A 72,089-nucleotide genomic window follows, 5' to 3' on the forward strand; every position below is an offset into this window, starting at 1 on the left:
TGCCGCCCACTTGGGTCGCTTAGCTTAGTCATCCAGCGACCTCGGTGCAAATTTTAGGACTAAAAATAATATTGTGAGGTGTGAGGTATTCAGAATAGATTGGAAATGAGTGGAAATTATTGTTATCGAGGTTAATAATACTATAGGATCAAAATTACCCCCAAATTCTATGATTTAAGCTGTTTTTCAGGTTTTAAAAAAAATCACCCGAATCAAAAACACATCCGAATCCAAAACCCGAAAGGGTGGTTTTGCCAAAACGCGTCCGAATCCAAAACACGACCACGGACCCGAATCCAAAACCAAAACACAAAACATGAAAAATGCCCGCTGCACATCTCTAATATTAATACAATATCTAGCCATGGATTTCAACACTATTTCATCAATATATAACAGAATGCAAACAAGACTAATTGGGGCAGATGTATTAAGCCTGGAGAAGTGATAAAGCAGTGATATGTGGAAGGTGATAATGCACCAGCCAATCAGCTCCTGTCATTTATCAAACCCATAATGATTGGCTGATGCGTTATCACCTTCCAATTAGCACTGCTTTATCACTTCCCCAGGCTCTCAATACATCTGCCCCATTGTCTTTTAATGTCCAGCTCTTTCTGCTACACTGTACAGTCAGTATGTGATAGTTACACAGAGCCGGGACACTGACCCTAGTTACACAGAGACGGGACACTGACCCTCTGTGAGGTAAAGAAAATAAATAAAAAATAATAAACTGTCCCAGCCAGTGCTGCCAGAGAGAGAACAACTAGCTGTGTGCAGTGCAGCCGGTGACAAAAAGGCAATCACATCCAATCATAAATAATGTCAATCATAAATAATAGTCAGAGTCTGAGACCACCAATGCTGCAGTCTGTAAGCCACTCACTTCCATACCACAGGACAGGTCCTGTCCCGACTCCTGCACACCACTGACTGATGCTGATGGCATCAGCATGTGTTGGTAAGCCCAGCCCACCCACAGCGCTGCCCGATTGGATCTTGGGCCAGCCACTGTCAGTCAGTTACTGAGAGTATCAGACTCTTAAGGCCCATACACACTTGCCGAGAAAATGAGCAACGTCGCTCATTGTCCACCTTCCTGAGCGACATCGCTCATTTTCTCAGCTAGTGTGTATGACGCCAGCGATGATCGATGCGCAGCCCCGCGGGTTGGCAACGATCATCGCTTTCGGCAGTACATGCATGCTCTATATGGACTATCATAGAGCGGCGTCGTCTAGTGTGTATGGACCTTTAGTAGTAGTGCAGGCGGGTGGTGGTGGGTAGGAGGTCAACCTGGAACCTGGGTAGGCAATATGATGGTGAAATATCGGTGCACCCATTGAGGGTGGTGCCACACATGTCTGCTCAGGCTGAACATGCCTGGAGCCATCCCTGCTCCTAATTATATGTTGGTTGACTATAGTATGCTCAGAAAGAAAAAAAGGAGATCTGGACTAGAGATCCCCATACATCAGCAATCACACAAAAAACAATTCACAGATTCTGTGATTTTTATTTCCACAATTTAAGATTCCCCAATCCACCAATCTGCACCCATACAGTATAAATATTTTAAGTGATTTTCAGCAAATACAGATCAGACAATCTTGAAAGACTCATCAGTTTAGTAGAAATGGCTTGCAAATCTGCTGATTGTTACCATACACTAACAATCTACAGCCCCAATTGAGATATGAAAACATGATTTAACAATCCCAATCGATTTTTGGCCTGAATCTGCAATCTGTGAACCCCATACATTGCAGATTTATTTGCACAATCATCTGCTAAATGCCAAATTGACCCAATTGATTGCTCAGTAAGACAGAACAAGAAAGGATAAAACCATGGGGGTCATTCCGTCCTGTTCGCTCACTGCGTTTTCACTGTTCGGGTCCCTGCTGCGCATGCGCCGGCGCCTTTGTGCGCCTGCGCATGCTGCACGGCTGGCAGCCGTGGCAGGACAGCGAACGCCTCTGCCTGATTGACAAGGCAGAGGCGATCGATGGGCGAGAGGAGGCGAAACTGCGGCGTTTGGCTGCCGTTTCGTAGGCGCGGTCCGGCCAACTCAGGCATGGCCGGACCAAACGGGGGGCGGGCCGCAGCGGCTGCGTGACATCATACACAGCCGTTGCGGGCCAGGGAACGAGGAGTAGCTCCCGGCCAGCTCGCTAAAGCTGCGTTGGCCGGGAGCTACTCCTGAAGTGCAAAGGCATCGCCGCTGTGCGATGCCTTTGCACTTCTGCGAGGGGTGCCGGACTGACATGTGGGGCGGGCTAGCCCTGTGCTGGGCGTCCCCCCCCCCCCCCGCATGTCAGGAAAGTTGATCGTAGCTGTGCAAAATTTTGCACAGTTACGATCAACTCGGAATGACCCCCCTTATCTCTTTATCCACAATAGTTGTAAAAACGATTGTTAGAGTTTTAATTCAAATTATATTTATTTTGAAATGGTATGGCATTACATATGATGCACTTTACTCATATACTGTATTCCTGTGAACGCATTTACAGATTTATTTTCAAAGGTACATATTACAGTATTTGTTATTAAGCGACAAAAGTGCCTTTCATGCAAATTTGCCCAAATCTAAATGAATCTCAGAATCTCTATGTTGCATTGTTGCTTCCCAATACTCTGATATGGTAATCAGCACTATATTTGTAATTTCACATTTCATGGAGTTTCATTGAGTATACAGGTTTTCATTTACAGCTGGGATGACAAAAGTGTCAGTTCATTCCAATGTGTTGTGTGATATTGGTATAATAAGGGATAAGTCCAGGCAGAATACAAGACTTCTATCTTCTAGCTGTATTGAAGTTGGCAATAAACGTACAGCACACTCTGAGCTACAGTATGTCATCTTATAGATCCTACTGGTGTGGAGCATTTTGGATGGGACACACTGTCTCAGACAATGTATCACATTATGCAAGACCTTAGACAAGGCATCTGTGTGTTACAAGTTCAACTATAGGATATTTTGCCTTCTGTCCTTCTTTTGTCCATGTGTCAATACTAGCAAACACCCATTCTTTATATTACCATCCAGTCCATTATTAACTGCATTGCACCAACCAATAATGTGCTCTATTTTATCTAGACTATTGAAGTAATTATTGCTATTATCTACTGTATGTGCTACAGTTCATAAAAGATTTGATGGTGTTTGATTAATGTTTTTGCACATGTATCCGACATGCATTCCATGTTTTTTTTCTTATACATATTTTATCACTATGTTTTACATTAAATGCACAAGTTTTAAACTAGAATATAAAATAAACTATTGTGTAAGTACAGAGTTGTTTATCCTATTAGCATTGACACCAATGTCAGGGAACATTTTAATTAGTGATCTGGCATCACTGAAATACCCGACAGTGACAAGGAAATAATTAGTTACCTGTTCCATTCTAGCAAATAAATTGGACCACTAGCAATTCTAGCTACAATGTTAAGATGAATTACTCAAATCTGGCCCCCAGCAATAGCAGTCATAATTAGACACATAACATTATGGTTAATTGGAAGGATAGTGTTAATTATTTTATTTAGAGTGATACAATGCTGGGAATTTATGCACAACTTTACAAGCTGTAAAGGATATATTAAACCAGTAGTTCCCAAACTGTGTGCTGTGGCACCATGAGGTGCTTTGGTACTGTACATTTGCAGGGGTGCCTCGGGTTGATGGTTCAGGACCAATTCAAATTACTTAGGGTCAATATAGTAAGCAAAACGAGTGCTGTCAATCATAAAATACGTGAACAAACAGAAGCAAATCTTGTCCCTCACAAGATAATTGAACATAAGGAAGACATAAAAACACAATTTAGATAATTAATATTTTTTTGACATTTCTCAAAAAAAAAATATGTTCATACTCTGGGGCGCTGTGATTCCAAAAAGTTTGAGAACCACTATATTAAGCTGTAATAGCATTGTGTGTGTGTGTGTATATATATATATATATATATATATATCATGCAATCTGTGGCAGTGGCACTCACGGCTCTCGAATAATACAGGACGCAGCTCTGGTGGCCAACGTTTCAATGTTGTATTCCAAAATTTTCATCAGTGCATAACATGAGTATGGTATAGAGTATGGTTCTAACTAAAAATATTTTTTACTGTAATGGTTGGTTCTAATTGTACTTAGCTGGATGTGCAATGGGGTCCGGTGTGGCCCCATTGTACACAAATGCTTTTATGCATGTGTTGAAACAGGTCTTTTCTAAAGTAATGAGCAAGTCTCCCAAAAAATAAGATTATATCATCGGTTTATATATGAGTTTTTAATTATATGTCCTGGCCCTAGGCAAAGCTTTGTAAATATTATAGATTTCTACAGTTCTTTATAAATTCCTGTTAAGTTGACATATTGCATTATATTGACTTGTTAGTAAATGTTTTTCTCTGAATAAGATTAAGACTTGATTATATGTCAAAGAAACGGATTGAAATACTATATTAAGATATAATAGTATTGTCCTTAATGAAAATAGCTCCTGCTACTGAAACGTGAGAATAAACAAGATGTTTTGTCTATTACATGAGTGTTTCCTTCAATCAATTTCTACATGTTTGGAATACAGTAAGTTGTTCCTAAAGTAATGTAATGCAGCAAGTTTGCTTATTTATACCTGAGTGAGTGTCTGGGCTTTGCTATATATGGACTTTATTGAAGGTTTTATGGTTAGCATACTGCCTTACATCACTGAGGTCATGGGTTTGATTCCCACCACAGCCCTAACTGTGTGGAGTTTGTATATTCTCCCTGTGCTTGCGTGGTTTTTCTCCGAGTACTCCGGTTTATTCCCACATTCCAAAAATATACTGGTAGGTTAATTGGTACTCCACAAAAATTATCCCTAGTGTGCATAAATGAGCAGACTAGATGGGCCAAGTGGTTCTTATCTACTGTCAAATTCTATGTTTAGCATGGGCCCCAGGACCCAGGGACCCATAAGTTCTGCACACCCTACACCCATTTTAGATACACACATTAGTGACGTTCGGTGTGGTAAGGGAGGTAAGGCCTTTCCTGTCATACTGTCGTATACGTCAGAGTTTTAAATATATATAGTATATGAAAAAATACAAAGAATATATTAGAACCATCTTTTTTGTGTTATTCTAATTTTTATATTCAAAACTTTCGGTAAAAAGTCTATGACAGGTGAGGCAATGCCTTACTGTCCCATCTTTTCTGCATATCTCTTTTCCGTATATACTGCTGTGTCTTTGTATAATGCCCAAATGAACCCTTTGGCTCTTATATTGTGTGTAATTCTGGCTCTGGTACTAGCCAGTGCCTCCTGAGCCAGTATCCTCACTGCATGTCCCTGATGCCAATGGGTGTAGAGTATGCAGAGCTTCAGAGCCGGCGCAACCCGCTCAGCAGAGTCTGCAAAGCATGGAGGCGCTGGCCAAGAGAGGCGCTCTCCCTGCTCTGAGACTCTGCTGCTGTGCGCTGCTGCTGCCGGCTGCCACAGCACCTGTCACAGTCACACTGTATAGGCAGTGTTGCCGACAGCAAGAGGCTCGAGTCCAGTCCACCAGCTGATCTTCCCTCCCTTCCCCAATCAGCAGAGCACGCAGGAGGGGTTTCACTCCTTCATACGCACAGGCTGTCCACTTTCACTTTCTGTTCCACTTCCTGGCTGCTTGTGATTTATAACATGAAGATGTTCTCCGTACTCCCAGCGCTCGAGCCCTCCCCCTCTACAACATGCTGATGCAGGAGCTTGAGTGTGGTCAGAGCAGGCCGACTGTGCCAAAAGTGAGTTTAACTCTTGGAAAACTTTGTTTTCTAATGTATTGAATGCTGCTGCTGTGTGTGCTTTCTATTTGTATTTTTTTTTTTTTTTACCAGAGCTGTATCTATCTATCTATCTATCTATCTATCTATCTATCTATCTATCTATCTATCTATCTATCTATCTTACTGTGGGCATGTGTATAAGTGGCACAGATGTGGTGGGCATTATTGTGTGTGTAAGCGGCACTGCTACCGTGGGCATTATTGTGTGTGTAATCGGCACTGATACTGTGGGCATTATTATGTGTGTAAGCGGCACTGCTACCATGGGCTGTGTGTAAGCGGCACTGCTACCGTGGGCATTATTATGTGTGTTAGCGGGACTGCTACCATGGGCATTAGTATGTGTGTAAGCGGCACTGCTACTGTGGGCATTATTATGTGTGTAAGTGGCACTGCTACCATGGGCATTATTATGTGTGTAAGCGGCACTGCTACTGTGGGCATTATTATGTGTGTAAGTGGCACTGCTACCGTGGGTATTATTGTGTGTATAAGCGTCACTGCTTCCATGGGCATTATTGTGTGTATAAGCGGCAATGCTACTGTGAGTATTATTATGTGTGTAAGCGGCACTGCTACCGCAGGCATTATTGTGTGTATAAGCGGCACTGACACTGTGGGCATTATGTGTAACTGTATACGTGGCACTGATACTGTGGGCATTATTATGTGTATAAGCGGCACTGCTATCATGGGAATGGTGTATATGGGGCACTACTGTATAGCATAACGTGAATAAGGGGCAGTACTGTGTAACATAATATGAAATAGGGGCACTACATGCGGTGTAATGATGATACTTTTGTGCTACTGTGTGGTGTAATTTGAACTGGGGTTACCATTATGTGACCATGCCACTTCCTAGTGACCCCTTTTTTGCAGCGCGCGCCTTTGGCGCGCACTGTTACTTTAGACAGTATGGGGGTTAGGGCACAAATATGTATTTCCTCCAACTCTCCAGGTTCACTTTAAGCCCTGAATAAGGGGCACTACTGTGGGTCGTAAAGTGACTAAGGGGCACTACTATGTGGTATAATATGAATCAGGAACACTGCGTGTGGTGTAATGTGAATAACATTGTGCTACTGTGTCATGTAATGTGAATTTGGGGTACAATTGTGTGGGCACACCCCTTCCTTGTGAGACCACACGTGCCTTCAGTGTGTGCTTTCCCTTTATTAAGTATTGGAGAGAGGGCGCAAATTTATAGTTTGCAGGGAGGCGCCAAACACCCTAGCACCGGCCCTGCAGAGCTTATTCCTGGGTCCTGGAGGCCCACACTACACACACTGCCCCCATAGATACTTTCCTGTCCATCAGTGCCGCAGGAATCACCAAATCACCAGAAGAATCTGCATTATGTAGACAGTAGAGCAATCTCTACAAATTGAATACAAGCCGCCATCCAATATCAATTCACCGGTCACGGCTCCCGCACCTGATCTCCGCAAGCTAGAATCATCTTTCGCACCCTGTGTGGCCGCCAATCGGCCAGAGCCAGCTGCTGCGCTTATACACGGCTGCCGCTAAACACAGGTACATCACCCGAGGACGCTCGGGAATCAGTCTCCTCATACCTACCAAAGGGTCCCGGACAGCAGGGATAGAGTGGGTAACGGCTCCCAGCAGCAACAATATCCATCAAATGCGCTTGTCTGTGATAAAGATCATCCGGTGAACTTGTAAAATAGAGTATATTGTTGGAATTTATTCCCTACATTTACAGCGGCTGTATGGACCTTAGCGGCTAATTAACTCCGCAACAAATTAGTTCACTATCCATTTGTCTCCAGCTATTTTTTCTGGACTGCAATTTCACATGAGATAAAAGTTACATGCTCATACTGAGTTGCAAACTTATTTAGCAGATCCAGTGACTATAATTTCATTGCTACTTTTAATATTGTTACTTGTATCCACTATTGGTTTTTACTTGTACTGCAGAAATGAGCATTTTTATTGCTTAATATGTATAAAATAAATATGTATTAATTTGAACCACCGGCAATTCATAACATTCTTAATACTGATTATTGACTCTCTAGCGCGGCCCTTTTTTGTTTTTTAGTTCTCCCTATACATTGAGACCTGTACAGATAAGTCTCTGGGCTTGTCGCAATTGAGTCAATTATTATCATTATCTGTATATTATTATCCACTCGCGCCAATAAGTATTTGTATTGTTATTACAGTAGAGCAATCACCTGGGAAATGGTACAGGCTCCATGCTCCAGGAAAACTTCATGTGCGCAGTAGACTCTAGAATCCAAAAGTAAGTGCACATACGTGCATTGCATTGTCATGGCAAAAGTCACACCCCAAAATACAAAAAAGGGGGATTGACGTAAAGTGGTACTATAATAAAACCAAATTGCAATTATATAAAAAAGGCCAGTGTGCAATCCCCTCAACAAAACTGGTAAAAGAAGCAGCGCACTCAATTTCCAAAATTACTGTACTATAAAGTCTCAGGAATTAATAACTTTATTAAAGTGGTTAAATCAATATACCGTACAATATATCAATTATACACATGTAAGGAAAAAAACATAGGAAAATATAAAATAATATAAAACATGTATAACAGAGGGACTGTTTTGAAGGTGGTATTTACAAATAAATCAGCCAAAGTCACTTGATAATTTTGATAACTAGTATGCTGGTGCTCACTTGAGTGGTAAATTAATCCACGGGTGTAAACTGGTGGCTGACCTGAAGATCACCCGAGTTTCATAGTATGTACTTTGTAACAAGAAGGTAATAAATATATAACCGGCCTGCAGGTAGTACTCAATTTATTGTACATACATTAATTTCTCTAACGTCCTAAGTGGATGCTGGGGACTCCGTCAGGACCATGGGGAATAGCGGCTCCGCAGGAGACAGGGCACAAAAATAAAGCTTTAGGATTAGGTGGTGTGTACTGGCTCCTCCCCCTATGACCCTCCTCCAAGCCTCAGTTAGGTTTTTGTGCCCGTCCGAGCAGGGTGCAATCTAGGTGGCTCTCCTAAAGAGCTGCTTAGAAAAAGTTTTTAGGTTTTTTATTTTCAGTGAGTCCTGCTGGCAACAGGCTCACTGCATCGAGGGACTTAGGGGAGAGAATTTCAACTCACTTGCGTGCAGGATGGATTGGATTCTTAGGCTACTGGACACCATTAGCTCCAGAGGGAGTCGGAACACAGGTCTCACCCTGGGGTTCGTCCCGGAGCCGCGCCGCCGACCCCCCTTACAGATGCTGAAGATTGAAGGTCCGGAAACAGGCGGCAGAAGGCTCTTCAGTCTTCATGAAGGTAGCGCACAGCACTGCAGCTGTGCGCCATTGTTGTCACACACTTCACACCAAGCGGTCACTGAGGGTGCAGGGCGCTGCTGGGGGCGCCCTGGGCAGCAATATTTAATACCTTTATGGCAAAAGAATACATCACATATAGCCATTGAGGGTATATGTATGTATTTAACCCATGCCAGATATCTAAAACTCAGGGAGAAAAGCCCACCGAAATAGGGGGCGGGGCTTATTCTCCTCAGCACACAGCGCCATTTTCCTGCTCAGCTCCGCTGTGAGGAAGGCTCCCAGGACTCTCCCCTGCACTGCACTACAGAAACAGGGTAAAACAGAGAGGGGGGGCATTTTTTGGCGATATTTTGATATATTTAAGCTGCTATAAGGAACAACACTTATATAAGGTTGTTCCCATATATATTATAGCGCTTGGGTGTGTGCTGGCAAACTCTCCCTCTGTCTCCCCAAAGGGCTAGTGGGGTCCTGTCTTCGATAAGAGCATTCCCTGTGTGTCTGCTGTGTGTCGGTACGTGTGTGTCGACATGTATGAGGACGATGTTGGTGTGGAGGCAGAGCAATTGCCGATAATGGTGATGTCACCCCCCAGGGAGTCGACACCGGAATGGATGGCTTTGTTTATGGAATTACGTGATAATGTCAGCACATTACAAAAATCAGTTGACGACATGAGACGGCCGGCAAACCAGTTAGTACCTGCCCAGGCGTCTCAGACACCGTCAGGGGCTGTAAAGCGCCCTTTACCTCAGTCGGTCGACACAGACCCAGACACAGACACTGAATCTAGTGTCGACGGTGATGAAACAAACGTATTTTCAAGTAGGGCCACACGTTATATGATCACGGCAATGAAGGAGGCTTTGCATATCTCTGATACTGCAAGTACCACAAAAAGGGGTATTATGTGGGGGGTGAAAAAACTACCTGTAGTTTTTCCAGAATCAGAGGAATTAAATGATGTATGTGATGAAGCGTGGGTTAACCCAGATAGAAAAGTGCTAATTTCAAAAAAGTTATTAGCATTATACCCTTTCCCGCCAGAGGTTAGGGCGCGCTGGGAAACACCCCCTAGGGTGGATAAGGCGCTCACACGCTTATCAAAACAAGTGGCGTTACCGTCTCCTGATACGGCCGCCCTCAGGGATCCAGCTGATAGGAGACTGGAAACTACCCTAAAAAGTATATACACACATACTGGTGTTATACTGCGACCAGCCATCGCCTCAGCCTGGATGTGCAGTGCTGGGGTCGTCTGGTTGGATTCCCTGACTGAAAATATTGATACCCTGGATAGGGACAGTATTTTATTGACTATAGAGCAATTAAAGGATGCTTTCCTTTATATGCGAGATGCTCAGAGAGATATTTGCACTCTGGCATCGAGAGTAAATGCGATGTCCATATCTGCCAGAAGGAGTTTATGGACGCGACAGTGGTCAGGTGATGCGGATTCCAAACGACATATGAAAGTATTGCCGTATAAAGGGGAGGAATTATTTGGCGTCGGTCTATCGGATCTGGTGGCCACGGCAACTGCCGGAAAATCCACCTTTTTACCTCAGACCCCCTCCCAACAGAAAAAGACACCGTCTTTTCAGCCGCAGTCCTTTCGGTCCTATAAGAACAAGCGGACAAAAGGACAGTCATATCTGCCTCGGGGCAGAGGAAGGGGTAAGAGAGGGCAGCAAGCAGCCCCTGCCCAGGAACAGAAGCCCTCTCAGGGCTCTGCAAAGCCCTCAGCATGACGCTGGGGCCTTACAAGCGGACTCAGGAGCGGTGGGGGGTCGACTCAAAAATTTCAGCGCACAGTGGGCTTGCTCACAGGTGGACCCCTGGATCCTGCAGGTAGTATCTCAGGGTTACAGGTTGGAATTCGAGAAGTCTCCCCCTCGCAGGTTCCTAAAGTCTGCTTTGCCAACGTCTCCCTCAGACAGGGCGACGGTATTGGAAGCCATTCACAAGCTGTTTTCTCAGCAGGTGATAGTCAAGGTACCCCTCCTACAACAGGGAAAGGGGTATTACTCCACGCTATTTGTGGTACCGAAGCCGGACGGCTCGGTAAGACCTATTCTAAATCTGAAATCTTTGAACCTGTACATACAAAAATTCAAGTTCAAGATGGAGTCACTCAGAGCAGTGATAGCGAATCTGGAAGAAGGGGACTTTATGGTGTCCCTGGACATAAAGGATGCTTACCTACATGTCCCAATTTGCCCTTCACATCAAGGGTACCTCAGGTTCGTGGTGCAAAACTGTCATTATCAGTTTCAGACGCTGCCGTTTGGATTGTCCACGGCACCTCGGGTCTTTACCAAGGTAATGGCCGAAATGATGATTCTTCTGCGAAGAAGAGGCGTATTAATTATCCCTTACTTGGACGATCTCCTGATAAGGGCAAGGTCCAGAGAACAGCTGGAGGACGGAGTAGCACTAACCCGACTAGTGCTGCAACAACACGGGTGGATTCTGAATTTTCCAAAATCTCAGTTGACCCCGACGACACGTCTGCTGTTCCTGGGAATGATTCTGGACACGGTTCAGAAAAAGGTGTTTCTTCCGGAGGAGAAAGCCAGGGAGTTATCCGAACTTGTCAGGAACCTCCTAAAACCAGGGAAAGTGTCTGTGCATCAATGCACAAGAGTCCAGGGAAAGATGGTGGCTTCTTACGAAGCGATTCCATTCGGCAGATTCCACGCACGAACTTTTCAGTGGGATCTGCTGGACAAATGGTCCGGATCACATCTGCAGATGCATCAGCGGATAACCTTATCGCCACGGACAAGGGTGTCTCTTCTGTGGTGGTTGCAGAGTGCTCATCTGTTAGAGGGCCGCAGATTCGGCATACAGGACTGGGTCCTGGTGACCACGGATGCCAGTCTGAGAGGCTGGGGAGCGGTCACACAGGGAAGAAACTTCCAGGGAGTATGGTCAAGCCTGGAGATGTCTCTTCACATAAATATACTGGAGCTAAGAGCGATTTACAATGCTCTAAGTCTGGCAAAACCCCTGCTTCAGGGTCAGCCGGTGTTGATCCAGTCGGACAACATCACGGCAGTCGCCCACGTAAACAGACAGGGCGGCACAAGAAGCAGGACAGCAATGGCAGAAGCTGCAAGGATTCTTCGCTGGGCGGAAGATCATGTGATAGCACTGTCAGCAGTATTCATTCCGGGAGTGGACAACTGGGAAGCAGACTTCCTCAGCAGACACGATCTACACCCGGGAGAGTGGGGACTTCATCCAGAAGTCTTCCACATGATTGTGAACCGTTGGGAAAAACCAATGGTGGATATGATGGCGTCCCGCCTCAACAAAAAACTGGACAGGTATTGCGCCAGGTCAAGAGACCCTCAGGCAATAGCTGTGGATGCTCTGGTAACACCGTGGGTGTTCCAGTCAGTGTATGTGTTCCCTCCTCTGCCTCTCATACCAAAAGTACTGAGAATTATACGGCAAAAGGGAGTAAGAACGATACTAGTGGCTCCGGATTGGCCAAGAAGAACTTGGTACCCGGAACTTCAAGAGATGCTCACGGAGGATCCGTGGCCTCTACCTCTAAGACGGGACCTGCTTCAGCAGGGACCGTGTCTATTCCAAGACTTACCGCGGCTGCGTTTGACGGCATGGCGGTTGAACGCCGAATTCTAAGGGAAAAAGGCATTCCGGAAGAGGTCATTCCTACACTGGTAAAAGCCAGGAAGGAGGTGACTGCACAACATTATCACCGCATTTGGAGAAAATATGTTGCGTGGTGTGAGGCCAGGAAGGCCCCCACGGAGGAATTTCAACTGGGTCGATTCCTACATTTCCTGCAAACAGGATTGTCTATGGGCCTCAAATTGGGGTCCATTAAGGTTCAAATTTCGGCCCTGTCGATTTTCTTCCAGAAAGAATTGGCTTCAGTTCCTGAAGTCCAGACTTTTGTAAAAGGAGTACTACATATACAGCCCCCGGTTGTGCCCCCAGTGGCACCGTGGGATCTTAATGTAGTCTTGGATTTTCTCAAATCCCATTGGTTTGAGCCGCTCAAATCGGTGGAGTTGAAGTATCTTACATGGAAAGTAACCATGCTACTGGCCCTGGCTTCAGCCAGGAGTGTATCAGAATTGGCGGCTTTATCATATAAGAGCCCATATCTGATTTTCCATACGGACAGGGCAGAACTGCGGACGCGTCCTCATTTTCTGCCTAAGGTGGTGTCAGCGTTTCACCTGAACCAGCCTATTGTGGTGCCTGCGGCTACTAACGATTTGGAGGATTCCAAGTTGTTGGACGTGGTCCGGGCATTGAAAATATATATTTCAAGAACGGCGGGAGTCAGAAAGTCTGACTCACTGTTTATATTGTATGCACCCAACAAGATGGGTGCTCCTGCTTCTAAGCAGACGATTGCTCGTTGGATTTGGAGCACAATTCAACTTGCACATTCTGTGGCAGGCTTGCCACAACCTAAATCTGTCAAGGCCCATTCCACAAGGAAAGTGGGCTCATCCTGGGCGGCTGCCCGGGGGGTCTCGGCATTACAACTCTGCCGAGCTGCTACTTGGTCAGGGGCAAACACGTTTGCAAAATTCTACAAATTTGATACCCTGGCTGAGGAGGACCTTGAGTTCTCTCATTCGGTGCTGCAGAGTCATCCGCACTCTCCCGCCCGTTTGGGAGCTATGGTATAATCCCCATGGTCCTGACGGAGTCCCCAGCATCCACTTAGGACGTTAGAGAAAATAAGAATTTACTTACCGATAATAAGATTTTACTTACCGATAAATCTATTTCTCGTAGTCCGTAGTGGATGCTGGGGACTCCGTCAGGACCATGGGGATATAGCGGCTCCGCAGGAGACAGGGCACAATAATAAAAGCTTTAGGATCAGGTGGTGTGCACTGGCTCCTCCCCCTATGACCCTCCTCCAAGCCTCAGTTAGGATACTGTGCCCGGACGAGCGTGCATAATAAGGAAGGATATTGAATCCCGGGTAAGACTCATACCAGCCACACCAATCACACCGTACAACCTGTGATCTGAACCCAGTTAACAGTATGATAACAACGAAGGAGCCTCTGAAAAGATGGCTCACAACAAGAATAACCCGATTTTTGTAACAATAACTATGTACAAGTATTGCAGACAATCCGCACTTGGGATGGGCGCCCAGCATCCACTACGGACTACGAGAAATAGATTTATCGGTAAGTAAAATCTTATTTTCTCTGACGTCCTAGTGGATGCTGGGGACTCCGTCAGGACCATGGGGATTATACCAAAGCTCCCAAACGGGCGGGAGAGTGCGGATGACCCTGCAGCACCGAATGAGAGAACTCCATGTCCTCCTCAGCCAGGGTATCAAATTTGTAGAATTTAGCAAACGTGTTTTCCCCTGACCAAGTAACTGCTCGGCAAAGTTGTAAAGCCGAGACCCCTCGGGCAGTCGCCCAAGATGAGCCCCCTTCCTTTTGGAATGGGCTTTTACCGATTTTGGCTGTGGCAGGCCTGCCACAGAATGTGTAAACTGAATTGTATTACAAATCCAGCGAGCAATCGTCTGCTTAGAAGCAGGAGCACCCATCTTGTTGGGTGCATACAGGCTAAACAGCGAGTCAGATTTTCTGACTCCAGCCTTCCTGGAAACATATTTTTCAGGGCCCTGACAACGTCAAGTAACTTGGAGTCCTCCAAGTCCCTAGTACCCGCAGGTACCACAATAGGTTGGTTCATGTGAAAAACAGAAAACACCTTAAGGAGAAATTGAGGACGAGTCCTCAATTCTGCCCTGTCAGAATGAAAAATTAAGTAAGGGCTTTATATATGATAAAGCCGCCAATTCTGACACACGCCTGGCTGAAGCCAGGGCTAATAGCATCGTCACCTTCCATGCGAGATATTTTAAGTCCACAGTGGTGAGTGGTTCAAACCAATGTGACTTTAGGAAACTCAAAACAACATTGAGATCCCAAGGTGCCACTGGGGCACAAAAGGAGGCTGTATATGCAGTACCCCTTTTACAAACATCTGAACGTCAGGCACTAAAGCCAGTTCTTTCTGGAAGAAATTCGACAGGGCCGAAATTTGAACCTTAATGGACCCTAATTTTAGGCCCATAGACAGTCCTGTTTTCAGGAAATGTAGGAAACGACCCAGTTGGAATTCCTCTGTAGGGGCCTTCTTGGCCCCACACCACGCAACATATCTTCGCCAAATGCGGTGAAAATGTTTTGCGGTTACATCCTTCCTGTCTTCGACCAGGGTAGGGATGACTTCATCTGGAATGCCCTTTCAGGATCCGGCGTTCAACCGCCATGCCGTCAAACGCGGCCGCGGTAAGTCTTGGAACAGACAAGGCCCCTGCTGGAGCAGGTCCTTTCTTAAAGGTAGAGGCCACGGGTCTTCCGTGAACATCTCTTGAAGTTTCGGGTACCAAGTCCTTCTTGGCCAATCCGGAACCACGAGTATCATTCTTACTCATCTCCCTCTTATGATTCTCAGTACTTTTTGTATGAGAGGCATAGGAGGGAACACATACTCTGACTGGTACATCCACAGTGTTACCAGAGCGTCCACCGCTATTGCCTGAGGGTCCCTTGACCTGGCGCAATATCTAGTTTTTTGTTCAGGCGGGACGCCATCATGTCCACCTTTGGTTTTTCACAACGGTTTACAATCATGTGGAAGACTTCCCGATGAAGTCCCCACTCTCCCGGGTGGAGGTCATGCCTGCTGAGGAAGTCTGCTTCCCAGTTTTCCACTCCCGGAATGAACACTGCTGAGAGTGTTATCACATGATTTTTCGCCCAGCGAAGAATCCTTGCAGTTTCTGCCATTTCCCTCCTGCTTCTTGTGCCGCCCTGTCTGTTTACGTGGGCGACTGCCGTGATGTTGTCCCACTGGATCAATACCGGCTGACCTTGAAGCAGAGGTCTTGCTAAGCTTAGAGCATTGTAAATTGCCCTTAGCTCCAGTATATTTATGTGGAGAGAAGTCTCCAGACTCGATCACACTCTCTGGAAATTTTTTCCTTGTGTGACTGCTCCCCAGCCACTCAGGCTGGCATCCGTGGTCACCAGGACCCAGTCCTGAATGCCGAATCTGCGGCCCTTTCATAGATGAGCACTCTGCAGCCACCGCAGAAGAAACACCCTTGTCCTTGGAGACAGGGTTATCCGCTGATGCATCTGAAGATGCGATCCGGACCATTTTTCCAGCAGATCCCACGTAAAGGTTCTTGCGTGAAATCTACCGAATGGGATCGCTTTGTAAGAAACCACCATTTTTCACAGGATCCTTGTGCAATGATGCACTGATACTTTTCCTGGTTTTAGGAGGTTCCTGACTAGCTCGGATAACTCCCTGGCTTTCTTCTCCGGGAGAAAACATCCTTTTCTGGACTGTGTCCAGAATCATCCCTAGGAACAGTAGACGTGTCGTCGGAAAAAACTGCGATTTTGGAATATTTAGAATCCACTCGTGCTGTCGTAGAACTACTTAAGATAGTGCTACTCCGACCTCCAACTGTTCTCTGGACCTTGCCCTTATCAGGAAAGCGTCCATATTTCTTTTAAGAAGAATCATCATTTCGGCCATTACCTTGGTAAAGACCCGGGGTGCCGTGGACAATCCAAACGGCAGCGTCTGAACTGATAGTGACAGTTCTGTACCACGAACCTGAGGTACCCTTGGTGAGAAGGGCAAATTTGGACATGTAGGTAAGCGTCCCTGATACCCAGTGACACCATATCGTCCCCTTCTTCCTGGTTCGCTATCACTGCTCTGAGTGACTCCATCTTGATTTGAACGCTTGTATGTAAGTGTTCAAATATTTCAGATCTCACCTAGCCGTCTGGCTTCAGTACCACAATATAGTGTGGAATAATACCCCTTCCCTTGTTGTAGAAGGGGTACTTTGATTATCACCTGCTGGGAATACAGCCTGTGAATTGTTCCCAATACTGCCTCCCTGTCGGAGGGAGACGTTGGTAAAGCAGACTTCAGGAACTTGTGAGGGGGAGACGTCTCGAATTTCCAATGTACACCTGGGATACTACGTGTAGGATCCAGGAGTCCACTTGTGAGTGAGCCCACTGCGTGCTGAAACTCTTGAGATGACCCCCTACCGCACCTGAGTCCGCTTGTACGGCCCCAGCGTCATGCTGCGGACTTGGCAGAAGCTGTGGAGGGCTTCTGTTCCTGGGAATGGGCTGCCTGCTGCAGTCTTCTTCCCTTTCCTCTACCCCTGGGCAGATATGACTGGCCCTTTTGCCCGCCTGCCCTTATGGGGACGAAAGGACTGAGACTGAAAAGACTGTGTCCTTTTCTGCTGAGATGTGACTTGGGGTAACAAAAGGTGGATTTTTCAGCTGTTGCCATGGCCACCAGGTCCGATGGACCGCCCCTTTATACGGCAATACTTCCATGTGCCGTCTGGAATCTGCATCACCTGACCACTGTCGTCTGGCAGATATGGACATCACATTTACTCTTGATGCCAGAATGCAAATATCCCTCTGCGCATCTCGCATATATAGAAATGCATCCTTAAAATGCTCTATAGTCAATAAAATCTTGTCCCTGTCAAGGGTATCAATATTTTCAGTCAGGAAATCCGACCAAGCCCCCTCAGCGCTGCACATCCAGGCTGAGGCGATTGCTGGTCGTAGTATAACACCAGTATATGTGTATATACTTTTAGGATATTTTTCAGCTTCCTATCAGCTGGCTCCTTGAGGGCTGCCGTATCTGGAGACGGTAACGCCACTTGTTTTTATAAGCGTGTGAGCGCCTTATTCACCCTAAGGTGTGTTTCCCAACTCGCCCTAACTTCTGGCGGGAAAGGGTATACCGCCAATAATTTTCTATCGGAGGAAACCCACGTATCATCACACACTTCATTTAATTTATCTGATTCAGGAAAAACTACAAGTAGTTTATTCACACCCTACATAATACCCTTATTTGTGGTACTTGTAGTATCAGAAATATGTAACACCTCCTTCATTGCCCTTAACATGAAACGTGTGGCCCTAAAGGAAAATACGTTTGTTTCTTCACCGTCGACACTGGAGTCAGTGTCCGTGTCTGTGTCGACCGACTGAGGTAAATGGGCGTTTTTACAAGCCCCTGACGGTGTCTGAGACGCCTGGACAGGTACTAATTTGTTTGCCGGCCGTCTCATGTCGTCAACCGACCTTGCAGCGTGTTGACATTATCACGTAATTCCTAAATAAGCCATCCATTCCAGTGTCGACTCCCTAGAGAGTGACATCACCAATACAGGCAATTTGCTCCGCCTCCTCACCAACATCGTCCTCCTACATGTCGACACACACGTACCGACACAGCACACACACAGGGAATGCTCTGACAGAGGACAGGACCCCACTAGCCCTTTGGGGAGACAGAGGGAGAGTTTGCCAGCACACACCAAAAACGCTATAATTATACAGGGACAACCCCTTATACAAGTGTTTTCCCTTATAGCATTTTTATATATGTAATCATATCGCCAAATAAGTGCCCCCCCTCTCTGTTTTAACCCTGTTTCTGTAGTGCAGTGCAGGGGAGAGCCTGGGAGCCTTCCTCACAGCAGAGCTGAGCAGGAAAATGGCGCCGTGTGCTGAGGAGAATAGGCCCCCGCCCCCTTTTCGGCGGGCTCTTCTCCCGGAGTTTGTGAGATCTGGCAGGGGTTAAATACATCCATATAGCCTCAAGGGCTATATGTGATGTATTTTAGCCATAAAAAGGTATTATACATTGCTGCCCAGGGCGCCCCCCCCCAGCGCCCTGCACCCTCAGTGACAGTTGGTGACTGTTGGTGAAGTGTGCTGACAACAATGGCGCACAGCTGCAGTGCTGTGCGCTACCTTATGAAGACTGAAAGTCTTCTGCCGCCTGTTTCTGGACCTCTGGACGTCTTCAACTTCGGCATCTGCAAGGGGGGTCGGCGGCACGGCTCCGGGACGAACCCCAGGGTGAGACCTGTGTTCCGACTCCCTCTGGAGCTAATGGTGTCCAGTAGCCTAAGAAGCAAATCCATCCTGCACGCAGGTGAGTTTTCTTCTCTCCCCTAAGTCCCTCGTAGCAGTGAGCCTGTTGCCAGCAGGACTCACTGAAAATAAAAAACCTAACTTAAACTTTTATTCTAAGCAGCTCAGGAGAGCCACCTAGATTGCACCCTTCTCGTCGGGCACAAAAATCTAACTGAGGCTTGGAGGAGGGTCATAGGGGGAGGAGCCAGTGCACACCACCTGATCCTAAAGCTTTTATTATTGTGCCCTGTCTCCTGCGGAGCCGCTATATCCCCATGGTCCTGACGGAGTCCCCAGCATCCACTAGGACGTCAGAGAAAATTCTATTTCTCGTAGTTCGTAGTGGATGCTGGGCGCCCATCCCAAGTGCGGATTGTCTGCAATACTTGTACATAGTTATTGTTACAAACAAATTCGGGTTGTTATTGTTGTGAGCCGTCTGTTCAGAGGCTCCTACGTTTGTCATACTGTTAACTGGGTTCAGATCACAAGTTATACGGTGTGATTGGTGTGGCTGGTATGAGTCTTACCCGGGATTCAATATCCTTCCTTATTGTGTACGCTCGTCCGGGCACAGTATCCTAACTGAGGCTTGGAGGAGGGTCATAGGGGGAGGAGCCAGTACACACCACCTAATCCTAAAGCTTTATTTTTGTGCCCTGTCTCCTGCGGAGCCGCTATTCCCCATGGTCCTGACGGAGTCCCCAGCATCCACTACGGACTACGAGAAATAGAATTATCGGTAAGTAAATTCTTATTTTCAATCAATATGACTGGAGTAAGAGAATGTTTCTGCTTGAACACACAGGGATCAACTGACCCAACACCACTGAGATCCAGTAGCTGCAATTGCCGGTTACCTAGTTGGTAAGAAATAGCATCCCAGCTGCTGGCATGACTGAAGCTATAAGATCATAAGGAACAGTAAGTCTAGCTTGGATTGAACAATAGCAGAGCCTTGCATGATCTTGGTGGTGGTAATCAAGTGAGTCTCAGGTTTAGCATTTTCCAAGTCCAACTTGAGCTCAACGTGTTTCAGCGCACATGGTATCTTCATCTTCCTTCAGTCATACTGACTGAATAACACTGGACCTTATGTACAATATATGGATGATTACTCCACATGCTAGTTACATATTTATTGCCTTCTTGTTAAAAAGCACTTCATGAATAGACAGATCTGGTGAAGTTCCATTCAACTCAGAATGGGACAGACATATGCAGATATGTAAATTCACATCTGAGCATGGGCTGTATGTGAGAACTTGACATTTGCTTCCATGAACAGATGATGTATCTCCGAATTTTCACCTCCTAGGGATCTTCACTGCTTTCTTTGTGACAGTAGCTGTTGTTTAACAACATTGGGAGCAAATGTGTTGTCTCTGATCCAGCAGCCACATTGATCTTAAAAAAAAAACCCTAGGCACACAGCTACTCCGAATTGGTAGATTACTACTATATAAACTGCATGAAAACAAAAATCCTTTTCTCTAATGTCCTAGGGGATACTGGGAAACGTAGTAACCATGGGTATAGATCAGGTCCATTGGAGCCTGGCACTTTAAGAAATCATAAGTGTGTGCTGGCTTCTCCCTCTATGCCCCTCCCACAGACTCAGTTTAGAAAAATGTGCCCAAGGAGCCGGGTGCATTCCTCTGGAGCTCCAGAGAGTTTTCTTCAGAAATGTATTTTAGTTTGTTAGTTTCAGGCAGCGCTGGCTGCCACCAGTCTGCCTGCATCGTGGGACTTAGGGGAAGACGGAACCAACTTCCTAGAGTTAATGGTTCATATTAGAGATGAGCGGGTTCGGTTTCTCTGAATCCGAACCCGCCAGAACTTCATGTTTTTTTTCACGAGTCCGAGCGACTCGGATCTTCCCGCCTTGCTCGGTTAACCCGAGCGCGCCCGAACGTCATCATGACGCTGTCGGATTCTCGCGAGGCTCGGATTCTATCGCGAGACTCGGATTCTATATAAGGAGCCGCGCGTTGCCGCCATTTTCACACGTGCATTGAGATTGATAGGGAGAGGACGTGGCTGGCGTCCTCTCCGTTTAGACACTTGATTTACTAATTTTGGGGAGCATTAGGAGTACTCAGTAGTGTACAGTGCAGAGTTTTGCTGATAGAGACCAGTGACCACCACTTTTATTTATAATCCGTTCTCTGCCTGAAAAAAGCGATACACAGCACACAGTGACTCAGTCACATACATACCATATCTGTGTGCACTGCTCAGGCTCAGGCCAGTGTGCTGCATCATCTATATATATTATATATCTGTCTGACTGCTCAGCTCACACAGCTTATAATTGTGGGGGAGACTGGGGAGCACTACTGCAGTGCCAGGGCAGTTATAGGTTATAGCAGGAGCCAGGAGTACATAATATTATATTAAAATTAAACAGTGCACACTTTTGCTGCAGGAGTGCCACTGCCAGTGTGACTAGTGACCAGTGACCTGACCACCAGTATATAATATTAGTAGTATACTATCTCTTTATCAACCAGTCTATATTAGCAGCAGACACAGTACAGTGCGGTAGTTCACGGCTGTGGCTACCTCTGTGTCGGCACTCGGCAGCCCGTCCATAATTGTATATACCAGTGACCTAACCGTGGTTTTTTTTTCTTTCTTTATACATACATACTAGTTACGAGTATACTATCTCTTTATCAACCAGTCTATATATTAGCAGCAGACACAGTACAGTGCGGTAGTTCACGGCTGTGGCTACCTCTGTGTCGGCACTCGGCAGCCCGTCCATAATTGTATATACCAGTGACCTAACCGTGGTTTTTTTTTCTTTCTTTATACATACATACTAGTTACGAGTATACTATCTCTTTATCAACCAGTCTATATATTAGCAGCAGACACAGTACAGTGCGGTAGTTCACGGCTGTGGCTACCTCTGTGTCGGCACTCGGCAGCCCGTCCATAATTGTATATACCAGTGACCTAACCGTGGTTTTTTTTTCTTTCTTTATACATACATACTAGTTACGAGTAGAGATGAGCGGGTTCGGTTTCTCTGAAACCGAACCCGCACGAACTTCATGTTTTTTTTCACGGGTCCGAGCAGACTCGGATCCTCCCGCCTTGCTCGGTTAACCCGAGCGCGCCCGAACGTCATCATGACGCTGTCGGATTCTCGCGAGACTCGGATTCTATATAAGGAGCCGCGCGTCGCCGCCATTTTCACACGTGCATTGAGATTGATAGGGAGAGGACGTGGCTGGCGTCCTCTCCATTAGAAATTAGATTAGAAGAGAGAGAGAGATTGTGCAGAGTCAGACAGAGTTTACCACAGTGACCAGTGCAGTTGTTGTTAGTTAACTTTTATTTATTTTAATATAATATATCCGTTCTCTGCTATATCCGTTCTCTGCCTGAAAAAAAACGATACACAGCAGCAGCCAGTCACACAGTGTGACTCAGTCTGTGTGCACTCAGCTCAGCCCAGTGTGCTGCACATCAATGTATAAAAGGCAAAGCTTATAATAATTGTGGGGGAGACTGGGGAGCACTGCAGGTTGTTATAGCAGGAGCCCCCAGGAGTACATAATATTATATTAATTTAAAATTAAACAGTGCACACTTTTGCTGCAGGAGTGCCACTGCCAGTGTGACTAGTGGTGACCAGTGCCTGACCACCAGTATAGTAGTATATTGTTGTATGTATTGTATACTATCTCTTTATCAACCAGTCTATATTAGCAGCAGACACAGTACAGTGCGGTAGTTCACGGCTGTGGCTACCTCTGTGTCGGCAGTCGGAACTCGGCAGGCAGTCCGTCCATCCATAATTGTATTACAATATATACCACCTAACCGTGGTATTTTTTTTTCTTTCTTTATACCGTCGTCATAGTGTCATACTAGTTGTTACGAGTATACTACTATCTCTTTATCAACCAGTGTACAGTGCGGTAGTTCACGGCTGTGGCTACCTCTGTGTCGGCAGTCGGCAGGCAGTCCGTCCATCCATAATTGTATTATTATTATAATATATACCACCTAACCGTGGTTTTTTTTTCATTCTTTATACCGTCGTCATAGTGTCATACTAGTTGTTACGAGTATACTACTATCTCTTTATCAACCAGTGTACAGTGCGGTAGTTCACGGCTGTGGCTACCTCTGTGTCGGCAGTCGGCAGGCAGTCCGTCCATCCATAATTGTATTATTATTATAATATATACCACCTAACCGTGGTTTTTTTTTCATTCTTTATACCGTCGTCATAGTGTCATATTAGTTGTTACGAGTATACTACTATCTCTTTATCAACCAGTGTACAGTGCGGTAGTTCACGGCTGTGGCTACCTCTGTGTCGGCAGTCGGCAGGCAGTCCGTCCATCCATAATTGTATTATTATTATAATATATACCACCTAACCGTGGTTTTTTTTTCATTCTTTATACCGTCGTCATAGTGTCATACTAGTTGTTACGAGTATACTACTATCTCTTTATCAACCAGTGTACAGTGCGGTAGTTCACGGCTGTGGCTACCTCTGTGTCGGCAGTCGGCAGGCAGTCCGTCCATCCATAATTGTATTATTATTATAATATATACCACCTAACCGTGGTTTTTTTTTCATTCTTTATACCGTCGTCATAGTGTCATACTAGTTGTTACGAGTATACTACTATCTCTTTATCAACCAGTGTACAGTGCGGTAGTTCACGGCTGTGGCTACCTCTGTGTCTGCAGTCGGCAGGCAGTCCGTCCATCCATAATTGTATTATTATTATAATATATACCACCTAACCGTGGTTTTTTTTTCATTCTTTATACCGTCGTCATAGTGTCATACTAGTTGTTACGAGTATACTACTATCTCTTTATCAACCAGTGTACAGTGCGGTAGTTCACGGCTGTGGCTACCTCTGTGTCGGCAGTCGGCAGGCAGTCCGTCCATCCATAATTGTATTATTATTATAATATATACCACCTAACTGTGGTATTTTTTTTTCTTTCTTTATACCGTCGTCATAGTGTCATACTAGTTGTTACGAGTATACTACTATCTCTTTATCAACCAGTGTACAGTGCGGTAGTTCACGGCTGTGGCTACCTCTGTGTCGGCAGGCAGTCCGTCCATCCATAATTGTATTATTATTATAATATATACCACCTAACCGTGGTTTTTTTTTCATTCTTTATACCGTCGTCATAGTGTCATACTAGTTGTTACGAGTATACTACTATCTCTTTATCAACCAGTGTACAGTGCGGTAGTTCACGGCTGTGGCTACCTCTGTGTCGGCAGTCGGCAGGCAGTCCGTCCATCCATAATTGTATTATTATTATAATATATACCACCTAACCGTGGTTTTTTTTTCATTCTTTATACCGTCGTCATAGTGTCATACTAGTTGTTACGAGTATACTACTATCTCTTTATCAACCAGTGTACAGTGCGGTAGTTCACGGCTGTGGCTACCTCTGTGTCGGCAGTCGGCAGGCAGTCCGTCCATCCATAATTGTATTATTATTATAATATATACCACCTAACTGTGGTATTTTTTTTTCTTTCTTTATACCGTCGTCATAGTGTCATACTAGTTGTTACGAGTATACTACTATCTCTTTATCAACCAGTGTACAGTGCGGTAGTTCACGGCTGTGGCTACCTCTGTGTCGGCAGTCGGCAGGCAGTCCGTCCATCCATAATTGTATTATTATTATAATATATACCACCTAACCGTGGTTTTTTTTTCATTCTTTATACCGTCGTCATAGTGTCATACTAGTTGTTACGAGTATACTACTATCTCTTTATCAACCAGTGTACAGTGCGGTAGTTCACGGCTGTGGCTACCTCTGTGTCGGCAGTCGGCAGGCAGTCCGTCCATCCATAATTGTATTATTATTATAATATATACCACCTAACTGTGGTATTTTTTTTTCTTTCTTTATACCGTCGTCATAGTGTCATACTAGTTGTTACGAGTATACTACTATCTCTTTATCAACCAGTGTACAGTGCGGTAGTTCACGGCTGTGGCTACCTCTGTGTCGGCAGTCGGCAGGCAGTCCGTCCATCCATAATTGTATTATTATTATAATATATACCACCTAACCGTGGTTTTTTTATACCACCTAACCGTGGCAGTCCGTCCATAATTGTATACTAGTATCCAATCCATCCATCTCCATTGTTTACCTGAGGTGCCTTTTAGTTCTGCCTATAAAATATGGAGAACAAAAAAGTTGAGGTTCCAAAATTAGGGAAAGATCAAGATCCACTTCCACCTCGTGCTGAAGCTGCTGCCACTAGTCATGGCCGAGACGATGAAATGCCAGCAACGTCGTCTGCCAAGGCCGATGCCCAATGTCATAGTACAGAGCATGTCAAATCCAAAACACCAAATATCAGAAAAAAAAGGACTCCAAAACCTAAACTAAAATTGTCGGAGGAGAAGCGTAAACTTGCCAATATGCCATTTACCACACGGAGTGGCAAGGAACGGCTGAGGCCCTGGCCTATGTTCATGGCTAGTGGTTCAGCTTCACATGAGGATGGAAGCACTCAGCCTCTCGCTAGAAAAATGAAACGACTCAAGCTGGCAAAAGCACAGCAAAGAACTGTGCGTTCTTCGAAATCCCAAATCCACAAGGAGAGTCCAATTGTGTCGGTTGCGATGCCTGACCTTCCCAACACTGGATGTGAAGAGCATGCGCCTTCCACCATTTGCACGCCCCCTGCAAGTGCTGGAAGGAGCACCCGCAGTCCAGTTCCTGATAGTGAGATTGAAGATGTCAGTGTTGAAGTCCACCAGGATGAGGAGGATATGGGTGTTGCTGGCGCTGGGGAGGAAATTGACAAGGAGGATTCTGATGGTGAGGTGGTTTGTTTAAGTCAGGCACCCGGGGAGACACCTGTTGTCCGTGGGACGAATATGGCCGTTGACATGCCAGGTGAAAATACCAAAAAAATCAGCTCTTCGGTGTGGAGGTATTTCACCAGAAATGCGGACAACAGGTGTCAAGCCGTGTGTTCCCTTTGTCAAGCTGTAATAAGTAGGGGTAAGGACGTTAACCACCTCGGAACATCCTCCCTTATACGTCACCTGCAGCGCATTCATAATAAGTCAGTGACAAGTTCAAAAACTTTGGGTGACAGCGGAAGCACTCCACTGACCAGTAAATCCCTTCCTCTTGTAACCAAGCTCACGCAAACCACCCCACCAACTCCCTCAGTGTCAATTTCCTCCTTCCCCAGGAATGCCAATAGTCCTGCAGGCCATGTCACTGGCAATTCTGACGATTCCTCTCCTGCCTGGGATTCCTCCGATGCATCCTTGCGTGTAACGCCTACTGCTGCTGGCGCTGCTGTTGTTGCTGCTGGGAGTCGATGGTCATCCCAGAGAGGAAGTCGTAAGACCACTTTTACTACTTCCACCAAGCAATTGACTGTCCAACAGTCATTTGCGAGGAAGATTAAATATCACAGCAGTCATCCTACTGCAAAGCGGATAACTGAGGCCTTGACATCCTGGGTGGTGAGAAACGTGGTTCCGGTATCCATCATTACTGCAGAGCCAACTAAAGACTTGTTGGAGGTACTGTGTCCCCGGTACCAAATACCATCTAGGTTCCATTTCTCTAGGGTTGCGATACCGAAAATGTACACAGACCTCAGAAAAAGAGTCACCAGTGTCCTAAAAAATGCAGCTGTACCCAATGTCCACTTAACCACGGACATGTGGACAAGTGGAGCAGGGCAGGGTCAGGACTATATGACTGTGACAGCCCACTGGGTAGATGTATGGACTCCCGCCGCAAGAACAGCAGCGGCGGCACCAGTAGCAGCATCTCGCAAACGCCAACTCGTTCCTAGGCAGGCTACGCTTTGTATCACCGGTTTCCAGAATACGCACACAGCTGAAAACCTCTTACGGCAACTGAGGAAGATCATCGCGGAATGGCTTACCCCAATTGGACTCTCCTGTGGATTTGTGGCATCGGACAACGCCAGCAATATTGTGCGTGCATTACATCTGGGCAAATTCCAGCACGTCCCATGTTTTGCACATACCTTGAATTTGGTGGTGCAGAATTTTTTAAAAAACGACAGGGGCGTGCAAGAGATGCTGTCGGTGGCCAGAAAAATTGCGGGACACTTTCGGCGTACAGGCAGCACGTACAGAAGACTGGAGCACCACCAAAAACGCCTGAACCTGCCCTGCCATCATCTGAAGCAGGAGGTGGTAACGAGGTGGAATTCAACCCTCTATATGCTTCAGAGGTTGGAGGAGCAGCAAAAGGCCATTCAAGCCTATACAACTGACCACGATATAGGAGGTGGAATGCACCTGTCTCAAGCGCAGTGGAGAATGATTTCAACGTTGTGCAAGGTTCTGCAACCTTTTGAACTTGCCACACGTGAAGTCAGTTCAGACACTGCCAGCCTGAGTCAGGTCATTCCCCTCATCAGGCTTTTGCAGAAGAAGCTGGAGACATTGAAGGAGGAGCTAAGACAGAGCGATTCCGCTAGGCATGTGGGACTTGTGGATGGAGCCCTTAATTCGCTTAACAAGGATTCACGGGTGGTCAATCTGTTGAAATCAGAGCACTACATTTTGGCCACCGTGCTCGATCCTAGATTTAAAACCTACCTTGGATCTCTCTTTCCGGCGCACACAAGTCTGCTGGGTTTCAAAGACCTGCTGGTGAGAAAATTGTCAAGTCAAGCGGAACGCGACCTGTCAACATCTCCTCCTTCACATTCTCCCGCAACTGGGGGTGCGAGGAAAAGGCTCAGAATTCCGAGCCCACCCGCTGGCGGTGATGCAGGGCAGTCTGGAGCGACTGCTGATGCTGACATCTGGTCCGGACTGAAGGACCTGACAACCATTTCGGACATGTCGTCTACTGTCACTGCATATGATTCTATCACCATTGATAGAATGGTGGAGGATTATATGAGTGACCGCATCCAAGTAGGCACGTCACACAGTCCGTACTTATACTGGCAGGAAAAAGAGGCAATTTGGAGGCCCTTGCACAAACTGGCTTTATTCTACCTAAGTTGCCCTCCCACAAGTGTGTACTCCGAAAGAGTGTTTAGTGCCGCCGCTCACCTTGTCAGCAATCGGCGTACGAGGTTACATCCAGAAAATGTGGAGAAGATGATGTTCATTAAAATGAATTATAATCAATTCCTCCGCGGAGACATTGACCAGCAGCAATTGCCTCCACAAAGTACACAGGGAGCTGACATGGTGGATTCCAGTGGGGACGAATTGATAATCTGTGAGGAGGGGGATGTACACGGTGATATATCGGAGGATGATGATGAGGTGGACATCTTGCCTCTGTAGAGCCAGTTTGTGCAAGGAGAGATTAATTGCTTCTTTTTTGGTGGGGGTCCAAACCAACCCGTCATTTCAGTCACAGTCGTGTGGCAGACCCTGTCACTGAAATGATGGGTTGGTTAAAGTGTGCATGTCCTGTTTTGTTTATACAACATAAGGGTGGGTGGGAAGGGCCCAAGGACAATTCCATCTTGCACCTCTTTTTTCTTTTATTTTTCTTTGCGTCATGTGCTGTTTGGGGAGGGTTTTTTGGAAGGGACATCCTGCGTGACACTGCAGTGCCACTCCTAGATGGGCCCGGTGTTTGTGTCGGCCACTAGGGTCGCTTATCTTTCTCACACAGCTACCTCATTGCGCCTCTTTTTTTCTTTGCGTCATGTGCTGTTTGGGGAGGGTTTTTTGGAAGGGACATCCTGCGTGACACTGCAGTGCCACTCCTAGATGGGCCCGGTGTTTGTGTCGGCCACTAGGGTCGCTTATCTTTCTCACACAGTCAGCTACCTCATTGCGCCTCTTTTTTTCTTTGCGTCATGTGCTGTTTGGGGAGGGTTTTTTGGAAGGGACATCCTGCGTGACACTGCAGTGCCACTCCTAGATGGGCCCGGTGTTTGTGTCGGCCACTAGGGTCGCTAATCTTACTCACACAGCTACCTCATTGCGCCTCTTTTTTTCTTTGCGTCATGTGCTGTTTGGGGAGGGTTTTTTGGAAGGGACATCCTGCGTGACACTGCAGTGCCACTCCTAGATGGGCCCGGTGTTTGTGTCGGCCACTAGGGTCGCTTATCTTTCTCACACAGTCAGCTACCTCATTGCGCCTCTTTTTTTCTTTGCGTCATGTGCTGTTTGGGGAGGGTTTTTTGGAAGGGACATCCTGCGTGACACTGCAGTGCCACTCCTAGATGGGCCCGGTGTTTGTGTCGGCCACTAGGGTCGCTTATCTTTCTCACACAGTCAGCTACCTCATTGCGCCTCTTTTTTTCTTTGCGTCATGTGCTGTTTGGGGAGGGTTTTTTGGAAGGGACATCCTGCGTGACACTGCAGTGCCACTCCTAGATGGGCCCGGTGTTTGTGTCGGCCACTAGGGTCGCTTATCTTTCTCACACAGTCAGCTACCTCATTGCGCCTCTTTTTTTCTTTGCGTCATGTGCTGTTTGGGGAGGGTTTTTTGGAAGGGACATCCTGCGTGACACTGCAGTGCCACTCCTAGATGGGCCCGGTGTTTGTGTCGGCCACTAGGGTCGCTAATCTTACTCACACAGCTACCTCATTGCGCCTCTTTTTTTCTTTGCGTCATGTGCTGTTTGGGGAGGGTTTTTTGGAAGGGACATCCTGCGTGACACTGCAGTGCCACTCCTAGATGGGCCCGGTGTTTGTGTCGGCCACTAGGGTCGCTTATCTTTCTCACACAGTCAGCTACCTCATTGCGCCTCTTTTTTTCTTTGCGTCATGTGCTGTTTGGGGAGGGTTTTTTGGAAGGGACATCCTGCGTGACACTGCAGTGCCACTCCTAGATGGGCCCGGTGTTTGTGTCGGCCACTAGGGTCGCTTATCTTTCTCACACAGTCAGCTACCTCATTGCGCCTCTTTTTTTCTTTGCGTCATGTGCTGTTTGGGGAGGGTTTTTTGGAAGGGACATCCTGCGTGACACTGCAGTGCCACTCCTAGATGGGCCCGGTGTTTGTGTCGGCCACTAGGGTCGCTAATCTTACTCACACAGCTACCTCATTGCGCCTCTTTTTTTCTTTGCGTCATGTGCTGTTTGGGGAGGGTTTTTTGGAAGGGACATCCTGCGTGACACTGCAGTGCCACTCCTAGATGGGCCCGGTGTTTGTGTCGGCCACTAGGGTCGCTTATCTTACTCACACAGCGACCTCGGTGCAAATTTTAGGACTAAAAATAATATTGTGAGGTGTGATGTGTTCAGAATAGGCTGAAAATGAGTGTAAATTATGTTTTTTGAGGTTAATAATACTTTGGGATCAAAATTACCCCCAAATTCTATGATTTAAGCTGTTTTTTAGGGTTTTTTGAAAAAAACACCCGAATCCAAAACACACCCGAATCCGACAAAAAAAATTCGGTGAGGTTTTGCCAAAACGCGGTCGAACCCAAAACACGGCCGCGGAACCGAACCCAAAACCAAAACACAAAACCCGAAAAATTTCCGGCGCTCATCTCTAGTTACGAGTATACTATCTCTTTATCAACCAGTCTATATATTAGCAGCAGACACAGTACAGTGCGGTAGTTCACGGCTGTGGCTACCTCTGTGTCGGCACTCGGCAGCCCGTCCATAATTGTATATACCAGTGACCTAACCGTGGTTTTTTTTTCTTTCTTTATACATACATACTAGTTACGAGTATACTATCTCTTTATCAACCAGTCTATATATTAGCAGCAGACACAGTACAGTGCGGTAGTTCACGGCTGTGGCTACCTCTGTGTCGGCACTCGGCAGCCCGTCCATAATTGTATATACCAGTGACCTAACCGTGGTTTTTTTTTCTTTCTTTATACATACATACTAGTTACGAGTAGAGATGAGCGCCGGAAATTTTTCGGGTTTTGTGTTTTGGTTTTGGGTTCGGTTCCGCGGCCGTGTTTTGGGTTCGACCGCGTTTTGGCAAAACCTCACCGAATTTTTTTTGTCGGATTCGGGTGTGTTTTGGATTCGGGTGTTTTTTTAAAAAAACCCTAAAAAACAGCTTAAATCATTGAATTTGGGGGTAATTTTGATCCCAAAGTATTATTAACCTCAAAAAACATAATTTACACTCATTTTCAGCCTATTCTGAACACATCACACCTCACAATATTATTTTTAGTCCTAAAATTTGCACCGAGGTCGCTGTGTGAGTAAGATAAGCGACCCTAGTGGCCGACACAAACACCGGGCCCATCTAGGAGTGGCACTGCAGTGTCACGCAGGATGGCCCTTCCAAAAAACCCTCCCCAAACAGCACATGACGCAAAGAAAAAAAGAGGCGCAATGAGGTAGCTGACTGTGTGAGTAAGATTAGCGACCCTAGTGGCCGACACAAACACCGGGCACATCTAGGAGTGGCACTGCAGTGTCACGCAGGATGTCCCTTCCAAAAAACCCTCCCCAAACAGCACATGACGCAAAGAAAAAAAGAGGCGCAATGAGGTAGCTGTGTGAGTAAGATTAGCGACCCTAGTGGCCGACACAAACACCGGGCCCATCTAGGAGTGGCACTGCAGTGTCACGCAGGATGTCCCTTCCAAAAAACCCTCCCCAATCAGCACATGATGCAAAGAAAAAGAAAAGAAAAAAGAGGTGCAAGATGGAATTATCCTTGGCCCTCCCACCCACCCTTATGTTGTATAAACAAAACAGGACATGCACACTTTAACCAACCCATCATTTCAGTGACAGGGTCTGCCACACGACTGTGACTGATATGACGGGTTGGTTTGGACCCCCCCCCAAAAAAGAAGCAATTAATCTCTCCTTGCACAAACTGGCTCTACAGAGGCAAGATGTCCACCTCATCTTCACCCTCCGATATATCACCGTGTACATCCCCCTCCTCACAGATTATCAATTCGTCCCCACTGGAATCCACCATCTCAGCTCCCTGTGTACTTTGTGGAGGCAATTGCTGCTGGTCAATGTCTCCGCGGAGGAATTGATTATAATTCATTTTAATGAACATCATCTTCTCCACATTTTCTGGATGTAACCTCGTACGCCGATTGCTGACAAGGTGAGCGGCGGCACTAAACACTCTTTCGGAGTACACACTTGTGGGAGGGCAACTTAGGTAGAATAAAGCCAGTTTGTGCAAGGGCCTCCAAATTGCCTCTTTTTCCTGCCAGTATAAGTACGGACTGTCTGACGTGCCTACTTGGATGCGGTCACTCATATAATCCTCCACCATTCTTTCAATGGGGGGAGAATCATATGCAGTGACAGTAGACGACATGTCCGTAATCGTTGTCAGGTCCTTCAGTCCGGACCAGATGTCAGCATCAGCAGTCGCTCCAGACTGCCCTGCATCACCGCCAGCGGGTGGGCTCGGAATTCTGAGCCTTTTCCTCGCACCCCCAGTTGCGAGAGAATGTGAAGGAGGAGATGTTGACAGGTCGCGTTCCGCTTGACTTGACAATTTTGTCACCAGCAGGTCTTTCAACCCCAGCAGACCTGTGTCTGCCGGAAAGAGAGATCCAAGGTAGGCTTTAAATCTAGGATCGAGCACGGTGGCCAAAATGTAGTGCTCTGATTTCAACAGATTGACCACCCGTGAATCCTTGTTAAGCGAATTAAGGGCTGCATCCACAAGTCCCACATGCCTAGCGGAATCGCTCCGTGTTAGCTCCTTCTTCAATGCCTCCAGCTTCTTCTGCAAAAGCCTGATGAGGGGAATGACCTGACTCAGGCTGGCAGTGTCTGAACTGACTTCACGTGTGGCAAGTTCAAAGGGCATCAGAACCTTGCACAACGTTGAAATCATTCTCCACTGCACTTGAGACAGGTGCATTCCATCTCCTATATCGTGCTCAATTGTATAGGCTTGAATGGCCTTTTGCTGCTCCTCCAACCTCTGAAGCATATAGAGGGTTGAATTCCACCTCGTTACCACTTCTTGCTTCAGATGATGGCAGGGCAGGTTCAGTAGTTTTTGGTGGTGCTCCAGTCTTCTGTACGTGGTGCCTGTACGCCGAAAGTGTCCCGCAATTTTTCTGGCCACCGACAGCATCTCTTGCACGCCCCTGTCGTTTTTTAAAAAATTCTGCACCACCAAATTCAAGGTATGTGCAAAACATGGGACGTGCTGGAATTTGCCCATATTTAATGCACACACAATATTGCTGGCGTTGTCCGATGCCACAAATCCACAGGAGAGTCCAATTGGGGTAAGCCATTCCGCGATGATCTTCCTCAGTTGCCGTAAGAGGTTTTCAGCTGTGTGCGTATTCTGGAAAGCGGTGATACAAAGCGTAGCCTGCCTAGGAAAGAGTTGGCGTTTGCGAGATGCTGCTACTGGTGCCGCCGCTGCTGTTCTTGCGGCGGGAGTCCATACATCTACCCAGTGAGCTGTCACAGTCATATAGTCCTGACCCTGCCCTGCTCCACTTGTCCACATGTCCGTGGTTAAGTGGACATTGGGTACAACTGCATTTTTTAGGACACTGGTGAGTCTTTTTCTGACGTCCGTGTACATTCTCGGTATCGCCTGCCTAGAGAAGTGGAACCTAGATGGTATTTGGTAACGGGGGCACACTGCCTCAATAAATTGTCTAGTTCCCTGTGAACTAACGGCGGATACCGGACGCACGTCTAACACCAACATAGTTGTCAAGGACTCAGTTATCCGCTTTGCAGTAGGATGACTGCTGTGATATTTCATCTTCCTCGCAAAGGACTGTTGAACAGTCAATTGCTTACTGGAAGTAGTACAAGTGGGCTTACGACTTCCCCTCTGGGATGACCATCGACTCCCAGCGGCAACAACAGCAGCGCCAGCAGCAGTAGGCGTTACACGCAAGGATGCATCGGAGGAATCCCAGGCAGGAAAGGACTCGTCAGACTTGCCAGTGACATGGCCTGCAGGACTATTGGCATTCCTGGGGAAGGAGGAAATTGACACTGAGGGAGTTGGTGGGGTGGTTTGCGTGAGCTTGGTTACAAGAGGAAGGGATTTACTGGTCAGTGGACTGCTTCCGCTGTCACCCAAAGTTTTTGAACTTGTCACTGACTTATTATGAATGCGCTGCAGGTGACGTATAAGGGAGGATGTTCCGAGGTGGTTAACGTCCTTACCCCTACTTATTACAGCTTGACAAAGGGAACACACGGCTTGACACCTGTTGTCCGCATTTCTGGTGAAATACCTCCACACCGAAGAGCTGATTTTTTTGGTATTTTCACCTGGCATGTCAACGGCCATATTCCTCCCACGGACAACAGGTGTCTCCCCGGGTGCCTGACTTAAACAAACCACCTCACCATCAGAATCCTCCTGGTCAATTTCCTCCCCAGCGCCAGCAACACCCATATCCTCCTCATCCTGGTGTACTTCAACACTGACATCTTCAATCTGACTATCAGGAACTGGACTGCGGGTGCTCCTTCCAGCACTTGCAGGGGGCATGCAAATAGTGGAAGGCGCATGCTCTTCACGTCCAGTGTTGGGAAGGTCAGGCATCGCAAACGACACAATTGGACTCTCCTTGTGGATTTGGGATTTCAAAGAACGCACAGTTCTTTGCGGTGCTTTTGCCAGCTTGAGTCTTTTCAGTTTTCTAGCGAGAGGCTGAGTGCTTCCATCCTCATGTGAAGCTGAACCACTAGCCATGAACATAGGCCAGGGCCTCAGCCGTTCCTTGCCACTCCGTGTGGTAAATGGCATATTGGCAAGTTTACGCTTCTCCTCCGACAATTTTATTTTAGGTTTTGGAGTCCTTTTTTTTCTGATATTTGGTGTTTTGGATTTGACATGCTCTGTACTATGACATTGGGCATCGGCCTTGGCAGACGACGTTGCTGGCATTTCATCGTCTCGGCCATGACTAGTGGCAGCAGCTTCAGCACGAGGTGGAAGTGGATCTTGATCTTTCCCTAATTTTGGAACCTCAACTTTTTTGTTCTCCATATTTTATAGGCAGAACTAAAAGGCACCTCAGGTAAACAATGGAGATGGATGGATTGGATACTAGTATACAATTATGGACGGACTGCCACGGTTAGGTGGTATAAAAAAACCACGGTTAGGTGGTATATATTATAATAATAATACAATTATGGATGGACGGACTGCCTGCCGACTGCCGACACAGAGGTAGCCACAGCCGTGAACTACCGCACTGTACACTGGTTGATAAAGAGATAGTAGTATACTCGTAACAACTAGTATGACACTATGACGACGGTATAAAGAATGAAAAAAAAACCACGGTTAGGTGGTATATATTATAATAATAATACAATTATGGATGGACGGACTGCCTGCCGACTGCCGACACAGAGGTAGCCACAGCCGTGAACTACCGCACTGTACACTGGTTGATAAAGAGATAGTAGTATACTCGTAACAATTAGGATGACACTATGACGGTATAAAGAATGAAAAAAAAACCACGGTTAGGTGGTAGGTATATAATAATAAATAATACAATTCTGGTCGGACGGACTGCCTGCCGTGTGCCGACACAGAGGTAGCCACAGCCGTGAACTACCGCACTGTACACTGGTTGATAAAGAGATAGTAGTATACTCGTAACAATTAGGATGACACTATGACGGTATAAAGAATGAAAAAAAAACCACGGTTAGGTGGTAGGTATATAATAATAAATAATACAATTCTGGTCGGACGGACTGCCTGCCGTGTGCCGACACAGAGGTAGCCACAGCCGTGAACTACCGCACTGTACACTGGTTGATAAAGAGATAGTAGTATACTCGTAACAATTAGGATGACACTATGACGGTATAAAGAATGAAAAAAAAACCACGGTTAGGTGGTAGGTATATAATAATAAATAATACAATTCTGGTCGGACGGACTGCCTGCCGTGTGCCGACACAGAGGTAGCCACAGCCGTGAACTACCGCACTGTACACTGGTTGATAAAGAGATAGTAGTATACTCGTAACAATTAGGATGACACTATGACGGTATAAAGAATGAAAAAAAAACCACGGTTAGGTGGTAGGTATATAATAATAAATAATACAATTCTGGTCGGACGGACTGCCTGCCGTGTGCCGACACAGAGGTAGCCACAGCCGTGAACTACCGCACTGTACTGTGTCTGCTGCTAATATAGACTGGTTGATATTTAAAGAGATATTAGTAGTATACAACAATACTATACTGGTGGTCAGGCACTGGTCACCACTCCTGCAGCAAAAGTGTGCACTGTTAATTAATATAATTGTACTCCTGGCTCCTGCTAACAACCTGCAGTGCTCCCCAGTCTCCCCCACAATTAATTATAAGCTTTTAATTTATACATTGATGACTGTGCAGCACACTGGGCTGAGCTGAGTGCACACAGACTGAGTCACACTGTGTGACTGACTGTGCTGTGTATCGTTTTTTTTTTCAGGCAGAGAACGGATATAGCAGAGAGAAGTGAACGGATATATTATATTAAATAAAAGTTAACTAGCAACTGCACTGGTCACTGACTGTGGTAAACTAACTCTGTCTGCGACTCTGCACAATCTCTCTCTATCTAATCTATCTATCTCTATTCTAATGGAGAGGACGCCAGACACGTCCTCTCCCTATCAATCTCAATGCACGAGTGAAAATGGCGGCGACGCGCGGCTCCTTATATAGAATCCGAGTCTCGCGATAGAATCCGAGCCTCGCGAGAATCCGACAGCGTCATGATGACGTTCGGGCGCGCTCGGGTTAACCGAGCAAGGCGGGAAGATCCGAGTCGCTCGGACCCGTGGAAAAAAAAGTGAAGTTCGTGCGGGTTCGGATTCAAAGAAACCGAACCCGCTCATCTCTAGTTACGAGTATACTATCTCTTTATCAACCAGTCTATATATTAGCAGCAGACACAGTACAGTGCGGTAGTTCACGGCTGTGGCTACCTCTGTGTCGGCACTCGGCAGCCCGTCCATAATTGTATATACCAGTGACCTAACCGTGGTTTTTTTTTTCTTTCTTTATACATACATACTAGTTACGAGTATACTATCTCTTTATCAACCAGTTTATATATTAGCAGCAGACACAGTACAGTGCGGTAGTTCACGGCTGTGGCTACCTCTGTGTCGGCACTCGGCAGCCCGTCCATAATTGTATATACCAGTGACCTAACCGTGGTTTTTTTTTCTTTCTTTATACATACATACTAGTTACGAGTATACTATCTCTTTATCAACCAGTCTATATATTAGCAGCAGACACAGTACAGTGCGGTAGTTCACGGCTGTGGCTACCTCTGTGTCGGCACTCCGCAGCCCGTCCATAATTGTATATACCAGTGACCTAACCGTGGTTTTTTTTTCTTTCTTTATACATACATACTAGTTACGAGTATACTATCTCTTTATCAACCAGTCTATATATTAGCAGCAGACACAGTACAGTGCGGTAGTTCACGGCTGTGGCTACCTCTGTGTCGGCACTCGGCAGCCCGTCCATAATTGTATATACCACCTAACCGTGGTTTTTTTTTTCTTTCTTTATACATACATACTAGTTACGAGTATACTATCTCTTTATCAACCAGTCTATATATTAGCAGCAGACACAGTACAGTGCGGTAGTTCACGGCTGTGGCTACCTCTGTGTCGGCACTCGGCAGCCCGTCCATAATTGTATACTAGTATCCAATCCATCCATCTCCATTGTTTACCTGAGGTGCCTTTTAGTTGTGCCTATTAAAATATGGAGAACAAAAATGTTGAGGTTCCAAAATTAGGGAAAGATCAAGATCCACTTCCACCTCGTGCTGAAGCTGCTGCCACTAGTCATGGCCGAGGCGATGAAATGCCAGCAACGTCGTCTGCCAAGGCCGATGCCCAATGTCATAGTACAGAGCATGTCAAATCCAAAACACCAAATATCAGTAAAAAAAGGACTCCAAAACCTAAAATAAAATTGTCGGAGGAGAAGCGTAAACTTGCCAATATGCCATTTACCACACGGAGTGGCAAGGAACGGCTGAGGCCCTGGCCTATGTTCATGGCTAGTGGTTCAGCTTCACATGAGGATGGAAGCACTCAGCCTCTCGCTAGAAAAATGAAAAGACTCAAGCTGGCAAAAGCAGCACAGCAAAGAACTGTGCATTCTTCGAAATCCCAAATCCACAAGGAGAGTCCAATTGTGTCGGTTGCGATGCCTGACCTTCCCAACACTGGACGTGAAGAGCATGCGCCTTCCACCATTTGCACGCCCCCTGCAAGTGCTGGAAGGAGCACCCGCAGTCCAGTTCCTGATAGTCAGATTGAAGATGTCAGTGTTGAAGTACACCAGGATGAGGAGGATATGGGTGTTGCTGGCGCTGGGGAGGAAATTGACCAGGAGGATTCTGATGGTGAGGTGGTTTGTTTAAGTCAGGCACCCGGGGAGACACCTGTTGTCCGTGGGAGGAATATGGCCGTTGACATGCCAGGTGAAAATACCAAAAAAATCAGCTCTTCGGTCAGTTCGGTGTGGAGGTATTTCACCAGAAATGCAGACAACAGGTGTCAAGCCGTGTGTTCCCTTTGTCAAGCTGTAATAAGTAGGGGTAAGGACGTTAACCACCTCGGAACATCCTCCCTTATACGTCACCTGCAGCGCATTCATAATAAGTCAGTGACAAGTTCAAAAACTTTGGGTGACAGCGGAAGCAGTCCACTGACCAGTAAATCCCTTCCTCTTGTAACCACCTGCAGTGCCACTCCTAGATGGGCCCGGTGTTTGTGTCGGCCACTAGGGTCGCTAATCTTACTCACACAGCTACCTCATTGCGCCTCTTTTTTTCTTTGCGTCATGTGCTGTTTGGGGAGGGTTTTTTGGAAGGGCCATCCTGCGTGACACTGCAGTGCCACTCCTAGATGGGCCCGGTGTTTGTGTCGGCCACTAGGGTCGCTAATCTTACTCACACAGCTACCTCATTGCGCCTCTTTTTTTCTCTGCGTCATGTGCTGTTTGGGGAGGGTTTTTTGGAAGGGACATCCTGCGTGACACTGCAGTGCCACTCCTAGATGGGCCCGGTGTTTGTGTCGGCCACTAGGGTCGCTTATCTTACTCACACAGCGACCTCGGTGCAAATTTTAGGACTAAAAATAATATTGTGAGGTGTGAGGTATTCAGAATAGACTGAAAATGAGTGTAAATTATGGTTTTTGAGGTTAATAATACTTTGGGATCAAAATGACCCCCAAATTCTATGATTTAAGCTGTTTTTTAGTGTTTTTGGAAAAAAACACCCGAATCCAAAACACACCCGAATCCGACAAAAATAATTCGGTGAGGTTTTGCCAAAACGCGTTCGATCCCAAAACACGGCCGCGGAACCGAACCCAAAACCAAAACACAAAACCCGAAAAATTTCAGGCGCTCATCTCTAGTTCATATCCCCACTGACAGGACATTAAGCCCTGTAGGCGCTGTTTCACATACCCCCAGGGTGTGTGCACATGCCGGCAGCATGCTGCCACCACTAACAGATGCCGAAGATGTGGTGTGGTGAGTACAGGCACCGGAGTCTCGGTTAGCGGGTCCCTGGTGGAAATGGTGGGATAAGGGGCGGCGGACACTCGGCTGCAGGCTGAGGTGCCAGCCGCGGACACCCACACTGGCTCTAGCTCTAAAAGGTGTTTTAACCCCTTTTTAACCATAAAAAGTACAATGACAGTATAAATATTCACATAGGAACCGTGCGCCATTATGAGGGCGGGGCTTCCCAGAGAGCGGGACCAGCGGTTCAGAAGCGCCATTTCTAGCGGCTCCTAACTACAGGCTGCACACAGCACACTGCTCCTCCACAAACCCTGTTAAAATCACTATATATGATACCAGGGGGATTATAGAAAGGGAGAAGCATATAATTGTAAAGGAAACCAGCTGCCTTATCGCAGGCTCTGGTTTATGTCCAGCAGAGCACTCCTTTGACTGTGTGCATTGTGTACTGGTCTTTCCCTCTTTATTCCACTCCATTCAGATGTCTGGGGTGTATGTGTTATTTCACTGCACTGTGGGCCTAATTCAGACCTGATCGTAGCAGCAAATTTGTTAGCAGATGGGCAAAACCATGTGCAGTGCAGGAGGAGGGGGGGGGGGGGGGGCGCAGATATACTGTAACATGTAACATGTGCAGAGAGAGTTAGATTTGGGTGAAGGGTGTTCAAACTGAAATCTAAATTGCAGTGTACACATAAAGCAGCCAGTATTTACCCTGCACAGAAACAAAATAACCCACCCAAATCTAACTCTCTCTGCACATATTACATCCGCCCCCCACTCCCCGCAGTGAACATGGTTTTGCCCATCTGCTAACAAATTTGCTGCTGCGATCAACTCTGAATTACCCCCTGTGTTATTTCACTTATATATTGTGCGTTATTTCACCTATACTGTGTGTGGGTTCTGCTAAATCAGAATGTCTGGCAAAATGTCCGCATGTCCCTCATGCAACCCAAAGTTTTCCCCTTCACCAGGGGGATCATTGCTGTGTATTCAGTGCTCCCTTCCCTCACATATGAAGTAGTACTCAGGAGGAACAATGGTTGGTCTCTTTTAGGGGACTTATAACCACTGCCAGATAGAGGTCCAGGTGGGCCTGGAGCTGAAATTTATGAAAGGCCTATTATGTGCTACCGCAGAGGGTGTGACTAGTGATGTGGCATGTGTGACCAGTGTTGTTGGGGTGTGGTCTGCATGGGGGGGTATAATAGTGTATTGTGAGAGTCTATAAAGGGAAACAACTGTTGTTAATGTGACTGTAATCTAACAAATTAAATAAAAATGGCACTTAGTGATGATGGTAATCAGCTAAGGTCTGTCCTGTCTCCGGCATGCATGCATATAGGGAGACAGGACAGACCTAGCCTAGGAGGAGGACCTGGCCGGCTGACGGAAATGGGGTAAATATGGGAGAGGGCGGGGTGTAGGCCAATGCATGGGTGAGGACAGGATAGGAGCAGCAGATAGAGGGGCTGGGGTAGAGCCGATTTGAAGTGGGGGTATGGAAAAGTGAAGGCTGTAACTATGCACGCACAATAGCAGGACCCCTTATACTATCTAGTACTGGTGCAACTTTCACATTATACCACATGGAATGAGCCAAAATTCACATTACACGACACAGCATGAGCCGAAATTCAAATATGCCACACAGTATGAGCCGAAATTCATATTATGCCACACAGTATGAGACAAATTAACATTACACCACACTGAATGAGACAAAATTCACATTATGCCACACTGAATTCGCAGAAATTCACATTATGCCACACTGAATTAGCCGAAATTCACATTATGCCACACAGTATGAGCCACAAGTCACACAGAATGAGACAATATTCAGGGACTGGGAGAGTGACTGCAGGGACAGAGACTGGGAAAGTGACAGCAGGGACAGGGAGAGGGACAGCAGGGACATAGGGACAGTGACAGCAGGGACATAGGGACAGGAAGAGTGACAGCAATGACAGGGAGTGTGACAGAGAGACAACAAGGACATACAGTAGGGACTAGGGAGAGAGAAAGGCAGCAGAGTAAGAGATTACCTAATGAGCAGCGGTGGTGCGGAGGAGGCTGTGGTCGGCGGTTCGAAGGATGAGGAGGCTGTGGGCGGTGGAGGAGGCAGCGTGGGAGGGGGCTATTGGCGTCTGCGGCGGTGCGGAAAAGGATGTGGTCGGCAGTGCTGTGGATGAGGAAGCCCTCGGCCGCGGCAGTTTAGAGGCGACTGTGGGCGTCTGAGAAGACTGTCGACGGCGGCTCAGGTGAGGAGGCTGTGGGTGGCGGCCTTCGGTGCGGCTACTATGACCAGCACTATTTTCAAATCTGCCGCGGACTGGCAGCCAATCAGGACCGGCTTCACGGCCGCTCCTGATTGGCTGCTGGTTCGAGAGCTCTAACTGGCGCGTGAATAGCGCTGAACTGGAAAAGATGTGGTGGCTGGGGTCTTCAGTCAGTGCTCAAAGTGCCGGTATGCCGGCCCACTCTGAGCACTATATATATATATATATATATATATATATACATATACACACACACACACACACACACACACACGCGCATGGACGCTGCGATTGGCGCGCATTAGTGAGTGCTCCCCGGCACAGACGGAGCCGTGATTAGCGTGGCTCTATCTGTATAAAGGGCCGGGGATGGAAAGGGAGGACAGTATAGGTGGAGAGTGTGTGTGTGTTAAGAACAGTAAAGAAGAGTAGTAATGCAGGTAGAGATAGATAATGCCGTATGGAAATAAAATTACAATAACTTGTACGTTATGTACTTTACTTTATGTAGAAAACAGTATCCAGTAGCTGCCACCCATGCTGAGGCTGCAGTCTGTCATGACGCTTGGCCACTTCTTCCATTCTTCAGCTAGAGTCTGGAGCTGTGAGTGTCTGTTTTGGTAGGGTGGGGAGAGGTGGGGGAGGGGGACGGGGTGCCGCGATTGGGCGGGGCATTTGAAACTGTGAGGGGAGAGAGATGAAAGAAGAGCTGAGGAAGAGGGGAGGAAGCTGATGGGGAGAGGGGAGGAGCATACTGCTGTAGGAAGGAGGAGGGCTGAGCAGCTGGCTAAAAGAACGAGATTGGTCAGAAGGGAGAAGGAGAGTGGCCTCGTTCTGACTGTGACTGTGTGTGTTGCTGCTGGCTGAGCTGCGTGCAGGTGGAAGTGAGCCCTGGAGGAGCTTCTTTCACACAGTGCAACAGAATGCCCGATGTTTGTCCAGTCAGGGGGTGCTCGGTAGGACAGCCGCTGGCAGGCTACTGTAACAGGAATATACTTTCCTGTCTACAGCAGTACAGTAGATCCTCCTGTGGCCTATTTTGATGGGGGGCCTGGAGCTGCAGCTCCATCCGCCCCATTGTAAATCCGGCCCGACTTACAACCAATGTTAATTTGGCTACTGCCAGACAAGTAAGACAGATTCTAAATATCTGTGGAACTGATGCTGACTACAGACTGGCTTCTTGGCTCCTCCTGCTGGTCTCACATAAACGTACACTCACACATGTACTCATACCCTCCAACATTTTCCACATAAAAATCGGTACACGCGTGGTCGCGTCCCTTTTCCTATACTTTCAATGGTAGTTTGGACAGCCAAAAATCGGTACAGACCATAAAAAAAGGTACTGTACCTACTAAAAAGGTACAGTTGGAGGGTATGATGTACTCCATTCTTACTCTGAAAATTACATGCCAGATATGAGAGTGGGTCAAGTGAAAGTAGACACTGCTGACAATACTTGTCTCCTGGTGTAGAAGCCCTACTATGAGGAGACTGAAAATGAGGAGATGTTTTTGATGTAAAAACATAATCTATGGCCACTTTTGCAGTCTCCAGGGAATTGAACACACTTTCTCAGGAAGTATGGGCTAATCCTAAAAAAAAAAAAAAAAGAAATTTTCAAACCCCAAGGCGGTTACTGCATTACTTTCCGTTTCCCCTGAGGATAGGAAAATATGTGAAAACCTTCCGATTGTGTACACCTCAGTGTCCAGGCTGTCATGTTACATTGTATTACCTGTCTCCCTGAAAGACTCGGCTGGCTGTAAAATTGAGATTACATTCAAATCCATTTACACAGCTGTGGTTGTCGCACAGAGGCCATCCATTGCCTGCGGATGGATCACTCGGGCCATGGCTAAGTAGTCTGGTAATATAATTGATGGGATTCACACTATGTCTCGGAAGGAGATCCTGTCGCTAAAGCAACATATCCAAAATGCTGCTAACTTCATGAGTGAGATGCTCAAGGAGAGAGGCCTCCTTAATGCCCATTCCAAGGCTATGAAAGTCTCAGCTCGCAGAGCTCTGTGACTGCGACAATGGAGCGGATGCTGATTCCAAGTAAGGTGTGGTAAATCTTCCTTTTACAGGGGATGCCTTGTTTGGGGATGAACTAAACAAGTGGATTTCTAAAGCAACGGCGGGCAAGTCTACCTATCTGCCGTCTGCTGCGCCTCCTGCTAGATGTCCCTACCCTGGGCCCTCTCTGCAGTCCTTTCGTGTGGCCAGATTCAGAGGCAGAGCCAGAGGTGCCTCAAATGCTGCTAGAGGAAATCTCAGTAAGTCCCGTAAACCAGCGGCTGCTGGATCTCTGGACCAGGCCTCTGGATCCTCATCCTCTGCATGACAGTTGGCCACAGCAGCAGGGCAACTTTCTGGTAGGTGCTCGCCATCACCACTTTGCCCATGTGTGGGCACAGTCCTGCCGGGATCCTTGGGTGAGGGACCTCATATCCCAATTATACCAATTGGAATTTCAAGCATTACCTCCTCTCATAGTCTTCAAGTCAAGCTTACCAGCTTCACCCGTACCAAGGGTTACCTTGCAAGACGCCATTCAAAAACTGCTACAAATGGGGATTGTGATCCCAGTTCCTTCTCCGTTACACTACAGGGGTTTTTACTCCAGTCTATTTGTTGTACCGAAACAGGACGGTTCGGTACAGCCCATCTTGAACCTAAATTTTCTGAACTTGTATCTACGTGTGTTCAAGCTCAAGATGAAGTCCCTGAGGGCGGTGGGCTCCGGTCTGGAGGAGGGGGAGTTCCTAGTATCCCTGGATACCCAGGATGCTTATCTGTACATCCCAATATGTCCTCCTCATCAGGCTTACCTATGGTTCGCTATACTGGACCACCACTTCCAGTTTCAGGACGTACCCTTTGGTCTCTCCACAGCTCTGAGGGTGTTCACAAAGATCATGGTGATGATAATGCTGCAATTATGCAGGATGGGAGTCAACATAGTCCCATACTTGGGCGATCTCCTGATAAAGGCGGTATCCAGGGAGCATTTGCTACACAGCATCGACTTGGTTACAGAACATGGGTGGATCCTGAATTTCCAAAAATCTCACCCATCACAGAGAATTTAGTTCGTGGGAACGATACTGGACACAGTGTCTCAGAAGGTATTCCTTCCAATGGACAAGGCCCTCACTATCTGGGCTATGGTCCGCTCAGTGCTCAGGCCCCGCAAGATCTCAATTCATCTTTGCATCCACCTATTCGGCAAGATAGTGGCCTCCTATGAGGCAATCCAGTATGGCAGATTTCATGCCCGTCCGTTCTAGCTGGATACGCTGGACAAGTGGTCAGGGTCTCACCTGCACATGCATGAGAGAATAGTTCTGTCACCAAAAGCACAAATCTCCCTGTTATGGTGGCTACAAGTCTCTCACCTTGTGGAATGTCAGAGTTTCAGTACCCAACCCTGGATTCTACTGACAACGGATACCAGCTTCCGAGGTTGGGGGGCTCAGTTCAAGGGGAAGTGGTTGAGTCAGGAATCTGCACTCCCGATAAATGTTCTGGAACTCAGGGCAATTTAAAATGCTCTTATGCAAGCCTCCTCTCTTCTCCAAATCAAGCCATCCAGGTGCAGTTGGACAATGCCACAGCGGTGGCGTACATAAACCGGCAGGTTGGAACAAAAGCAGGGCAATAATGCAGAGGTGTCGCAGATACTCCTCTGGGCAGTAGCCAATGCAAGGGCCATCTCAGCCATATTCATTCCAGGTGTGGACAATTGGGAAGCAGACTTCCTCAACAAGCAAGACCTCCATCCGGGGGAATGGGGCCATCACCCTCAGGTGTTTCAACAACTGGTTCACCGGTGGGGCTGTCCGCAGATAGACCTGATGGCCTCTCATCTCAACAAGAAGCTTCACCATTACTGTTTCAGAATGAGGGATCCGCAGGCTGCAGCAATGGACCCTCTGATGGCGCCATGGTCTTAACAGTTTGTATACCTGTTTCCTCCAATCCCTCTCATTTCCAGAGTTCTAAAAGACTCAAAAGGGAAAGTGCTCAGGCAATTCTAATTGCCCCGGTTTGGCCTCGACTGGCCTGGTATGCAGACCTCCTGACCATGTCTCTGGCGGAACCCTGGCCTCTGCTGCTTGTGTTGAAGAAGGAGCTTCATCAACACAAGGACCGTTCATCTATCTAGACTTACTGTGGCTACGTTTGATGGCTTGGAAGTTGAGAGGGAGATTCTAGCCAGAAAAGGTCTATCATCCAAGGTTATTTCCACTATGGTCCAGGCCCGTAAGGTGGTCACGTCAAAACATTACCACCATATCTGGAAGAAATATGTTTCTTGGTGTGAGGGTACAAAATATTCTCCAGCAGAGCTTCAACTTGGCCGTTTTCTGCTCTTCCTGGGTCTAAGGTTATGGTTGCATCAAGGTTCAGATTTTGTCTCTCTCCATCTTCTTCCAGAAACAACTGGCGGTACTTCCGTAAGTACAGACATTCCTGAAGAGTGTTCTTCGCATTCAACCACCCTTTGTTCCTCCCACAGCTCAGTGGGATCTCAATGTGGTATTGACCTTTCTCCAGTCGGACTGGTTTGAACCCTTGCACAGGGTGGACTTGAAATATCTTACTTGGAAGATTGTCATGTTGCTGACTTTAGCCTCTGCTAGACGGGTGTCAGAATTGGGGGCCTTATCCTGTAAGAGCCCATATTTGATATTTCACGAGGATAGGGCGGAGCTCAGGACTCGCCCGCAGTTTTTGCCGAAAGTGATTTTGGCCTTTCACATTAATCAACCGATAGTGGTTCCGATACTGTCAGATACGTTGGTTACTCCAAATTCCTTGGACATTGTGAGGGCTTTGCGGATTTACGTCAAGAGGACAGCACGTCACAGGAAGTCTGACTCACTGTTTGTCCTTCATGACGCTACCAAAATTGGATGTCCTGCTTCTAAGCAGTCCATTGCTCATTGGCTCAGATTGACCATTCAACAAGCCTATTCTTCGCCAGCGTTGCCACTGCAGAGTTCTATCCAGGCCCACTCCACAAGTTTGGTGGGTTCTTCCTGGGCAGCTGCCTGGGGCATCTCAGCCTTTACAGTTGTGCCGTGCAGCTACTTGGTCTGGTAAAAACATATTTGTAAAGTTCTATAGGTTGGACACCTTGGCCAGAGACGACCTTCAGTTTGGTCAGGCAGTTTATATCCTTCTCTCAAAGTATGTCCGTCTCCTCGTGCACAGTTTTCCTAGACTGAGTCTGTGGGAGGGGCATAGAGGGGAGGAGCCAGCACACACTAATGATTTCTTAAAGTGCCAGGCTCCAATGAACCCGATCTATACCCATGGTAACTACGTTTCCCAGTATCCCCTATGGACTACGAGAAAAGGAATTACCGGTAGGTATTAAATCATCGCCTTTTACCATCTATCCTCCAACAGTATTATTGCCATATATAGGAGTCAGACACACGTCACGAACAGTATCTACATTTATTATCATGCTATCTTATGTATCTAATGTTTCTCACACCTCTTAGATTGCTAGCACATTTGACAAGACCCAAAATGGCCAACTTTTAACATAATTTGTCTGATGACATTTTCTCTATTTAAATGAGTTGAGATAGAAAATCCTCTTTTTTTGGACTGATTTTATAAGTAGGATGTTATGGGGGAGATTTATGAAACCTTCTAAACAGTACAAGTGAAGGTACCACCAGATTCTAGCTATCAATCGTCTAGTACATTCTATAAAATGATGGGGCAGATGTACTAAGCCTTGGAGAGTGATAAAGTAGAGATAGATAAATTACCAACCAATCAGCTCCTGTCATTTGTCAAACACAGCCTGTAACATTACATGACAGTTGCTGATTGGCTTGTACTTTATCTCTCTCCAAGGCTTAGTACATCTCCGCATAAAGCTAGAATCTGATTGGTTTTTATCTGTAAGTTTCCTCCTCTTCAGAAGCTTTGATAAATCTCTCCGGGGGTAGCGAGCTGAAATGAAGTTGTCGCACCCATCGGCAGTAACATTAGAATCCCGATAGGGGGCAAGAGGAGGGACGGAACATTTGAAGCCTGCCCTATATGTAACATCACAGCTGCTATGATTTCAGTTTATTCCTCATGAAGAACATTACTTTCACATACAAGAAGTCCCATTGGGTTACTGTCGTAATGCAAATGATTTTTAGCTATTTGCACAGGCCTCTCAGACTGCATATGCAACTTAAAGCAATAACGAGCCATTCTGAGTCAAATGAATTGTAGATGTATTCTGTATCTGGACGGGTGTAAGTTACATCATTGGGGGTCATTCCGAGTTGATCGGATCCAGAAACACTAATAAAAAAATAAGATGAGATATGCTTACTAATGAAAAATGTTATAATAGACAGATATGCTTTTAACACTGCTGTGCAGAGCAACTCTGACAGTATACAATCATATGCTGTCAAATTGAAACTAGTAGCAAATAAATTTGATTATGGTGCATTAGCAAGTAAGATCATCAGGAACAGGCTTGTGTATGGAACTTATAATGACATAACTTGTGCACCTTTATTACATGAGAAGGAATTAACAGTGCACACAGCTATACAAATGTAATGCTGCATAAGCAGTCCAATAAAAGTGTAATGGAATTTAACAGACAGTCTGATGTATGCACATTATAACAACACGTGCAACAACATACACGCCACAAATGTCCTGCTTTCAATAAATGCTGCAGTGATTGTGGCAAACAAAATAAATTTGCACACTTGTGTGATCCAAGCCTAAATCTGATGATGATAACCTTACACTGCCTGTTTCACTAGCCCACCGCACCAAGTTGACACTGTGGCCACTCTGCCAGAAAATACCCCAGGCACAGGTCTCCACTGCAAGAGTATTAACCTCACGGCCGAATATTTACCACCATAGTGAAGGAGACAAATAATGCCATCTGCAATAAAAGTGCAATGGAATTTAACAGACAGTCTGATGTATGCACATTATAACAACACGTGCAACAACATACACGCCACAAATGTCCTGCTTTCAATAAATGCTGCAGTGATTGTGGCAAACAAAATAAATTTGCACACTTGTGTGATCCAAGCCTAAATCTGATGATGATAACCTTGCACTGCCTGTTTCACTAGCCCACCGCACCAAGTTGACACTGTGGCCACTCTGCCAGAAAATACCCCGGGCACAGGTCTCCACTGCAAGAGTATTAACCTCACGGCCGAATATTTACCACCATAGTGAAGGAGACAAATAATGCCATCTGCATACCCTCCAACTGTACCTTTTTAATAGGTACAGTACCTTTTTTTTATAGTCTGTACCAATATTTGGCTCTTCAAACTTCCAATGAAAGTATAAAAAGGGGTGTGACCACGTCCCTTTACCCGTGGCCACGCCACTTTTCTAATTTGTACCAATTTTTTTGTGTAAAATGTTGGAGGGCATGCATCTGATATAATTTGACACTGGCACCAAGTAAAACGTCATGTCATGTGAACTCCTCCAGCGCATAAACAAACTCAGAACACCTATTGACTGCTCAATGCCTTCTATCCAGGTGCCACCACACCATCATTCACACCACCAAGTTTAACTTAAGATCAAATTGAGAACAATGTGCCAGATGCTGTGCAGAACTCCAGGTTGCAGCTCAAAGCAGTTTATGCCCCCGCATCCAACACCTGTTAAACTGTCTTACACCCACACACCTGGATAATGGGGGTCATTCCGACCCGATCGCTCGCTGCAGTCTATCGAAGCGCAGTGATTGGGTCGAATCTGCGCATGCGCCAGCACCGCATTGCACCGGCGCATGCTGGACGGCTGAAGGCCGTTGCTCCCTAGCGATTGCCTCTGCCTAATTGACAGGCAGAGGCGGTCGCTGGGTAGGAGGGGGCTGGACGGCGGCATTAAGCCGCCATTTAGGGGGTGCGATCCGGCCAACGCAGGCGTGGCTGGACCGGTGGGGGGGGCGGGCCGCGGCAGCTGCATGACGTCACATGCAGCCGCTGCGACCCGCGCAGCGAAGAGGTTCTCCCGGCCAGCCGCAGGAGCTGCGCGGGCCGGGAATTACTCCTCACATGCAAAAGCATCGCCGCTGTGCGATGCTTTTGCACTTCTGCAGGGTGCGGCACTGACATGCGGGGCGGACAAGCCCTGTGCTGGGCGTCCCCCCGCATGTCTGAGTGCCTGATCGTAGCTGTGCTAAATTTAGCACAGCTACGATCAACTCGGAATGACCCCCATTGTTCTTTATGTTGAAAAAGGGAGATGTATATGTATGCTATATGTGGATGTTTGACGTTACATCATTGCCACCCATACTGTCATACAGGAAGTGTTACAAAGGAAGTGTTTGTTATACAGGAAATGCTTCTGCAGCCATTGTTTAGCATGATTACAGTGAATAAAGACACACTTCTGCAGCTCTTTAGAATCCTGTGTGCATACAGACCAGTTAATATGCATATTGGTCTCTTCCCACAGATAGCTGCAAGGGCATGACTGGGTGGCAACAGGTAGTGACATGCAGTAAGAGTAGGCAGGGGCGGTAGAGCCTCACCTGTTATATTACAGTATACTTCAGAGTTTTGACTATAAAAATAATTAGAATAATACAAAGAAGATATAACTTTTAAATATCATCTTTGTATTATTCTAATAATTTTTTTAGTCAAAACTTACCAAATTTGCAGCGCCCCGCTGGAAATACAGGGATTGTCAGAGAGAAACCAGAGGTGCGACAGCTATGAGCACAGCCTCCCCTCTATGATAGTCAGAAACTGTCTGGAGCTGGAGGTAGGTCCACACTGTATACAACAAAATGGGTGATTCCAAAAGCGCTGCCTCCTTGTGGATGAATCAATCTTCTAAGAAACGGTTCCTTCTCTATTTAGCTGTCCCACATTTCTTGGGTAACAGGAAATATATAGAAGAATCTTGTTATACAGCTTATATTCTGATTTGATAGAGTTAGGATTTCACCCGTAGACTCACATAGCCACAAAACAATGCATTCACATCAAGATAACTGTAAGCATGTGGACTACTTTGTCTCACTCTGGTTGCTTGGTAGACAGTGCATATCAGAAGACAAACCCCCTTCAGAGGACACACTCACCTGGGACCAGGAGTAGAAGTACCTTAAAAGTTATCTTTATCTCTGGTTCCACTTTTAGCACACATGTATTAACCCAGATTGTAGGTAGACACCAGTAGTCCCACACAGAGTCTTCAGTCATCAATCTTTTATTCCCAATATTGGTAACAAATGGACAGTTTCTCAGCAGTAAAAGCAATAATAAAAAAACTATTTTTTATCCGTAATGATTCATCCAATCCTTCATGTAAAAAAGATATTTATTCCACAAAGGTAGAATAGAATAAAAAAAAATGAAAAAACAGTACAGTACAGGTCCACATTGTGGCTAGTACTGCAAAACACAGCACAAGGGAAGGAAGCTATCAAATCTGCTTCAATAAGGGGATATTGCTTGATGCAGTGTCAGGTGACCTACTGTACCTGGGAACTTCCCTAGCACACAACCAGGAACTGCCAACATGAAGGAGAAGCTGATGATCAAGACAGCTAAAATGCAGGGGCACATGCTGGTGAGCGGCTGCTGGTGCTGGGTAAGGGGGCACAGGGCTTGACCACTCCTCTCCTCTGGGCAACATACAGTATGTCCCTGCCACAAGGAAGAAGCAGATAGTGCTCAACAAGTTTTAGGCCACTTTGTAGAGGTTCTGCAACATGTATTATTTTATTAGTGAAAAATATAGGTTTTAAAAACTTTTTAATGCCCTCTTCTTGTCTTTTTTATGGTTAGTTTTTATTTTTTTTATTTACGGAAACTATTTTCATGTTATTACTTGGTAAGATGAAAAAAACTCTGATATATACTGTATTTGGTAACAATGTATATACTGTTGCACCTTGCCCACGTAAACCATTGGGTTTAAAATTAAATATGTGTGTGTAAATCTGGCTCTTATACTAGCCAGTCTCTCCAGCCACCGATCTCACCGCAAGTCACTGGCAACAGGACCTTTGGACATAAAAGTAGCATCTGTATGTAGACAGAGTTATGGCTATGTAGAAATTAGAGATGAGCGGGTTCGGTTCTCAGAGAACCGAACCCTACCGGACTTCACGCGCTGAGCCTGGATCTGAGTCAGGCTCGGGTTTTCCCGTCTGACTCGGAAACCAGAACGAGGCAAAACATCATCATCCCACTGTTGGATTCTCGTGGGATTTATATTCCATATAAGGAGACACGCGTCCCCACCATTTTCACTCCGGCATTGGAGAGTGTAGAGAGAGGACGTGTTTCCGTTCTCTCAGTGTCCTCAGTGTCCGTGTGTTGAACCTGTCCAAGTTGTGTCCTCTGCTGCCATATGTCCAGTGCTGCTGTATAGGGTGCTGTGTTGTGCTGCATCAATTCAGGGTGGTGTAATTTGTGCTGCAACAGTCCAGTGCTAGTGTGGTGTGCATCAGTCAGTACAATGACCATTCACAGTGGTGGTGTTATCTGCTGCAATATGCCCAGTGCTGCTGTATAATTAGCTGTGTTGTCCCACATCAGACCAGTGCTAGTGTCCTGTGCATCAGTTAGTCCAGTGACCATTCACAGTTGTGGTGTCATCTGCCATATGCCCAGTGCTGCTGTATAATTAGCTGTGTTGTCCTGCATCAGACCAGTGGTAGTGTCCTGTACATCAGTCAGTCCAGTGCCATTCACAGTGATGGTGTCATCTGCTGTTATTTGTCCAGTGCTCCTATGCCGTATATTGTGTTATATAACTCCAGTGCTGAAGCTGCTGCCATTAGTCATGACATAGATGATGAAATGTCATCAACGTCGGCTGCCAAGGCCGATTCCCAATGTGATAGTAGAGGGCATGTAAAATCCAAAAAGCCAAAGTTCAGAAAAAAAGACCCAAAAAACGAAATTGAAATAGTCTGAGGAGAAACGTAAACTTGCCAATAAGCCATTTACGACATGGAGTGGCAAGGAACGGCTAAGGCCCTGGCCTATGTTCATGACTAGTGGTTCAGCTTCACATGACGATGGAAGCCCTCATCCTCCCGCTAGAAAAATTAAAAGAGTTAATCTGGAAAAAGCACAGAAAAGAACTGTGCCTTCTGAGATGGTATCACAAATCACCAAGGAGAGTCCAAGTGTGTCGGCAGTTGCAATGCCTGACCTTCCCAACAGTGGACAGGAAGAGGTAGCTCCTTCCACCATTTGCACGCCCCCTGCAAGTGCTGGAAGTAGCACCCACAGTCCAGTTCCTGATATTAAAACTGAAGATGACACTGTTGAAGTACACCAGGATGAGGATATGGGTGTTGCTGGCGCTGAGGAGGAAGTTGACGATGAGGATTCTGATGGTGATGTGGTTTGTTTAAGTCAGGCACCGGTAAAGACACCTGTTGTCTGTGGGATGAATAAGCCCATTGTGATGCCTGGGCAAACTATCAAAAAACCCACCTCTTCGGTGTGGAATTATTTCTCCACAAATCCGGACAACAGGTGTCAAGTCATCTGTTGCCTCTGTCAATCTGTAATTAGTAGGGGTTAGGACGTTAACCACCTAGGAACAACCTCCCTTATATGTCACCTGCTGCGCATTCATCATAAGTCAGTGTCAAGTTGTGAAACTTTGGTAAAGAGCGTAAGCAGTCCACTGACACCTAAATCTCTTCTTCCTCTTGTACCCAAGCTCCTGCAAGCCACACCACCAACTCCCTCAACATCAACTTCCTCCTCAGTCAGGAACGTCAGTAGTCCTGCAGGCCATGTCACTGTCAAGGCTGAGGAGTCCTCTCCTAACCGGGATTCCTCAGGAGGATCCTCGAGTGGTACACCTGCTGTTGCTGCTGCTGTTGTTGCTGCTGGGAGTCGATCATCATCCCAGAGGGGAAGTCGGAACACCACTTATACTACTTCCAGTAAGCAATTGACTGTCCAACAGTCCATTGTGAGGAAGATGAAATATGACAGCAGTCATTCTTTTGCAAAGCGGATAACTGAGGCCTTGACAGCTATGTTGGTGTTAGACGTGCGTCCGGTATCCACCATTAGTTCAGTGGGACTTAGAGAATTGTTTGAGATACTGTGTTCCCGGTATCAAATCCCATCTAGGTTCCACTTCTCTAGGCAGGCGATACTGAGAATGTACAGAGACGTCAGAAAAAGTGTCCTTAGTATCTTACAAAATGCAGATGTACCCACTGTCCACTTAACCATGGACATGTGGACAAGTGGAACAGGGCATACTAAGGACTATATGACTGTGACAGCGCACTGGGTAAATATATGGCCTCCCGCAGCGACAATAGCAGCGGCACCAGTAGCAGCATCTCGCAAATGCCAACTCATTCCTAGGCTGGCTATGCTATGTTTTACCGCTTTCCGTAAGTGGCACACAGCTGACAACCTCTTACAGAAACTGAGGAACATCATTGCAGAATGGCTTACCCCAATTACACTCTCCTGGGAATTTGTGATATTTGACAACGCCACCAATATTGTGCGTGCATTACATCTGGGCAAATTCCAGCACGTACCATGTTTTGCACATACAATTAATTTGGTGGTGCAGAATTTTTTTTAAAATGAGAGGGGTGTGCAGGATATGCAGTTGGTGGCCCGAAAAATTGCGGGCCACTTTCAACTAGAGATGTGAACTTGAAATTTTTCGGGTTTTGTGTTTTGGTTTTGGGTTCGGTTCTGCGGCCGTGTTTTGGGTTCGACCGCGTTTTGGCAAAACCTCACCGAATTTTTTTTGTCGGATTCGGGTGTGTTTTGGATTCGGGTGTTTTTTTCAAAAAACACTAAAAAACAGCTTAAATCATAGAATTTGGGGGTCATTTTGATCCCAAAGTATTATTAACCTCAAAAACCATAATTTCCACTCATTTTCAGTCTATTCTGAATACCTCACACTTCACAATATTATTTTTAGTCCTAAAATTTGCACCGAGGTCGCTGGATGACTAAGCTAAGCGACCCTAGTCGCCGACACAAACACCTGGCCCATCTAGGAGTGGCACTGCAGTGTCACACAGGATGGCCCTTCCAAAAAACACTCCCCAAACAGCACATGATGCAAAGAAGAAAAAAAGAGGCGCAATGAGGTAGCTGTGTGAGTAAGATAAGCGACCCTAGTGGCCGACACAAACACCTGGCCCATCTAGGAGTGGCACTGCAGTGTCACGCAGGATGGCCCTTCCAAAAAACACTCCCCAAACAGCACATGACGCAAAGAAGAAAAAAAGAGGCGCAATGAGGTAGCTGTGTGAGTAAGATAAGCGACCCTAGTGGCCGACACAAACACCTGGCCCATCTAGGAGTGGCACTGCAGTGGCACGCAGGATGGCCCTTCCAAAAAACACTCCCCAAACAGCACATGACGCAAAGAAAAAAAGAGGCGCAATGAGGTAGCTGTGTGAGTAAGATAAGCGACCCTAGTGGCCGACACAAACACCTGGCCCATCTAGGAGTGGCACTGCAGTGTCACGCAGGATGGCCCTTCCAAAAAACACTCCCCAAACAGCACATGACGCAAAGAAGAAAAAAAGAGGCGCAATGAGGTAGCTGTGTGAGTAAGATAAGCGACCCTAGTGGCCGACACAAACACCTGGCCCATCTAGGAGTGGCACTGCAGTGTCACGCAGGATGGCCCTTCCAAAAAACACTCCCCAAACAGCACATGACGCAAAGAAGAAAAAAGAGGCGCAATGAGGTAGCTGTGTGAGTAAGATAAGCGACCCTAGTGGCCGACACAAACACCTGGCCCATCTAGGAGTGGCACTGCAGTGGCACGCAGGATGGCCCTTCCAAAAAACACTCCCCAAACAGCACATGACGCAAAGAAAAAAAGAGGCGCAATGAGGTAGCTGTGTGAGTAAGATAAGCGACCCTAGTGGCCGACACAAACACCTGGCCCATCTAGGAGTGGCACTGCAGTGGCACGCAGGATGGCCCTTCCAAAAAACACTCCCCAAACAGCACATGACGCAAAGAAGAAAAAAAGAGGCGCAATGAAGTAGCTGTGTGAGTAAGATAAGCGACCCTAGTGGCCGACACAAACACCTGGCCCATCTAGGAGTGGCACTGCAGTGGCACGCAGGATGGCCCTTCCAAAAAACACTCCCCAAACAGCACATGACGCAAAGAAGAAAAAAAGAGGCGCAATGAGGTAGCTGTGTGAGTAAGATAAGCGACCCTAGTGGCCGACACAAACACCTGGCCCATCTAGGAGTGGCACTGCAGTGGCACGCAGGATGGCCCTTCCAAAAAACACTACCCAAACAGCACATGACGCAAAGAAAAAAAGAGGCGCAATGAGGTAGCTGTGTGAGTAAGATAAGCGACCCTAGTGGCCGACACAAACACCTGGCCCATCTAGGAGTGGCACTGCAGTGGCACGCAGGATGGCCCTTCCAAAAAACACTCCCCAAACAGCACATGACGCAAAGAAGAAAAAAAGAGGCGCAATGAGGTAGCTGTGTGAGTAAGATAAGCGACCCTAGTGGCCGACACAAACACCTGGCCCATCTAGGAGTGGCACTGCAGTGGCACGCAGGATGGCCCTTCCAAAAAACACTACCCAAACAGCACATGACGCAAAGAAAAAAAGAGGCGCAATGAGGTAGCTGTGTGAGTAAGATAAGCGACCCTAGTGGCCGACACAAACACCTGGCCCATCTAGGAGTGGCACTGCAGTGGCACGCAGGATGGCCCTTCCAAAAAACACTCCCCAAACAGCACATGACGCAAAGAAGAAAAAAAGAGGCGCAATGAGGTAGCTGTGTGAGTAAGATAAGCGACCCTAGTCGCCGACACAAACACCTGGCCCATCTAGGAGTGGCACTGCAGTGTCACACAGGATGGCCCTTCCAAAAAACACTCCCCAAACAGCACATGATGCAAAGAAGAAAAAAAGAGGCGCAATGAGGTAGCTGTGTGAGTAAGATAAGCGACCCTAGTGGCCGACACAAACACCTGGCCCATCTAGGAGTGGCACTGCAGTGGCACGCAGGATGGCCCTTCCAAAAAACACTCCCCAAACAGCACATGACGCAAAGAAGAAAAAAAGAGGCGCAATGAGGTAGCTGTGTGAGTAAGATAAGCGACCCTAGTGGCCGACACAAACACCTGGCCCATCTAGGAGTGGCACTGCAGTGTCACGCAGGATGGCCCTTCCAAAAAACACTCCCCAAACAGCACATGACGCAAAGAAGAAAAAAGAGGCGCAATGAGGTAGCTGTGTGAGTAAGATAAGCGACCCTAGTGGCCGACACAAACACCTGGCCCATCTAGGAGTGGCACTGCAGTGGCACGCAGGATGGCCCTTCCAAAAAACACTCCCCAAACAGCACATGACGCAAAGAAGAAAAAAAGAGGCGCAATGAGGTAGCTGTGTGAGTAAGATAAGCGACCCTAGTGGCCGACACAAACACCTGGCCCATCTAGGAGTGGCACTGCAGTGGCACGCAGGATGGCCCTTCCAAAAAACACTACCCAAACAGCACATGACGCAAAGAAAAAAAGAGGCGCAATGAGGTAGCTGTGTGAGTAAGATAAGCGACCCTAGTGGCCGACACAAACACCTGGCCCATCTAGGAGTGGCACTGCAGTGGCACGCAGGATGGCCCTTCCAAAAAACACTCCCCAAACAGCACATGACGCAAAGAAGAAAAAAAGAGGCGCAATGAGGTAGCTGTGTGAGTAAGATAAGCGACCCTAGTCGCCGACACAAACACCTGGCCCATCTAGGAGTGGCACTGCAGTGTCACACAGGATGGCCCTTCCAAAAAACACTCCCCAAACAGCACATGATGCAAAGAAGAAAAAAAGAGGCGCAATGAGGTAGCTGTGTGAGTAAGATAAGCGACCCTAGTGGCCGACACAAACACCTGGCCCATCTAGGAGTGGCACTGCAGTGGCACGCAGGATGGCCCTTCCAAAAAACACTCCCCAAACAGCACATGACGCAAAGAAGAAAAAAAGAGGCGCAATGAGGTAGCTGTGTGAGTAAGATAAGCGACCCTAGTGGCCGACACAAACACCTGGCCCATCTAGGAGTGGCACTGCAGTGTCACGCAGGATGGCCCTTCCAAAAAACACTCCCCAAACAGCACATGACGCAAAGAAGAAAAAAGAGGCGCAATGAGGTAGCTGTGTGAGTAAGATAAGCGACCCTAGTGGCCGACACAAACACCTGGCCCATCTAGGAGTGGCACTGCAGTGGCACGCAGGATGGCCCTTCCAAAAAACACTCCCCAAACAGCACATGACGCAAAGAAAAAAAGAGGCGCAATGAGGTAGCTGTGTGAGTAAGATAAGCGACCCTAGTGGCCGACACAAACACCTGGCCCATCTAGGAATGGCACTGCAGTGGCACGCAGGATGGCCCTTCCAAAAAACACTCCCCAAACAGCACATGACGCAAAGAAGAAAAAAAGAGGCGCAATGAAGTAGCTGTGTGAGTAAGATAAGCGACCCTAGTGGCCGACACAAACACCTGGCCCATCTAGGAGTGGCACTGCAGTGGCACGCAGGATGGCCCTTCCAAAAAACACTCCCCAAACAGCACATGACGCAAAGAAGAAAAAAAGAGGCGCAATGAGGTAGCTGTGTGAGTAAGATAAGCGACCCTAGTGGCCGACACAAACACCTGGCCCATCTAGGAGTGGCACTGCAGTGGCACGCAGGATGGCCCTTCCAAAAAACACTACCCAAACAGCACATGACGCAAAGAAAAAAAGAGGCGCAATGAGGTAGCTGTGTGAGTAAGATAAGCGACCCTAGTGGCCGACACAAACACCTGGCCCATCTAGGAGTGGCACTGCAGTGGCACGCAGGATGGCCCTTCCAGAAAACACTCCCCAAACAGCACATGACGCAAAGAAAAAAAGAGGCGCAATGAGGTAGCTGTGTGAGTAAGATAAGCGACCCTAGTGGCCGACACAAACACCTGGCCCATCTAGGAGTGGCACTGCAGTGGCACGCAGGATGGCCCTTCCAAAAAACACTCCCCAAACAGCACATGACGCAAAGAAGAAAAAAAGAGGCGCAATGAGGTAGCTGTGTGAGTAAGATAAGCGACCCTAGTGGCCGACACAAACACCTGGCCCATCTAGGAGTGGCACTGCAGTGGCACGCAGGATGGCCCTTCCAAAAAACACTCCCCAAACAGCACATGACGCAAATAAAAATGAAAGAAAAAAGAGGTGCAAGATGGAATTGTCCTTGGGCCCTCCCACCCACCCTTATGTTGTATAAACAGGACATGCACACTTTAACCAACCCATCATTTCAGTGACAGGGTCTGCCACACGACTGTGACTGAAATGACGGGTTGGTTTGGACCCCCACCGAAAAAGAAGCAATTAATCTCTCCTTGCACAAACTGGCTCTACAGAGGCAAGATTTCCACCTCATCATCATCCTCCGATATATCACCGTGTACATCCCGCTCCTCACAGATTATCAATTCGTCCCCACTGGAATCCACCATCTCAGCTCCCTGTGTACTACTTTGTGGAGGCAATTGCTGCTGGTCAATGTCTCCACGGAGGAATTGATTATAATTCATTTTAATGAACATCATCTTCTCCACATTTTCTGGAAGTAACCTCGTACGCCGATTGCTGACAAGGTGAGCGGCGGCACTAAACACTCTTTCGGAGTACACACTTGTGGGAGGGCAACTTAGGTAGAATAAAGCCAGTTTGTGCAAGGGCCTCCAAATTGCCTCTTTTTCCTGCCAGTATAAGTACGGACTGTCTGACGTGCCTACTTGGATGCGGTCACTCATATAATCCTCCACCATTCTTTCAATGGGGAGAGAATCATATGCAGTGACAGTAGACGACATGTCCGTAATCGTTGTCAGGTCCTTCAGTCCGGACCAGATGTCAGCATCAGCAGTCGCTCCAGACTGCCCTGCATCACCGCCAGCGGGTGGGCTCGGAATTCTGAGCCTTTTCCTCGCACCCCCAGTTGCGGGAGAATGTGAAGGAGGAGATGTTGACAGGTCGCGTTCCGCTTGACTTGACAATTTTGTCACCAGCAGGTCTTTGAACCCCAGCAGACTTGTGTCTGCCGGAAAGAGAGATACAAGGTAGGTTTTAAATCTAGGATCGAGCACGGTGGCCAAAATGTAGTGCTCTGATTTCAACAGATTGACCACCCGTGAATCCTTGTTAAGCAAATTAAGGGCTCCATCCACAAGTCCCACATGCCTAGCGGAATCGCTCTGTGTTAGCTCCTCCTTCAATGTCTCCAGCTTCTTCTGCAAAAGCCTGATGAGGGGAATGACCTGACTCAGGCTGGCAGTGTCTGAACTGACTTCACGTGTGGCAAGTTCAAAAGGTTGCAGAACCTTGCTCAACGTTGAAATCATTCTCCACTGCGCTTGAGACAGGTACATTCCACCTCCTATATCGTGCTCAATTGTATAGGCTTGAATGGCCTTTTGCTGCTCCTCCAACCTCTGAAGCATATATAGGGTTGAATTCCACCTCGTTACCACTTCTTGCTTCAGATGATGGCAGGGCAGGTTCAGGCGTTTTTGGTGGTGCTCCAGTCTTCTGTACGTGGTGCCTGTCCTCCGAAAGTGTCCCGCAATTCTTCTGGCCACCGACAGCATCTCTTGCACGCCCCTGTCGTTTTTTAAAAAATTCTGCACCACCAAATTCAAGGTATGTGCAAAACATGGGACGTGCTGGAATTTGCCCATATTTAATGCACACACAATATTGCTGGCGTTGTCCGATGCCACAAATCCACAGGAGAGTCCAATTGGGGTAAGCCATTCCGCGATGATCTTCCTCAGTTGCCGTAAGAGGTTTTCAGCTGTGTGCGTATTCTGGAAACCGGTGATACAAAGCGTAGCCTGCCTAGGAAAGAGTTGGCGTTTGCGAGATGCTGCTACTGGTGCCGCCGCTGCTGTTCTTGCGGCGGGCGTCCATACATCTACCCAGTGGGCTGTCACAGTCATATAGTCCTGACCCTGCCCTGCTCCACTTGTCCACATGTCCGTGGTTAAGTGGACATTGGGTACAACTGCATTTTTTAGGACACTGGTGAGTCTTTTTCTGACGTCCGTGTACATTCTCGGTATCGCCTGCCTAGAGAAGTGGAACCTAGATGGTATTTGGTAACGGGGGCACACTACCTCAACAAATTGTCTAGTTCTCTGTGAACTAACGGCGGATACCGGATGCACGTCTAACACCAACATAGTTGTCAAGGCCTCAGTTATCCGCTTTGCAACAGGATGACTGCTGTGATATTTCATCTTCCTCGCAAAGGACTGTTGGACAGTCAATTGCTTGGTGGAAGTAGTAAAAGTGGGCTTACGACTTCCCCTCTGGGATGACCATCGACTCCCAGCAGCAACAACAGCAGCGCCAGCAGCAGTAGGCGTTACATGCAAGGATGCATCGGAGGAATCCCAGGCAGGAGAGGACTCGTCAGAATTGCCAGTGACATGGCCTGCAGGACTATTGGCATTCCTGGGGAAGGAGGAAATTGACACTGAGGGAGTTGGTGGGGTGGTTTGCGTGAGCTTGGTTACAAGAGGAAGGGATTTACTGGTCAGTGGACTGCTTCCGCTGTCGCCCAAAGTTTTTGAACTTGTCACTGACTTATTATGAATGCGCTGCAGGTGACGTATAAGGGAGGATGTTCCGAGGTGGTTAACGTCCTTACCCCTACTTATTACAGCTAGACAAAGGCAACACACGGCTTGACACCTGTTGTCCGCATTTCTGGTGAAATACTTCCACACCGAAGAGCTGATTTTTTTGGTATTTTCACCAGGCATGTCAACGGCCCTATTCCTCCCACGGACAACAGGTGTCTCCCCGGGTGCCTGACTTAAACAAACCACCTCACCATCAGAATCCTCCTGGTCAATTTCCTCCCCAGCGCCAGCAACACCCATATCCTCCTCATCCTGGTGTACTTCAACACTGACATCTTCAATCTGACTATCAGGAACTGGACTGCGGGTGCTCCTTCCAGCACTTGCAGGGGGCGTGCAAATGGTGGAAGGCGCATGCTCTTCACGTCCAGTGTTGGGAAGGTCAGGCATCGCAAACGACACAATTGGACTCTCCTTGTGGATTTGGGATTTCGAAGAACGCACAGTTCTTTGCGGTGCTTTTGCCAGCTTGAGTCTTTTCATTTTTCTAGCGAGAGGCTGAGTGCTTCCATCCTCATGTGAAGCTGAACCACTAGCCATGAATATAGGCCAGGGCCTCAGCCGTTCCTTGCCACTCCGTGTGGTAAATGGCATATTGGCAAGTTTACGCTTCTCCTCCGACAATTTTATTTTAGATTTTGGAGTCCTTTTTTTACTGATATTTGGTGTTTTGGATTTTACATGCTCTGTACTATGACATTGGGCATCGGCCTTGGCAGACGACGTTGCTGGCATTTCATCGTCTCGGCCATGACTAGTGGCAGCAGCTTCAGCACGAGGTGGAAGTGGATCTTGATCTTTCCCTAATTTTGGAACCTCAACATTTTTGTTCTCCATATTTTAATAGGCACAACTAAAAGGCACCTCAGGTAAACAATGGAGATGGATGGATACTAGTATACTTATGGATGGACCAGCGACTGCCGACACAGAGGTAGCTACAGCCGTGGACTACCGTACTGTGTCTGCTGCTAATATAGACTGGATGATAATGAGATGAAATTAATATATATATATATATATAATATCCCTAGTACTGCTGCCGGACAGGTATATATATTTATTATGTAATGACTGATGACGGACCTGCTGGACACTGTCAGCTCAGCAGCACCGCAGACTGCTACAGTAAGCTACTATAGTAGTATGTATCAAGAAGAAAAAAAAAAAAAAAAAACACGGGTAGGTGGTATACAATTATGGATGGACCAGCGACTGCCGACACAGAGGTAGCTACAGCCGTGGACTACCGTACTGTGTCTGCTGCTAATATAGACTGGATGATAATAAGATGAAATTAATATATATATATATATATATATATAATATCACTAGTACTGCAGCCGGACAGGTATATATATTTATTATGTAATGACTGATGACGGACCTGCTGGACACTGTCAGCTCAGCAGCACCGCAGACTGCTACAGTAAGCTACTATAGTAGTATGTATCAAGAAGGAAAAAAAAAACACGGGTAGGTGGTATACAATTATGGATGGACCAGCGACTGCCGACACAGAGGTAGCTACAGCCGTGGACTACCGTACTGTGTCTGCTGCTAATATAGACTGGATGATAATGAGATGAAATTAATATATATATATATATATATATATATAATATCACTAGTACTGCAGCCGGACAGGTATATATATTTATTATGTAATGACTGATGACGGACCTGCTGGACACTGTCAGCTCAGCAGCACCGCAGACTGCTACAGTAAGCTACTATAGTAGTATGTATCAAGAAGAAAGAAAAAAAAAAAAAAACACGGGTAGGTGGTATACAATTATGGATGGACCAGCGACTGCCGACACAGAGGTAGCTACAGCCGTGGACTACCGTACTGTGTCTGCTGCTAATATAGACTGGATGATAATGAGATGAAATTAATATATATATATATATATATATATATATAATATCACTAGTACTGCAGCCGGACAGGTATATATATTTATTATGTAATGACTGATGATGGACCTGCTGGACACTGTCAGCTCAGCAGCACCGCAGACTGCTACAGTAAGCTACTATAGTAGTATGTATCAAGAAGAAAGAAAAAGAAAAAAAAACACGGGTAGGTGGTATACAATTATGGATGGACCAGCGACTGCCGACACAGAGGTAGCTACAGCCGTGGACTACCGTACTGTGTCTGCTGCTAATATAGACTGGATGATAATGAGATGAAATTAATATATATATATATATATATATAATATCACTAGTACTGCAGCCGGACAGGTATATATATTTATAATGTAATGACTGATGACGGACCTGCTGGACACTGTCAGCTCAGCAGCACCACAGACTGCTACAGTAAGCTACTATAGTAGTATGTATCAAGAAGAAAGAAAAGAAAAAAAAAACACGGGTAGGTGGTATACAATTATGGATGGACCAGCGACTGCCGACACAGAGGTAGCTACAGCCGTGGACTACCGTACTGTGTCTGCTGCTAATATAGACTGGATGATAATGAGATGAAATTAATATATATATATATATATAAATCCAAAAGTAGATCCGGCACTCAAGTAGTCAAAAAAGTCAATCACCTGTGTGCCATTGCAATAATCCATACATCTACCAAAGTTCCGAATGATACACATTTAGAACAGGCAAGGCACTTCAGGACTTTTTTATATATGAGATGATTTAATGTGAACAAGAAAGTCAGTACATCACCATAAGCACTCAAACATCCGAACGATGCTGCATTTCGGGCCCCGCAGGGTCCCTTCTTCAGGTTGGTGAAAGTGCTGTAAAAAGAGGACAAACATGTACAAACAACATAAAACACTTACCTAAATAGACTCACCCTGCTTGCATGTGCGGCTTCAGAACGGCGTGGTGCTTCCGGTGGGCGACGGGCGCAGTCCCGGTGACATCATCCAAATGCGCGGTAACCATGGCAACCCGTGTGCACCGCAGACTTCACAGCCGCTGGAACGCATGACGCTTGCACTGGGAGGCTAATCAGGAAACATACATAAATAGAAAACACATCACTTGATGAAAAAGTACATTGTAGTAGCATATAGCAAAAACAAATACCGCATCAATATAAGGTAATATACTCAGGGGCAATATAACATCCCTGAAAGGACATACATCTTATATAAAGGGAGATAAATATTCAGGAGGAATAAATGAGAAAGCTGACTAGAGGAGACTGTATAATGTGTAATACAAAACTAAAGTAATGACTAAAAAATAGCTAGAAGACTCCAAGTTGGCCCAAACATAGCAGGCTGGAACCACAGAGACTAATCAAAAAGCAATAATAGGACTAATCGACTAAAATGACACAGTCATAAAGTGCGAAGGGCATTCCAATTAATTTTTTCATTTAAGCCAGATGGTTGTAAGGCATTGAGTTTTAGAATCCATCTAGCTTCTAATCTGTGTAAAGCCAAAATTCTATCACCGCCCCTATGTAAGGGGGGGACATGGTCAATAAGTTGATATTTTAAATCAGATAAAGCATGGGCTTTAGCACAGAAATGCCTAGATACCGGTTGGTCATTAGACTTGCCGGCTAGTGCTTGATTAATATTGGAACGATGTAAAGCCATTCTATCTCTCAGGGTGCGACTGGAAAGACCTACATAAATTAATAAACAGGGGCAAATAATACAATAAATAATGAAGCGAGTGGTACATGTCATGACGTGTTGTAATTTAAATTTATGTTTGGTTAAGGGGTGGATAAACTCGGGTCCCGGTATCAAAGCAGCACAAGTAGTACAAGATAGGCAACGATAGCTGCCAGGTTTTTTACTGGTGCCAAAGATGCCCAATTTCGGTGAATAGTCAGTAATGTCAGTCTTGACTAAAAGATCCCGTGCTCTAGTGGCCCGTGGCACTTTGGCCCATTGTCAAGACTGATAAATCACTAGCCTGTTTTCATGACACACAAGTCATGACTAGTTATAGACGAGGACGGAACCTACGGGATCTTTTAGTCAAGACTGACATTACTGACTATTCACCGAAATTGGGCATCTTTGGCACCAGTAAAAAACCTGGCAGCTATCGTTGCCTATCTTGTACTACTTGTGCTGCTTTGATACCGGGACCCGAGTTTATCCACCCCTTAACCAAACATAAATTTAAATTACAACACGTCATGACATGTACCACTCGCTTCATTATTTATTGTATTATTTGCCCCTGTTTATTAATTTATGTAGGTCTTTCCAGTCGCACCCTGAGAGATAGAATGGCTTTACATCGTTCCAATATTAATCAAGCACTAGCCGGCAAGTCTAATGACCAACCGGTATCTAGGCATTTCTGTGCTAAAGCCCATGCTTTATCTGATTTAAAATATCAACTTATTGACCATGTCCCCCCCTTACATAGGGGCGGTGATAGAATTTTGGCTTTACACAGATTAGAAGCTAGATGGATTCTAAAACTCAATGCCTTACAACCATCTGGCTTAAATGAAAAAATTAATTGGAATGCCCTTCGCACTTTATGACTGTGTCATTTTAGTCGATTAGTCCTATTATTGCTTTTTGATTAGTCTCTGTGGTTCCAGCCTGCTATGTTTGGGCCAACTTGGAGTCTTCTAGCTATTTTTTAGTCATTACTTTAGTTTTGTATTACACATTATACAGTCTCCTCTAGTCAGCTTTCTCATTTATTCCTCCTGAATATTTATCTCCCTTTATATAAGATGTATGTCCTTTCAGGGATGTTATATTGCCCCTGAGTATATTACCTTATATTGATGCGGTATTTGTTTTTGCTATATGCTACTACAATGTACTTTTTCATCAAGTGATGTGTTTTCTATTTATGTATGTTTCCTGATTAGCCTCCCAGTGCAAGCGTCATGCGTTCCAGCGGCTGTGAAGTCTGCGGTGCACACGGGTTGCCATGGTTACCGCGCATTTGGATGATGTCACCGGGACTGCGCCCGTCGCCCACCGGAAGCACCACGCCGTTCTGAAGCCGCACATGCAAGCAGGGTGAGTCTATTTAGGTAAGTGTTTTATGTTGTTTGTACATGTTTGTCCTCTTTTTACAGCACTTTCACCAACCTGAAGAAGGGACCCTGCGGGGCCCGAAATGCAGCATCGTTCGGATGTTTGAGTGCTTATGGTGATGTACTGACTTTCTTGTTCACATTAAATCATCTCATATATAAAAAAGTCCTGAAGTGCCTTGCCTGTTCTAAATGTGTATCATTCGGAACTTTGGTAGATATATATATATATATATATATATATAATATCACTAGTACTGCAGCCGGACAGGTATATATATTTATTATGTAATGACTGATGACGGACCTGCTGGACACTGTCAGCTCAGCAGCACCGCAGACTGCTACAGTAAGCTACTATAGTAGTATGTATCAAGAAGAAAGAAAAAAAAAAAAAACACGGGTAGGTGGTATACAATATTATATATATATTATATACAATTATATATATATATATATATATATATATATATATATATATATTAAACTGGTGGTGATTATTAAACTGGTGGCCAGGTCACTGGTCACACTATCAGCAACTTGCAAGTAGTACTCCTAAGCAGACAATCACAATATATATTATACTGGTGGTCAGTGTGGTCACAATGGCAGTGTGGCACTCTGACAGCAAAAGTGTGCACTGTACGTTACATGTACTCCTGAGTCCTGCTCTCAGACTCTAACTGCTCCCCACTGTCAGTGTCTCCCCCACAAGTCAGATATACATTATACAGTCACACTATCTATCTATCACTTCAGCAAGTAGTAGTACTCCTCCTAATGCTCCCCAAAATTACTACTGTGTCTCTCTCTACTCTAGTCTCACTCTCTTCTTCTCTTCTCTATAAACGGAGAGGACGCCAGCCACGTCCTCTCCCTATGAATCTCAATGCACGTGTGAAAATGGCGGCGACGCGCGGCTCCTTATATAGAATCCGAGTCTCGCGATAGAATCCGAGCCTCGCGAGAATCCGACAGCGGGATGATGACGTTCGGGCGCGCTCGGGTTAACCGAGCAAGGCGGGAAGATCCGAGTCGCTCGGACCCGTGTAAAAAAACATGAAGTTCGGGCGGGTTCGGTTTCCGAGGAACCGAACCCGCTCATCTCTACTTTCAACATTCAGCCACCGTGTTCCAAAGTCTGGAGCTCCATAAAACACAAGTGAACCTGCCCTGCCATCACTTGAACCAAGAGGTGGTAACGAGGTGGAATTCAACACTCTATATGCTTCAGAGGATGGAGGAGCAGCAAAAGGCCATTCAAGCCTATACATCCACCTATGATACAGGCAAAGGAGGGGTAATGCACCTGACTCAAGCGCAGTGGAGAATGATATGCGTCTTGTGCAAGGTTCTCCAACCCTTTGAACTTGCCACATGTGAAGTCAGTTCAGACACTGCCAGCTTGAGCCAGGTCATTCCCCTCATCAGGCTTTTTCAGAAGCAGCTGGAGAAATTGAAGGAGGAGCTAAGACGGAGCGATTCCGCAAAGTATGTGGGACTTGTGGATGGAGCCCTTCATTCGCTTTGCCAGGATTCAAGGGTGGTCAATCTGTTGAAATCAGAGCACTACATTTTGGCCACGTGCTCTATCCTAAGTTTAAAGCCTATGTTGTATCTCTCTTTCCGCAGACACAAGTGTGCAGAAGTGCAAAGACCTGCTGGTGAGTAAATTGTCAACTCAAGCAGAATGTGACCCGTCAACAGCTCCTCCTTCAATTTCTCCCGCAACTTTAAAAGGATAAGATTTCCTAGCCCACCCGCTGGCGGTGATGCAGGGCAGTCAGGAGCGAAAGCTGACATCTGGTCCGGACTGAAGGACCTGCCAATGATTACTGACATATCTACTGTCACTGCATATGATTCTGTCACCATTGAAAGAATGGTAGAGGATTATATGAGTGACAGCATCCAAATAGGCATGTCAGACAGTCCGTATGTATACTGGCCTGAAAAAGAGGCAATTTGGGGACCCTTGCACAAACTGGCTTTATTTTACCTAAGTTGCCCCCCCCCCCCCTCCAGCGTGTACTCCGAAAGAGTGTTTAGTGCAGCCGGTAACCTTGTCAGCGATCGGCGTAGGAGGTTACTTCCACAAAATGTGGAGAAGATGATGTTCATCAAAATGAATTATAAATTCCGCCGGGAAGTCCTTTACCAGCAACTGCCTACAGAAAGTACACAGGGACCTGTAATGGCGGATTCCAGTGGGGACGAATTAATACTGTGAGGAGGAGGATGTACACAGTGAAAGGGGTGAGGAATCGGAGGATGAGGATGAGGTTGACATCTTGCCTCTGTAGAGCCAGTTTGTGCAAGGAGAGATTGATTGCTTCTTTTTTGGTGGGGCCCAAACAAACCAGTCATTTCAGCCACAGTCGTGTGGCAGACACTGTCGCTGAAATTATTGGTTTGTTAAAGTGTGCATGTCCTGTTTATACAACATAAGGGTGGGTGGGAGGGCCCAAGGACAATTCCATCTTGCACCTCTTTTTCTTCTTATCATCATGTGCTGCTTGGGGACTATTTTTTAAAGTGCCATCCTGTCTGACAATTCCGTATATGTCCAGTGTTATTCCAGTGATTTGGACGTATAATTCCAGTGATTTGGACGTATAATTCCAGTGATTTGGACGTATAATTCCAGTGATTTTGCAGTATAATTCCAGTGATTTTGCAGTATAATTCCAGTAATTTGGACGTATAATTCTAGTGATTTTGGCATATAATTCCAGTGATTTGGACGTATAATTCCAGTGATTTTCCAGTATAATTCCAATGATTTGGACATATAATTCTAGTGATTTGGACGTATAATTCCAGTGGGAATTGTTTGTGTCGCTTGGCTTAGTCATACAGCTACCTCATTGCACCTCTTCGACATCTTTGCATGAGGTGCTGTTTGGGGCCTAGTTTTTGAAAAGTGCTATCCTGTCTGACACTGCCGTATGAGTCCAGGGGTACTGCTGTATTAGTCCTGGGGTACTGCCGTATAAGTACACCAATTGCAGAATGTTTGAAAAATGACAGGGGCGTGCAGGAGATGCTGTCAGTGGACCGAACAATTGTGAACAATTGCGAACTTTCGACATTCAGCCACTGCGTGACACTACTAGATGGGCCAGGTGGTTTTGTCACTTAGCTTAGTCATACAGCAACCTCAGTGCACCTCTTTTTCTTTTTTGCAACATGTGCTGTTTGGGGCCTTTTTTTGATATCTGCCCTCCTGTCTGCCACTGCAGTGCCACTCCTAGATGGGCCAATAGTTTGTGCTGCATACTTGTGTCGCTTGGCTTAGTCATACAGCAGCCTCGGTGCACCTCTTTTTCTTCTTTGCATCTTGTGCTGTTTGGGACCTTTTTTTATATCTGCCATCCTGTCTGCCACTGCAGTGCCACTCCTAGATGGGCCAAGTGTTTGTGCCGCACACTTGCGTAATTTAGCTTAGTCATACAGCCACCTTGGTGCAACCTTTTGGCCTAAAAACAATATTGTGAGGTGTGAGGTGTTCAGAATAGACTGGAAATGAGTGGGAATGAATGTTATTGAGGTTAATAATACCATAGGATCAATATTACCCCAAAATTCTGTGATTTTAGCTGTTTTTGAAAAAAAATCATCCAGATTCAAAACCAAAACCAAAACACGAAAGGGTGGTTTTGGCAAAACCAAGCCAAAACGAAAACACGAAAGTGGAATTGGAACCAAAACCAAAACACAAAACACGAAAAGTGCCAGCCGCACATCTCTAGCTAGAGATCTGATTGATTTCAGTCGGATCTCCTATATCAAAGATGCGGCTGATGCAAATGCATATAATAGTGATGATAGCTGCTGTCACAATCGGAGGACTGGGGATGGGTGGTGTGGTGAAATTGATGTGTCCCACTCAGAATACAGGCATGTTGACATGGGATTTCCAATCACTAAAAATCTGCATTAAACGTAGCTCAGTATAAGGCTCTCAGGGGGGATATTTTTGGCTGCGCTAATTTAAGGGGCATCCTACTAAACAATTCAAGTGTGTCTCTGTTAGGGAGCAACTGCCACGGGCGCCCATTATACGTGCCGTTGGGGTGCCCAAACAGACGTCTTTTCGTACATTTCTGCTTGCCACCTCTGGACGCCATGAGCAGAAATATGTGCTCCCACTGCTATTTTGAACTGAGCAACAATTGACTCCATTAGGTGCCCCTTAATTAGCATGGCCAAAAAAAAAAACTGAATTCCTCCCTAAGTGTCATTTAAATTGCTTAATATCAATACCCTCGATCTACAGCCAGATGATAGCAGATATAATGATTATTATAGAAAATGTAAAGTATTAGATTAATTAGGATATCTAGCTTTATTGCTTTGACATTTGCTTAGATTATGTATGTCTTTGATTGAACTGCTATGAGTTAACAGCCATGTCCTATTAAGATACTGATTACTGAATAATTATGTCAAGATATGTAATATTGCAAGTTACACAGCTGCGTGCGGTTCCAAGCTGTGACTGCATCATCTTCCGCCGCCCACACTGTCATCACCTGCTGGCAACTTCAGCTGTAAGCTTCAACTGCCTCTGCCCACCCATCGGCGCCTTCTTTTACGAATCCAGCGTCCCCTCTATACCTGTGTGGCCATCTCCCACCGACACGCTGGCAACATCCACCGTCGATTCCAGCTGTCAGTTTCCCCTGCGACCCCCACCCATCGGTGCCTCCCTGTTCCCTGCTTACTGATCCAGTCTCCCCTATTTGCCTGTGCGCCAATCTCTCGCCACCACACTGACAACACCCGCCGACATCTCCAGCTTCACCTGCATGCCCATTAGTGCCTCCCAATTCCTGCAGTGCTGACTGTTCCATTCTTAAGATGGGTACACACTGTATGATGCGTTGGACACTCCTCAGGCTGACATATCATACACATGGAGCAATCTGGTACACAACCGTCTGCTATGCTGCCCCCCGCCCCTGCATAGAGCTGCATGGGATCGGCAGTACTGACTCCACCAGGTACACTCCCCTGGCTGGCGCTGGCTGCACTGGAGGGGTCTGTGGGCTTGTTTTCAATAGGGGCTCTGGAGCTGCAGCTCCATTCGCCCCATTGTTAATACGGCTCTGTGTGCGATGCGCGCGGTTCACTGGGTCTAGGGGCAGTGGTGTATCTAGGGGTCCGTGTGCCCCTGGCAAAGTCAGGGACTGGCAACCCCCATATTTGAAAAAGGGAAGGTACATGTGCAAAAAAGGGACATGATCTTGTGGGAAAGGGGCATGACCACACAATAGTACCCCCAATTCAAATTATGCTACACAGTTGTACCCCTTATACACATCATGCCCACACTGTAGCAGTCCCCTTTACACATTATGCCCACACAGTAATTCTTATAACACTGAGGAGACATCAGCAATGCCT

The sequence above is a fragment of the Pseudophryne corroboree genome, chromosome 1 (genome assembly GCF_028390025.1).
Source record: "Pseudophryne corroboree isolate aPseCor3 chromosome 1, aPseCor3.hap2, whole genome shotgun sequence".
Taxonomy (NCBI): domain Eukaryota; kingdom Metazoa; phylum Chordata; class Amphibia; order Anura; family Myobatrachidae; genus Pseudophryne; species Pseudophryne corroboree.